Below are 70,849 nucleotides of genomic sequence, written 5' to 3' on the forward strand. Positions count from 1 at the left end.
ATCATATTATTCCAACGAATCTGTAGAACTTAAGGAATATTTAAATGTGTCAATTTTTATTATTATTCTTACTTTATCAATGCAGATAATATTTCTATACTGAACAAATTTAACGGTGCGGTTTATGCCATCTAGCGTGGCAGCCAATAATATCTGAGTTAGCGATCGACCACCATTATGGTTCTGCGTTCCTATTAGAAATTTGAGATATTTCACGAGAAATTGACGGCTATTTGTAAATACTCATATATATATATATATATATATATATATATATATATATATATATATGCATATGTACAGAATATGTTTATATATTTATTGAAAAATAAATTTAAATAATTTATTTTTCAATTGTTAATATCTCCTTTTTAACTTTTATGGATTCATATTAAACCTAATAGTCCATAGAATATTTCAAGCGTCTAAATGTTTATAATTTAATCCTGGAAATTGTGTCAATTTTACATTTAATCAGTGATATGTATTTAGATTAATACGTCACGGCAACTATTCGTAAAGTAATTAATGTCAAGAAAGATTTCATAAACTTCTACATCATGTGAATCAAAAAATCATATATATAATATCTTGAATGAGAAATATTTATCTTCGACAACCTTTTTTGTTGTTATTCGTGAAAGTAAGGAATCAATCAAGGAAAATAAATCTTATCTATTCTTTATCTTATAAGAGACCTATTAATATTTATTGCTTCCTAATATTTATAAACAATGTTGTGATATTTCGTGAATTGTAGCTGAATGATAATTATAACAGACATTTTTAGAGAATTTATAATTATAAATGACATAACAAAAAATAACTAACAGCATAAAGTATTTTCACAGCTAAATTTCTTTACAACATAATGGAGATACATAGATAATTATGAGGAGCATCTCTACAAGTAGATACTAATTAAATACATTAGATATGAAATACAGTAGATACAAAATTTACGCTAGCTATGAAGTGTTTGACAGAAACATACTTAATATATATTAATGTAATAATTATAAAATTAATTATACAATTTTTGTATTCTTAGTGTAATGAAAGAGCAGAATGTATTTTTTAATAATTTACTCAATTCAGACGGGTTATCTAATCTACTGTTCAATGGAAAATTGTTTCAACTTTATAAGATAGAATATTTAGAAAATATTTATGAAACAAATTGTGGTGTATCTTGAATCTAGCACAGTATGTACCTAAAACATATTGTAAAATATTATTATTGTTGTAAATATAATTATCTTTCTAAAAAAATCAAAGTATTAATATCACAGTAATATATAGAAAGAATGGTGATTTGCTACACATTAATAATAGAATTAGTATTTCGTATATCATAATTATTATTATAAAAGCTCTATTTTGTGCCTATGATCATACATAAATCTCAACTTTATATATTATATTTACTTTTATAGATGCAAGTAGAAGAACGAAAGAAAAATTTCCGTTTAGAAGTACGAGATTTTTGTATAAAAGACAAAAATTAACCCTGCTAATGTTATTATTGATAATAAGGTAATTCCATTTTTCTTTAATAAAACTGATATAATTTGATTATTATTAATGCTCCTATTATGTTTTTATAGATATAAACGAATGATATAGGTACTATTTATAACTGAAAACGGTAATGAAAACATACGTTTTTACATATTTCTTACTTATATTTTAAAACATTTGCTTTTCTTCTATCTTCGGAGTGCTTCTATCTTCAAATACGTAAACGTATTATTAGTGAATTTTATGACGATATCTGAACGTTCGGCTGGCTGGCTGGATGTGACACAGCCGAATATCGAAATTCATCAGCTATGCCGACATCTTGCCTTCCAGGCGCCCAATTTTTATTTACTTTCAACAAGATGCTTCAAGATTAAAAATTTGATTTTTAATCTAGAAATTGTCAAAAGATACTTAACATTATAGCAGCTTAATATTTAAATTCCTCAGTAAAGACTATTCACGACAAATCCACATTTTTAGAAACATTTATCACCGCATCAGATTTTGGAACAACGAATAAATCACAAGGGATAAAACTTTATGATCGTGAAAAGATTATTAATAAAAATGCTTTGAAATTCACAGATACATTAATTACAAGTGAAACTATTGGGATAATTGTAAGTACGGTAAGCTTATTTTCAAAGACACCTCCACGAAGCTCGAGGTTCGCCAAAGAACTGAAAGCGTCAAGTTCTTACCTTCAAAGACGTAAAGCAAGGGGCGCATGTAAGAGGAGAACGATGCTGATGTATGTCGAGAGGGGATGAAGTTCCGTGTTTCTTCACTTCATTGGTTAGAATAGATCGTTTGGGTCCTAACGGACCTCGTTTTTCCTATGCTTTTTTATTCACGAGAATAAATTCTTAATCATATTATGATCTTTTCTGATATGCTATGAATGCTGATCTATAAATTACAACTGAAATATATCAGTATCCTCTTTTCGTCAGGAAAATTGAATAGAAGATAGACGCAACCCAAACGGAAGATGACTGTTTTGTCGCTTTCACTTCCAAAGACCACATTTAGAGAGTGAATAAAAAAAGAGAAAGAAATGCATCGATAAAGGTAGAGAGAGTGAGAGAGAAAAAGAGGAGAGAGAGAGAGAGAGAGAGAGAAAGATACATTGTCATATGCGTGCGTGCGTGCGTGCATGCGTGCATGAATTCTTCGAGTATCGTTGCCAGTAGTCTCCAACACTTCGTGACTTCCGCTACTAAGGAACAAGTTGCGCGCTACAGACTCATATGTGACCGTCTATGGCCGGATATGGAGAAGAATCGAGCTACCAAATCGTTAGACAGAATTGCCGCCACGTCGTGTAAGGAAATTCTTATGCGCATCACGCATTCACGTGTACCAAATTCTGATCGTAAACCGGTGACATCATACTTATTGTGTGTACCTATAGGTTGCGCGTAATTACATGTGCTACTTTTCTACAATTACTCTGACATATCACTCGAATATAACAAGAAGAAATTAAAAGCAATTCATTAGACAAGAATATTTCTTATTATGTCATTAGTTCATCTTCGATCTAAGCAGCGTTCAAATTTAACAAGCTAGATAACAAAAATTTACGCATACGTAATTTCATATGCAGAACTTAAACTTTGTATTATGCATATATGTGTATATACGTACGTACGTAAATCATTTTATTTATCTAATTTTTTTCTAATTTTTCTAAGACGATTGCAAGAGAGCCGATTAAATAAAAAGTACTTGCCTTCTGACTGTACCTGTTTGTAAATCTAACTGAAATGTAAATTTCACTACAAATTTCATTAGATGACAACTAAATAAAAAATTGATGGGACTACGATCGTGTATCTTTCCAGAGAAAGTCTCTGGAAGGTTTGGTGACTTGTAACAATGACGGACTACCATCGTGGTCGTTGTCGTCGTTGGCATGGTATTCAAGTGACGAAGTAGAAGAGGAGGAGGAAGAAAGAAACCTGCAGAGAATAATTAATCAGTACGCGAAACACGTACGCGCTCACACTCACGCATGGACCCATAAAACTGTAGAAAATCGCACTTATACGAAGAACGATGGAACGTACCTACGTGTACCTTCCATCCGGTTTCGAACATTGGGATCTCCAACTTTCCTACGACATAAATGCACGTGCATTATATTGAAAAGTAAAAAAAAAATAAAATAAAATAAAAAAATAAAAAATAGAAAAGAAAAGATACTTCATATTATTTTTTTCAACTATCGGATCGCTACTTTGTTTTTAAAGATTTCTTAATGATAAGAAACTAAATTCAATATATTATTAAATTAATAGTAAAATATGTGCCAGAGATTATTATACTAATTACACAGATTATATAACTTACATTACTTAATTATTTGTTAATTTTCTAAAACTTTCGTTAAAAGTTAGATTATTAAAACTTTTGTAATAGATACCGATACAAATATTTTATAATGCTTCAAAATAATTCGTCCGTAAAGAGTTCATTTCTTTATCTTTATGCTGTTATAAATAACGAATTTTATTTTTTTAAGGAAAGAACATCGTAGATAATATTTTCAATAAACTTATTGTTTTGTTATGTTTAGCTATTTGGCAAATAACCTTCTAAATATACTACGCTATTAACAAATATATGAAAAGAATTTTTATGAAATAATATTCGAATTTGTATCTTATTTTGGAAAGTAATTAATTACATACGGAAACGCAATGCAAGAACTTGAAAGAAAAGTAGAGCGTACAAATTAGATAGGCACGTTTAGGCATTAGGAGAGGATACTAATTGAAAGACAAACGATTACAGCCCGGTACGAAACAAAGGAAAATAAAAACAGAAATATAGGTAGCGGATATTTTCTTACATAAAAGTTACGTGTATTTATAATTATTTTGTGTATGTTGTTCAATTGTAATTAAACTTATTATCGAAGGACATTGAATAAATATTTTTTATGTTTCGATAGCTATTCGATTTATTAGATATATACAATAACAAAATGGAAATGGTGAAACATGATAAGTTTAAACTGTTAACAAATTTTATTCAAAATTCATCATAAAATTCGTCATTAAAAAGCACAATATTAGGTCAGAATGGTAACAAGCGTGAAATGTTAATTAAAATTTTTTTTTCTACGAAATTGCGGTCATGTGCGGGATATTTGCAGTATAACTGGTTATTATCTGTTGCAAGAGTGTGAATAATTTAAATAATAATTAACTTCCATTTGGGTGTAGACGTTAACAAGTTACACCTGGTGTATTCCTAGTCAACAAAGTATTTTACAGCTAGATCTTAATTGAACTACGCTTTAATTAGTAAAATCTATGAGTTTACATTGTTTTCACTTCATTATGCCAATACGTTGGCACAGTTAACGCTATTATTCGTAAAACGTCGACCTATAAGAACGGTCAAATATGGTTATAAATTTTGTTAATAATATTTAATGTTAACCACATAATTACTATCATCTTTTAAAAATATTATGTGTCGATATACCGATGTGTGATTTTTATTTGTATTGTTTTTATATTTAATTTTTCATATAAATCAAAAGAAAGAATCGCATGTTAACTTAAAGAATGAATTACAAACCAAAATAAGATAACAGATGGCTCGACAAACTGTCGATGAAAGCACTTAATCGTAATCATTTTCTTAATTACACACAATCGCTGAATGTGCTTTAAAGATCGATACAACGACACAACGAAAGTTACAACTCACTTTAACGAAGAAAATCGTCTAGACTTACACTATGCTGGTATGCCAATATTGACACATCTCTTACGAAACAAAGAGACTTGCGATATCGTCTATTCCCGATCTTATAAAAACTTATAAACGTATCGGTTTACAGCAGGTATGTCGCACATAAACGCATTCAAATATTTCAAATGGTAAAAGAATACATATAATAAAATAAATAAATATATGACACCACGAATACATTCCGTGTCGTCATTAAGCATATTTTCTTTTTGCATTTATTTTTACAAAACTCGTACAACGTAGAATTTATAAACAACATATCTACGAACATGAAGTAACTTTTAATTATATTATCTATTATTATAAGGTGTACATCATTTTTTCAACAAAATTATATAATATAAATTTAACATAATGCTAATAGCTTTTACTATTGATTTTTCAAAAATAGTATAAAATAGTGTATTAAAATATGGCAATTTACGAATTTTAAAAATAATTACTTTTACTAATTAATTTCTATTTATTTTAACTTATTTTATTTTATGCACTTTACGACGTGATATATTATCCCAGATAAATAAGAGGAACTGATGATATATCTCAAGATTATAAACTCCTACTTTCAAACTTCATCTTTTGACTAGTATATGAACTATGAAATGATGCATATTCTTAGGCTTTCTTGTTATCTAGGCAAAAGCAATCAAAGTAAATGCATTTGCTTCATTATGATATTGCCATAATAACTTATTTTTTTAGACATATCAATCGCTATGATCTTTTCTTAATTAATTTGGTAGATTAAAGTCTAGGTCTATTAGAATTCCCAGGAAGTATATGTTGCGGTCCATGGTGTTATAACAGCCCATGGTGGAAACTGAACTAAAAATTGTTTAAATCTTAAGGATTTCTGGTGTTTTCCATGCAAAGTATGACCAGCCAGTGCAATAGATAAAGAAGGAACCTTTTCTAGGGAATATACCTAAAATATATTAATTAGTTAATATAAAAGTACTTCATAAAAAAATTAAATTAGTTAATAAAAAACTCACATTTAATTCAATAGAAAATGTATAAGGAATACAGTCAGAGGCACAAGCATAATAAATGAAATAAGTTTCTCTACCATTCCACATAGGACCTTTTAATGGTTCCATATTTGATATACTCCACTTTTCTAAATGGACATCTTTATATGGAGAAAGAATTATACCTATATGGTCTGGACCTAAATATAATAAATTGTTTTTAGATTGTGCTACAAATTTATATCAACTCTTTTTCTAAATTTTATACTATTATTACCTGTTACATTAAAGGTAAAGCTTGTAACATTATGTTTAGTAATTTTTGATATAAGATCTAATTTTGTTGGAACATTTATAAATGGTGCAGGTCCTGATATCCAACTAGTCTTCCTATAAAATCATAATTTTATTAAACATTTTTTTATAAAGATAATTTTTAACTAATGATAATAACAATTATTTATAACACAAACTACCTAAAAAAGTATATGAATATATGTTTACCATAAAAATGTTGTAACTGGCATTAAATATGGTAAACCACAATATAATTCTTTCTCACAATCTTTAATTGTTGGTGTAACAGCATTAACTTCTGGTACCATAGCTTGTACACTTTGGGGACTATTCATATCTAAGTCAACAAGCCAATATCCTGTTCCAGAATATCTAAGACTACCATCAAAATTGTAATATTGTCTTTGTGTGTGCTACATATAAAGAAGAAAGAAATGCTTCAATATATTGCGAATGTATATGTGAATAATGATTAATTAATTATATTCTAGATTTTACCGCTATCATAAAACGTTGTGGTGCAAGAGATAATAGATTGCCACTATAAGGAAAACCAAGAGGTGTTAGAATTAATATACCAATTGCTATCAAAAATATTCCTGTTAATACACTTATAATTCGTTCTGCATTCTTTATTAAAATTACTATAGGCATCTGAAAAAAGTATTTGAAAAAATATATTATATAATATAAAGACAATAATAAAATTGCATTCTCATTATTTATAAAAAGTTATTTATATAATAAATATGAAGTACAATACAAACCAACTTACCGTAAAACTAAATAGTAAGCAAAATAATAATGACAATATATTAGCTATAACAACTTCAGAGTTAAGGCTACCACCAGAACGTCCCATTATGGGAATAAAAAGATACAAAGCACCAATTGTTAAATAAAATGATTGCATATAGGGTAAAGTCAGCATTCCTATGTGGTAACAAAGCCATTTCCAACCTATAGAATTAAATTATATATATATATATATATAATTTAATGTATATGTTTTATATATATATATATATATATATATATATATATATATATATATAATATTATATATAACAATATATATATATATATATATATATATATATATATAATATTATATATAACAATATATATATATATATATATTGTTACATGATAAAATGTCTTTTGATAATAAGAAGTGATATAATTTAAGATAAATTAATACCTCTCCATTTGTAGAAAAAGTTAAGACGTAATATATTTCCAATAGCAGGGAAAAAAACCCAATGTAAAGGTATAAAACCGGATTTTATCTTAAGTAAAACACATAAGAAAAGTATTATTATCCATGTAACAGAGTATGCATCGCAATACATTTGATACAAAATCCACATGGAATTTATTTCCTGTAAAATTCAAATTATTCAATACATACGATATATTTGTTTGTAATTTTTACAAATACTATTATATATATTATACAATTTCCATAAAATTGAAAATCTTCACAAAATATAGATTAATTGGAAATTTAATTATGTTTTAGTTGCTTTTACTTTTGACTAATATTACTTTTATCTATTAATAATAGCATGATCACAATTTAAAATACTGTAAATACAATGTGATGGATACATAATCATTTACCTTCTTTTGTCGAGTTCCAACGTACAAGAATAAAATCATTGACATGAAAACAGTTGGACAAACATATAAAAAGAATAACCATGCTGGTCTTACATACCAACTCATAACTTTTCCTAATTTCGTAAGAGTTAGTGCAATTGCTGTACATGTAAATGAAGATAAGAGCCATGAACTAACAATAATAGCGATGCACATTAATAAATTTTTTAGATATGTGAACTTTTTGGCATCTAGATAACAAAATATAAGTTTATATCAGTAATATAGAAAATAATAATATCATAAAAAACTTTTTTTGCTCTTATAGTCAATCATATCAGCACAGATATTCATATTTACCTCTGCGTGCATTTTGCATATTCATATATACAGAATATATTCCTATAGAAATACTGAGAACATTTATTGTACTTGAAATATACAATGGCCATCTGATCACGAATGCACCTAAAAAATCAAAAAATACAAGACTTTCTACTGCATTTTGTGATGTTCTATCTGGCATAAAATCCTCCAGCATTATTCCTTGAGCAAGAGCAAGAATATTATCTCCAGTTCTTTGTAAAGATCCTAACGGTATTTGATCTACTGTATCAAATTTTGTATGGTAAACATAACCATTAGTTGACCAAGCAAAGTCTACACCTGGACAAAATATATTAAATATAAATACTTTGTCAATTATATTTCTAAATAAAAATAAGAAATATATATATACTACCAGAAATATTTCCAAAATCTCTAAATATTCGGAAATCGGTATCTCCAGGAACAATGCCACTTTCGAATATTTCTTGAGCCAAGGACGATGCAAATGGATATGGAACTGATTTAGAATAAATCTGAGAAAAAGAATTATTATGAAATAAAATCAAATATATATAATGCATGAAATAAACAGATATAAATTTGAAATACCTCCAAAATCCATGGACTATCAGGACCAGCTTGAAACAATAATTCTCTACCACCTGCACCACATGCTTCTAAATTTATAAAAGTTCTAATCTCTTTAGCCCAAGAATGTTGCGTTATAAAACCATGTGAAGCCTATGAAATAAAAATTATATCTTCCTATAAATTTAATTTTGTTTAAATTTAAATTAATCTGGAAGTACCTCTAATAGATTTTCCTCTGCTCCATTAAATAAAAAAATAATATTATGCTTTAATAACTGTGGACTGTAAGCCATTACACGTAATATTTCTAACATCACAGCACATCCAGCAGCATCATCGGAACCACCTATCATTATATGCCATGATATTCTTTGAATATATTAAGAATAAATCAATTTTGCTTAGAAACAATGTTATTATGTTACATGAAATACATTTACCTGGACTCTCTGGAAAGGTATCAAAATGACAATTCATCAATAAACTATGCTTTACTGGATTATGTGGCCCAATTTTAACAATAACATTCTGAACATTTCTATATACATTTGTCATGCCATCTAAAAACTTCAATGGAAATGATCCACTATGTTTTGTTATATCAAGCGTAATTTTATGATTTTCATGCGCCTTATTAACTATTTCATTAATTGCTATAGTTAAATATTTCACGGCTAACACTTCGTTTTCATAACTCCCAACGATTCGTGGACCAATAGATGTAAGATTTATTATGTGATTACGTGCTCTCTCGGCAATAAATCTACCAGGATAAAGTTCTTCATTTTCTATCATACATGCTTCTGGTAAATTTTTCTCAAACGCAATAATAATGAATGATACAAATAGAAAAAAAGTAAGCACAAAAAAAAGATGTGGAGTTTCATTTGGCAGTATATCTTTTCTCGTAGAAATTATTCTATTCTCTCGTGAATTACTATCTGAATATCTGCGTGTAGTATGCTGGCGCAATCTGACTCCATCTCTCTGAAACTTAATATATTTTCATACTTAAAAAAAAATAGCTAATTTTATATATAAAATAAATAAATAATATCATCTATAATGTTCACTAAAGTACACGAAAAATGAAAAAAAGCCTTACCATGATGCTTTATTATTTATTTTTACAGAACGTATCTTATCGCGAGAAGAAAATTTTAGAAAACGTTGAAAGAAATATAATAAGAATTTCACGAACGAAATTGCGTCACGTTACTCTGCAGACTGCATAGTACCGCATCGAAAGCAACTTTTGTGCCTTTTAAGTAAAAAAAGTTATAAAGCACGCACTGTTTCTTTCCTCGATGGTCGTTCTTCTTGTTATTTTTATTTACAAAGTCAACTTTTTAAATTATACTCTATTTTTCTTTGACACGATTATTCAAAACTGAGGAATTAAATAGTTGTACATTAGAATGTTTTTTTTTTTTTTTTTTTTTTTTTTTTTTTTTTTTTTTTTTGTAAAGATGCAAAGGTGAATGACGATTATATCTAATCTTACTAGAATGATACGTACTTTTTTTTCATTATTATCTCATCGTTATTGGTCTCTTTTTTATGTAATCTTATTCAATATTAATGTATCTACGGTCGTTTGTATAAATTTAAATTAGGTTATGACAAAGATTCGACATCGTCGACGAGTATATCTTTCCTTGAAGAGAAAAGAATATATTCAACATTAATAAAAAAAATTCACTGATATTAATAAAAAACAAATTAACTTTCAGTTAGTTTTTCCAAACGTTCGTTTATCATTAGGTATTCAAGCACTTGACGGTACACATAGTACGATTCATAAAGAGATAGCGATTTTGTTTGATATACTCGATGATACGTATAATACACATATGTATATCTCTGTTATCATCTGAAACTACCTATATACGTATGTAGAATAATATTGTTTAATACAAAAGCATTTCTTACCAAATTCTGAAATTCTAAATTAATTTATCACTTCAAATTATTCAAAATCACTATAATATATCTTTCGTCAATATATAAATTATTTCCTTTTTTGCTATAAAGCGTATTATAAAATACCGATATATATGGTTCTAGTTCGCGCAATTATTATTGTAAAAATGTAAATTGTTGCTATTTGTTGATTTGTTGAAATTCAATACAATAATTTACATATATTACAATAAAAGAAAATATAATTTTTTAAAACTGTGCATATACCTAATATTTGTAATCGTCATAATAAACTTCGTTATTAATTATATCGACGTAGAAAGTTGTCCAGTATGTATAAGTAAATGATAATGGAAGAATTAAGAGGTTAGATGGATATATTGAAATGTGATGATTATCAAAATATTAAAACGATATTTGTGACACAATGAAAAGGAGTAAAATTTTAACAAACGTTTAATTTTATTAGTTTTTGATGCTTTTTTTACCATTAATTGTGGTGAATTTCACGTGTATCTATAATCATCACATTTAATCATTTCCTCGATTATATACGTAACAATTATATAGGTAAATGTGTCTCGATATTTTTATAGAAAAAAGTTTTTTACGATATAAATATGACATTAAATATATCAGAGAAATGAAAATTATAATAAAATTGACAGTACTTAATAATTTAATACTACGTTAATACTATAGTATTTACATTTATTATTAAAAAAGTAAATCAAGATCTGCAAAACATAAAGAATTCTATTTAAAATTCATAACGAACAATTCAGTAAACTTTATCATTTTAATGTGAATAAATTAAATGTGTTTTAGACAAGAATAACTTAAGATACTATGTATATAAATCTGTTAATAACACATGCCATATATAAACATTTTATCAAGATCGAATGTACATAGATTATAAATTTTTATGTGTGTATTAAACATAATATATATTAATCAAAATATGTTTATTGTTTTATAGATATAAATATTATTTGATAAAAATTTAATCTACAAATAAAATAATCTTGATAATCTAAAATGGAAAATATTATACTAATAAGCTGGCTGAACAAGATACTACTATTATTCTGTATAGCAAGTATATTATTGTGTTTAATTATTCAACAATGGGTTGGAGTTATATCTGTACCTATATATATTTCACTTTCATGGACTGCATTTGTCATGATCGTATCAATGTGGCTTAGTTGTGTTTTACTTAGATTTACATTAAAGAGAACTGTGCCAATTAATATAGAATTTATAAAAAAATGGATTTATAAAAGATTACCAAAATATTTAGAGTTAGAATCTTTGAGCACAACAGAAAAACATAAGATTCCAATATTAGAAAATAAATGTAATTATAAAGTACATAGAAAAGTTATCAATACAGAAAATATCAATAATTTATCTAATGGAGATTCCTTATCAAAAAAAAAATATATATATGTAGATGATATAATAAGAAAAATCAACCTTGACTATATAGATGTTTGGTACAAAAATATAAGTACTGATAAAGCATTTCCTAATGAAGCCCAAACATTATTAAAAATGTTACTAATAAAAATATTGCAAAAAGTTAATTCGATAGATAAATTAAAGCTTGCTAACAAAATGGCTGATGTAGTATTATTACATTTAAAAGAATATCGTAGGTAATTATGATTATACCTGATAAATTATATCTTATAACACCATTTTGTTTTCCTTTTATTTCAATTTTTTATACATTTTACAGAGCATTGCGTAGAGTTGAAAAGGGTACTTCTACAAATCTAGAGGAAGCATACAGATGTTTACATCCTGGATCTCGAAGTGTACTAACTTTGGAACATATATTTCATCGTCTAGTTACTGTTTTAGCTCAAGAATTTTTACAGTGGGAACTAACTAGTTCATTACCTTGTAAATTATTAGTATCTATTTTAGCCAGAAAACTATTGACAATGATACAAACAATAAGTTGTCCTAATTGGATGTTTGAAAGTTTATTAAAGTTACTGCAGAGTATATCAAAAGAAGCCAGCAAACAGTGGACGAAAGATGATGTAAATATAACGTACATAGACATAAAATGAAATAATTCAGTAAATAATTGCTATTAATTTCAGGACATTGTTCCTGTAGGATTGAATGATGGTATAACATTTGCAATGACTACGGTAATTCCACATCCTCTACTCCAACCTGTAATTTCTAATAAGTCAATGACAAAATTTATGCAAGAAAATCAAAATTTATCATTGCCAATCAATATTGAAAAACAATCTTTAAGTTTGAAAGGTTTAACAGTACAGCATAGAGGTCTTTGGGCAGATGTAAATATATCAGAGATGGATACAGAAATTGATAATAACAGAATATCACCGATATATGAAGAACCTACGGATTTTGCCACAACTATTGCAAGACTAAGAAATTTATTACAGCAAAAGTCTACTGCAACTACACCATTGTAAGTTATGAAAGCTTTTATAATATTTATATTATTCATTTAAAATTTATTATTGCAGACGTACAGAAGAAAAATCCTATGTAATATGTGAAGTTAATCAGTTTATAAATTTATGTATACCATGGACAGAATTTCATACAACAGCAGATGGTTCACAGCAATTATTATATTGCATTCAATTTGATGATGTTGAACAGCGTGGAGTAGATTTATTTGAAACTACAACAGCCACAGTTAAAAGACAACATTCTGACTTTGTTCAATTACATAATTCTCTGGAAGAGGGAAGATTATATAGAATTTAATAAATTCAATTTATAAATTGATCTATAAATATAAATTTATTTATTTTTTATAGATACCATCAATAGCCAGTATTGTGTCAGAATTAGAATTGCCAGAAGGTGGACGTGTGGAGATGGAAACTTATTTACGAAATCTTTGTATACGTTTGGCCAATGAATGTCCAACGCAATTAAGACATTTTTTGCGACCAAGTAGTAATGCAGGAAAAAAAGCAGATATAGTTGCACCACGATTTGATAGATTTTTAGCTAAAACTGTCAGTGGAGTATTCAATACTTTAAAAACAGTTGTACCTGGATTTGAAATAGATTCAGAAGAAGAAGTTATGCCATTACCAACATTGATACCTTTATCTGATATACCATGGAGATTCGTAGAAGATATTAAATCAGTGAGTAGATATAGTGCTGTCTTATTCAGTCGTATAAATTATATAAAAGGATTGTAAAATCAAAATACAAGATATATTAGATTATATTATATTATTATTGCAGAAAAATTTAGCAAACGAATTGCAACAATTGGTGGCTGAAAGAATCGATTATTGTTCTGTAGATACAGCATATGAAGCAGTTGATAGTATGGAAGGCAGTGGAGATTCTGAATTAATGGCAAATTGGTGGGATATAGTTAACACTCCTTACGATGGTAAGAAAATTTAATCAATTCTAGTTTAATAAAATCTATAATATTTTATATCTTATAGAAGAAATGGAAGAATTAGATTCGAAATTATCTTTAACATGTGTTGTTATCGATTTAATTTGTGAGGTATTGACTGGTATTGGAAGTAACAATGTGTTACAACAAGAAGCTGTTGTTCGATGGGCTAAATTGTTATTTGGAAATGTCACTGAACCTCTTATAGAGGTAATTCTTATGCCAATATATAAAATATATAAAATATTACTATTTGTTATGCATTTATATATATGTACATAATTATTTCCAGAAAATTATTTCGAAGTTATCAGACAATTTAAGTAATATGTCATTTACATGTAATTCACAAAGTAACGTCACAGCAGAATCTGTTGTACTTGTAAAGGATAAAATATTTGAAATATTGCAAACAAAAATCCCAAGTGATATGAAACTTATTTTTGGAGAGGAAGATACACAGAAGATTCTAAAATATTTACTTACTTCATATGAAATAAAAAAGATTAATCTGGATTTAAATATGCAAATGTTAGATGTCTTGATGTCACAATTATTGATTTCCTGTAAAACAAATCATGATTTATATTGATTATTATATTTTGTGTAACTTGATGCAACAGAAGTTTACATAGTATAAGAAAAAATTAATCAAATACTTTAGTAATGTATTAGAAAGATGCTCTGTGTATGTGTGTTAATTGCATGTTCATTAAAAAATGAAAAATTGTGTACCTGATCATATATTTGCAATAAGAAATGTCAAGTATTTATTTAGTAGTATCTCTTGCAGAATAATAGATAATAAGGATTATATATAATTTGTAAATCAGTATGATGTTTCTATATCAATGTTTAATAATATGAATATTTAATGAATCATCTTTGTACAGTATTTTTTAATCGAATTTTAATTATTTTCAGAATAACTTTTTTTTTAATATATGTCTATATATGTGTGTATTGTTATAATGTAATAGCTTTTAAAATAATATAATTTTCTGTATTGTTATTTATATTTATATATTTCTGCAAAATATATCTATAAGATGATTGTATTGCAATATTAATCTATAGGTTATGATTAAGTAGTCTTTCTAGAAAATATGTTACGTATAAAAGAAAACATTAATATGTACATTGTTATAGATTTAATGTAAAATAGAAACATATACCAAAAATCATATATTATAATTTATGATGCATACAAAGAGTAGAGATACAATAACGTACTATTAAATGTTGCAGACCATTTAATCTTCTTTTGTTGGTTCACCTTGACCTTTTTGTTTTTCTAGTTGTGCTCTAAAATTGCAATACATTAACTAATATTTAAGAAATTATAATGATTAATACTCATCAAAAGTATAAATAAAGGCACATCATAGATGTGTACAATCATGGGAACAAGATAATATTAACCTTAAAATATTTATTACTTAATATATACCTTAATTGTTGATTAAAATCGTCTTCAACATCGTCATCATCCCAATTATCTTCCCATACACTAATATCTTCATTATCTTCATCTTTTGCCGTCCAATCTGTCATATGATTCAGCGAAATAAAGGTTATGTTTCAACATATGTAATGTGCTATTTTAAATATTAAAAATTTAATATATACCTTCTGCTGGGAATTCTTCGAATTCATCATCTTCTTCAAGTAATCCCAGATCTACTTTGATTTTATCGTTTTTACCGTCAGTCATGTTAAAGAATTTACTTGTACAAGTTATACGAATCACAGTTATACATCTGCTGTTATAAATTCTTTATGGTGGGGATACCCTCTCCATACGGCCACAGTTTCTCTTTCCATCATTCATATATTTATCTCTTCGTATTTTCTATGATAATAGCATTTGTAGTGGTATATTAGAAAAAATTTGAAAAATCAAATGTTACAAATTAAAAAGTTGTCAGGACATTAATTAATTATCAAATTAAAACAATTATTAATACAAGAACTATTGCACATTGTATAAATAATCTACATAATATTATTCGTAGCGTGATTAAATATTCATACTATATTTACCACCTTTCAGGTTATTTATATACGATATATTTTATATTTAAAAAAAGTAACTATAAATATTATTGAAGGAACTAAGTCTTTTCTTTTATGTGCAGAATATATGTATATATAATTTATTAGGATTAATATATATGTATTATTTTTGTATATACTAAATCCGACACTCGAAGTATTACCAACTTTACGCTGCTACAGATGCTTAACTACAAATAGCAGCGTGTTCATATTTTAATTACCATTAGTCTGTTAAGTTGTTTATTAGCTTACGAAAGCATATCGTTCTACGTCGTAATTAAAAATAATTATTTCAAATTTAAACGTAATAGTATTATTGCCTTATATTTAGCCGAAAAATCACAACCAGCTATTGTTCGTGAGTTCCAGCATTTACGTGTGAAAATATTTGTATATCGAACCATAAAGCGTTACAGTGATACTGATAGCGTCGCAAAATGCCATGAAGAAAAACAGCAACATCATCAGAAATGGTTCGAAAGCTGAAGCCTCGAATTCAAAGAAATTCACGTCAGAGCGCAATAAAATTGGCTAAAGATCTGAACATGTCCGACAGAAGTATACAGCGGATACTGAAAAATGAACTTAACCTTTTCGCTACGGACGCATTCTCCGGCGCGCTATATCTGCTGAACGAGCCACCGTGCTAAAAGTGTGCACTTGCGGAACAACAACAATCGCCCGTCATACGTTCAATACCGCGGCATCTTACGCAGAGCGAGTATAGTCGCCCGTAGAAAGGAAAGGGTTAAAAAATTATCGCATAATGCAATTAGAAAATATAATTTAATAATGCAATTTCGTATGGAAAGTTTGAAAGCACGGATATACACAAAGTCCTACCTCACATGCTTATATTGGTAATGCGTCTGTCGTTGGACACCATTCTTAGTACAAACAATACACTTTCTCAATCCACTTTTTCGTTTTGTTTTCGCTAGTGTAAATCGCTGGGAAGTGTCTACCAGTAAACCTAAAAGGATTTTTATCCGCAGATCTAGGAGCGCTTTGTCTAAAGTCGTCTTTATGGTATTTTCGTAAAATTTGTCGTATTAATTTAAGATGAAAAGTAGCTACAGAAATATCTTTTCCTGTTTTGTATTTATATAAACAATAAGAATTCCAAACGGCAATATCTAACAAATGAAAAAAGTACTTCTTATATCATTTTATAAATTTTCTGATAGATTTAATGGAACTAATAACCATATCACATTTGTCGACAGCGTGCATTGACGAATTATAATCGACTATACATTTGAGTTTACGTATAAATTCTTGAGTGTTATAATTTCTCTTTCCTGTACATATAAATTCGCTAGTATGGAAAGAAAACATCCTTTTTATCATGTCATTTAAGGGCCAGCAAATTACTCGATGTCCGAAAATCAATCTCGCCTTTTTTTAATTCTCAGTCTATTATAGGCATTCCTTTTCGCCTTTGCTTTACAGTCCCACAAGCATTTGTTACATTTGTATGTAATAAATTAAAAAGAGCAGGACTGCTATAATAATTATCGACATACAATGAATGACTTTTTCCCAAGTAAGGTTTCAAAAGTGTCAAAATGATATTTCCTGTTTTGCCAATCTCTTCCGTGTTCTCTGTTACATGTGAATCACTACCTGTATATACGATTGTATCTAGTACATAGTCTGTTTTACAGCCGCATAATACGTACGTTTTAATGCCAAATCGGCTTCTTTTGGCCGGTATATTAAAAGATAGTCTGCCTTTATACAGTAAAAGACTTTCATCTGTGCATAAATTTTGAAAAGGATGAAATGAGTTTTTAAACAATTTTTGAAGTTTGCTTGAAACGCTGCTAATTTTTTGCAAACGATCAGAAGACTTTTGATTATTATCAACAAAATGCAACTTTCAATAAAACTAAATATCTATCTCTGCACATAATTTTGTAAAAAATATCAGTTTTTGAAAGTTTATCTCTAGACCAATACTCGCTAAGCCGTCATTTTTTGTTTTTCGACATTAGTAGCGTACATGCGAGAAAACAGTACAGCTCGTCGACAGCTTCGTCGATCAATTTTGATGTTACGCATGTCATCATTTACTGTACGTGCCCAATAGTTATTTATCTTATCCACAATAAAATCCACAAAATCAGGTGAAAAAAATAATTGAAAATCTAATATTGCAGAGGAGAAATTTCTCTTCTGTTTGAAGTCCAGAATTGGAAGTATTCAAATTGTGAAATGTTAATTCAACATTCTCCATAGCCCATTGAATATTATTAAAAGTAGTTGATAACAAAGCATCTTCGATGTAATCATCTTCTGATTTTGACATGCTAAGTACATTTTTCCGACGAATGCTGATTGCTTTCTTTCTAGTACAAATATTATTTATTGCAGTATAGCTATCAGAATCCGATAATTTATCATACATCTCATTGTTCTCGTTTTCGATGGAGTAGCAGTTTCCTCTCCTCCTTTTGTAATTCGTATTCATTAACTTTGAGGTGTGAAAAATAAACGAAAAATATAAAATGCAATGATGTGAAAAATACAAAAAAATTAAACATTTCGAAAGTGTGAGCGAGCCTAAACAAGCGTGCTGCCGAAATGTTATTTTTATACTGCTGTTCGTTTTGTCAATCTGAAATTTTATAGCGTAAAACAAGTGTAAAATGGTTGCGATGGATAACCATGGAGATAACATATATACTCTGCTCACGAAAGTTCACGGGTAACTTAAGTCACCGTTAGTAGCGAAAGGATTAAGATGAATCCTTACAAGATACAAAAAGTACAGGATTTAACCCCAATACAAAAGGCTGTTCGTTTTCAATGATTAAAAGCACTAAAAACCTTATACGCAAGCACCGACCTCGTAAATTTGGTGTTTTCTGATGAAAAAATTTTTATAAAAGAAAAAATTCAACAATACATTAACAAACAAAATAACTGTGTGTAGTTAAAGGGCAAATCCAGCGACAATTTAAACAGTAAGTTGCTATGAGGAAACAAGTGCCTAGTTCTGTGATGATGTGGGCTACTGTTACAGCAATTGTACCAACGAAAGGTGTTAAATAATTTGATTATTGATTCCTTGGACATACAAACAATTCGATGCAAACCGCTGGATATTCCTATAGAACTCGACACCATTCCATAAAGCTCGTTCGATACAACAATTTTAAAAAAATCACATTCCACATTTCATTTCTTTGCAGCAGTGACTTCCATACTCGCCAGACTTATATCCGATGGACTTCTCCATATGGTCCAATTTGGAGGCTACAACAGAATATGAAAATGTGGAAACATAGAAATCAGTGCTTCGTCGGAAATGAAAATGAATTCCACAGAATCTCATTCGTGCAGCGTGCAATGATTTTATTGGAAGATTTGATACCATCATCCGCGTCAGAAGTAACCATATCGAACAGTGACATCACTTTCATGAAATCTAATGTGTTTTCTACATTGTTTTAAAATATTAAATAAAAAGATTCATAATTGACAAAACTACAGCATTTTTAATTGGTAACGAACGTCGAATCCTGTATATATTTCAACTACATAGTTTTTATTTTTCACAAAATAGATTATATGATATAAATATATTACATTTAAAAATAAGTTATGAATTTAATAATGTATATAGCAAGCAGATCTATAATATTTTCATGCAAGAATAAATTTATATATTAAACATCTATACATTCTAGCAGAAACACAGATATCTCTAGTTTTGTAATATCTTGATTTACTTTATTTATTAACAGACAAATGCTAAGTGCTTTGTACTATTTCAGTATATGTTACACTATGTAATAATGAGCATGTAATAAATAATGATACTAAGATTGCAAAAGATAATACTGATAGATATGAGGAATGTAAATATTATTTTTGTCAATATCTATATAAAGTTAGCTAATTTAAAACAAGTAAATGAGTATCTTTTATGCAAATATCAGCACTAGTTTTTTATGTCAAGATGTCATTGTCATCTTGACAAGAATATAAATATGATTATGCAAAATGATTTTTGGAAGTTTGACATTCACTTTAAATCTACATTGTTAATATTTCACAGACTTGTAGCTTTGGTTTCATTATTTTTCCATTCTAATCCATTAAAATTTGCTTTCTTTTAATAAAAACTTTAAACTTCTGGACTGCAAGATCTTGATGAAGCTGGTGTATTTATGTCCATACAAATGTTTTTGTTACACTGTGGTTCTCGGGGTTCCGAAATTTCAACTTTTTGATTTGTTGAGGTTTCGTCATTTCTTATTGCACATATTATATCAGTAAGAGCAACTATATAATTTTTAGCCAATGTTAGAGTTTCTATTTTTGAAAGACGTCTTTCCTTAGTAACATGTGGAATTACTTCACGTAGAGACTAGTGTAAAAGGCAAAATTTTAGAATACTACAAATATCTTTTAAATTATTGACAATAATAAGAATTAGAGGAGAAGTCAATATTTACCTGAAACGCATCATTCAAACTATGCATTCTCATTCTTTCTCTTTCATTACTTTCTAATCTACGAAGTGTCCTTTCTTTAGACGTAGACGCTCGTGGAGACTTTGATAATTTAAATTTTTCTGTTTTTCTTGATGGTCGATGTACTGTACCACTATCTTGTACTCCTTGTCGAGTCCACTTTGCTTCCCAATTACTTTCACCCGTTACTTTAGATCTCATTATACGAAGCAACTGTATTACCAAATATGCGTATAATCAATCTACATTTATTTATATAATTGAAAATATGTTTACTTAAGGTAAATATGTTTACTTGAAATATTTATGTGTCAAATTTAATATTCATTAATTTTATATATATAAAAAAAAAGGATCGTATAATTCAATATTTTTTAAAAATAGAGATATCAAATGAAAATTTAAATATATAATGTACATATAAATACTTCTATATTAAAAAAATTATTATATTTTAACCAAATTGCTATATATAACAAAATAAGTTTTTATAATAAACTTGAAAACTCGCTAAAATTATTAAATATATGACGCACTATAATATAATATAAAATATATATATTTTTAAATATGTATAATTTTATTTATTATATAAAAAATTAGTTGAAATTGTCAAATTAAAAAAAATAAATTAAAGGAAACTGTCTATTACAAATATTATAGCAAAGCATACCTTATATTTTATTAAGGGATCTTTAACAATTTGAATCGTTGTTCGAGTACCGCGTGTACTTGTTGAGCCACGCTGGAAGACTGTCGTCGCGACTTCGGGGTGCGGTCGGCGCCACCTTCCACCCCTCAATATTGCACCACCTACGGCGTGGCTAATTCTTCATCGTTAAATGCTAGAATATCTTTTTAAATACTATCTATTGATAGAAAACAAAAATTGAAATTTAGACAAGTATTATTTGTTAAAATTTCAAATAAATTAGACCGACCAGTTTTAACAGGCAAAGATTTATATTAAATATGAATAAATAATCTAAAAAATCAAAAAGATGTACGAGTTAAATTTTATGATGAACTCTTAGATATAGTTGTTATATTTTTGATTTTAATTTCTTAAACCAGTTTCTTTTCTCTTATAATACATTTTTTATCGCGCAAATAGGAAAGATTCAAAAAAGAATTTGATCTTACTACGGAAAATAAGAAGGATGTATTTGAACGCACACCCAGTATATATTATAGCATTTTGAATCTCTACATATATGATGTATATATGTGAGCGGCTACAGGTGGGCGTATGACGTAATTCGCCCACGCGGGGTCTTCTATTTGCTTATTACCGCTTTACCACTAACTACGCCAGTCAAGAGTGTGTATTAAGAAAAGGGTGCGCGCGTTATATTCATGCATGGTTTCAGTTTTTCAAATCAAATCAGTTTTATATCGTATCAGTATTATAAGTTAAATCTCAATATAGTTCAAAAAAAAGGAGAAAAAAAATTTATAACAATCATGTTTATATAGTAACGTATATATATAAATGAACGTTGTTATATTTTATCAAATATTTGAAAAAAATGAGTAAGATAACTAGTAATTATTTGATTTGTTTCTTCCAGACATAAAATCTATAAGATCTTTAATTATAAAATTTTGATTTCAACAATATAATTATGATTACAATATAATTATATTATACTTAATAAAAGATAAAGAAAAAAAACTATTAAGATCTATTATTCTTAACAAATTATTTGCAAGCTTTAAAAAATATTTTATTTCTTATTCTCCAGTTTTACATTTACCACAACACGTATTAATACGTTTCTCTAATTCAAATTTCTTATGATTTGGAGTCCATGGGCCTAAACTAGCTGCAGAGTAAAAATCCATAGGATATGCTTGATTTTTATCATACTCAGCCATCTTCAGGGCGACTGCACCTTCATAAGGTGTAAGAAAAGGTTTATGGAAATTAATGCCCCAATCGATGCTGAGACGTGGACATGCAACCTTAAAGATATGAAAAACCACCTTTTTAAATATCATATTTTAAATAAAACTCGAGACAATATTTAGATGAGCTAATGAATTTTGTTTAATTACTTTTGAATTATATACCTGTATAAAACTATCTACATTTTTGAATAATTTAATTTTATCTGGGAATATTTCTGAAAGTAAAATAATAACGCTTTCCTTTCTTAAAGCTTTCAACTTATTTTGTAAGTGATCCACAATTTTCGGATGTCCCTGCCGACCTAAAGTCCCAAGTATCATTCCAAATATTTTAGCATTCTTTGTTAAATTTATCGCCAAGAGTCTTGTTTCGCGCATTTCTTTGTGATCATAGAATTCTTCTGTCATCTTTTTTTCATAAGGATCATATTTAAATGCTCGTAAATTTGGATTTGCAATCATAGCAGCTTCAAGATGAAATCTACCATCTCCTATATAAACAATAGCATCTGCACAATGTATTTGTGGCGCAGTGCAACCTAAAATCTTTAATAATGGTTTATATTAATTTAATACATAATACCATAACCTATATAAGAGTAAACAAAGAATAGAAAATAGAAGAAAAATCACTTCGCCTGGACTCAATGGTTTACTCTGCGGTATAGAAACTTCATATCCATTTTTTTTCAATTCTATTGCAATAGCTTGTAACGTTCCTACAAACTGTATTGTACTAATGAGTGATATTTTTGAAATAACTAATAAAGTAGCTTTAATGCTTTCTATACAATGTACAATGTCAATACTTATATTAACAAATACATATAGAACTTTAATTCCAATAGTTTGATCAATGGGAATTAGACAAGAGTGTCCATAATGAATCATAAAATCTGCATTTAATGCTCGAGCTGTGTAATCATCTATGCAACATGCACCTATAAAATAAATTTGTAATAGTAATCAAATTAATATTAAATAATATATATATATATATATATATATATATATATACACATATTTATAATTATATTTTACCATACGTTACATCACCCATAATAATAGTTTCTGCATCTGTAAAATTTTCAATAATATCGGCTATAGTTGTTGCATACATTAATAATCCTTCAGGCATTTGCAAAACGACCCTATTAGCTTTAATTTCTCTGATTCTCCATATGGATTTATGTATTTCAAAGTTGTAATTATTAGGTAATGCTGCAATAGCTGTATTCAATAAGGGATCATTTAAAAGTTCTTGTGGTATCTTATTAACTTTGATTGGAGCTTTAAATACTTTGCGAACTGGTTTTGCCTTAATTACAACAGCAGATTCATATTCTGCAATCATGATTATATTATCTGCTTTTATTAAAAAATTATGTTATCATTATAACTCATATTATATTATTTAAGTGTATTTTTTCTTCTGTTTATTAAACACAGGAGCTATTACATCTTAGAAATCATTTTTGTAAGCACATTATTTAAATAAAAATGATTTTAACTAAACTTCTTCGCTATATTATTATCAATTCTGAAATTATTGAATTTTTATTTACACAAATTTGTAATTCATTTATATACTATACTACAATTTTCCTATCACTCTAATCATATTTCTGTAAACGTTGGTTATGATCAAATATAATTACCAACATAATAACAGTATGTGTTCAACTAAACATCAGTACTTGCAACTTAGTCTAATTAATAACTAGAATTGTCAACTTAATAATCATAAAATTTTTAAATGATTATTATGAATTCGTATTGAAATTGACTTTGAATTGTGATCATAAGTAACGTAAAATGAAGATTGTCTTTACCAAATTTTGATTGGATAATAATTATATTCACATTAATATGGTCCAATCAGAATCTCACATGAAGCATTAATTTCTCAAGAAATACACATATTTAAAGATTCTTATTATTCTTTTTAATCAATTGATCCTTCTTATTATTTTTTTTTTATATATGTTTAATATTAATGACAAAGATAGACATAGTCGAGTTGAATTCTTATGATCATAATATTATGAGAAGATTCATGATCAGCTAAAGAGAAGGAATTCTGTTATTTGCTATTACTCTTATACTCTTTTACGTGATTGGTTGGATTTGATTTGATCCAATTCTTGCGTGTCAGTTTCTTATATATATGTTCACGTAAAGATCATATGGACCACGATAGTCGGTGCGACGTTGATTTATGTGTTTCATTTTATTATAATAAAATGAACTTCTAGAAATGTTTAAATGTATAATTGTTTTGATGTGATAACATTTTTTTATGTTTTTCTTCTTTTTTTTTTATCTAACAACAACTATTCAAAATTAATGACGCATAAGCCATTTGTAGGATGATACACAGCATCATTAATGTGACATCAAATCTGTCACGCTTACTGTACGCGTTTTGAAGATGTTTGATTGTTAATTTCACAATTTAAGAGACGTTAATGAATACTTTACTTAATGTTTCAATCATTTCAAAACCTTAATACGTTATAAAATGTTCTTAATCATATAATTAATTTTATTTGCATAAACTGCATACATAATTTTGTCGATTTAACTGGTTGAATAAGTTATATTCTTTAGTATAATGTACGCTAATATTCTTAAAAGGAGAAGTAAATGGTTTAAAGTGAAAAATTTTGAAAGAAATTATAATTACTGAAATGTTCAGAACATTATTTTTGTGTGGTGTGCAAAGAAGTGAGATTTCTACGGTTGTTTCGTTTTAACTATGTAATTTATCTAGATGCACTTGTAACGTCCTATAGCTTACATTTTATAGTGACTTTATACTTTCAAATTTGATAGTTTCAAAGATGCTGGAAGTAGGTTTGCGTGTTGTGCGTGGTCAAGATTGGAAATGGGATGATCAAGATGGTGGAGAAGGCCATGCTGGTACAGTAGTAGAAATTGGCAAACCACCATCTGGAACTTCAGCTTCTAGTCCTAATCCTGCCGATAGAACACCTGACAAGACTGTTATCGTTCAATGGGATCATGGTTCTAGAAGTAATTATAGAATTGGATATCAGGGAGCTTATGATTTACTTGTCTTTGACAATGCAGCTATTGGTGTAAAACATTGTAATATTATTTGTGATGGATGTAAAAAGCGTGGTATAATTGGTATGAGATGGAAGTGTACAGAATGTTCCGATTATGACTTATGCACACAATGTTATATGGCAGATATACACGATTTAACTCATACTTTTCAAAGATTTCAAACTCCTACTTCTATAGAGTTAGTAGAGTTTAAATATGAAAGCTATAACTTTTAACTTGTTAACGGATTTTCCTTTTTTGGATTTTTATAAGTTTTTATAAATTTACATTATTAATAGGATACAGCTGAGTGCAAGAGAAGGTTGTACAAAAATACCGTTGAAAGGTATTTTTATTGGAGCAAAGGTAGTTCGTGGACCAGATTGGGAATGGGGTAATCAAGATGGAGGTTCAGGTAGATATTATATTAGTGGTAAAATATTTTGTGATTGATTTATTAGTAATTTGTATATTTATGACATTTGTTTAACATAATTTTTATTTTATTTGAATAGGTAAAAGTGGAAGAGTTATGGATATTCGTGGTTGGGATAATGAGAGTAGTCGTTCGGTTGCTACCGTTACATGGTCCATAGGAAGTACTAATGTCTATCGACTTGGGTATAAAGGCTGTGTAGATTTATGTTATATAGAAGAAGCCACTGCTGGTACCTATTATAAAGAACACCTTCCATTTCTTGGACAACCTATAATAGTATATCCAGACGGTAGAAACGATTCTATGTTGAATAGAGGCAATACTCCCAATGTTGTTGTTTCTAGTCTTCGTCATTTGACATTTAACATTGGAGATAAAGTAAAAGTTTTAATTCAGGTAGAAGCTCTCAAAGAAATGCAGGATGGTCATGGTGGATGGAATCCACGTATGGCAGAATATATAGGGAAGGTATTGCAGAATAATTACATTAATTGATTATTAAATGCATACATGTAATATGTTAATGTATCGCGTAGATCGGTACTGTTCATCGGGTAACGGACAAGGGAGATATTCGTGTACAATACGAAGGTTGTAATAATAGATGGACATTTCATCCTAAAGCTTTAACAAAAGTAACAAGCAAAGATATATTTTCTCTTGGAGATATAGTTAAAGTAAAAAACGATTTAACTACGGTAAAACATTATCAAAGAGGACACGGAGAATGGATAGACGTGATGAAAACAGTGTGTATTCGTAAAATATTGTTTCTTCTTTCTACTATACTTCTACTATATTTCTATTATATATACAATATTTGTACACACATCTATATATAATTTGTTCTATTCATGTGAGTAATACATGCACTGTTCATGTGAGTAATATATTTTTTAAATAAATTATTGGTAATTTTACAGGCTCTTGGAAAAACTGGAAAAATAATAAAAATATATTCAGATGGAGATTTACGTGTAGCATTGGATGGTCATACATGGACATTTAATCCTTTGAGCGTATCATTAATGCCACCTGGATCACATAATGTACCTGTTATAAATGAAGAGGCAGATAGGAATAGAGATCGATCAGGTATAATTTAATATAAGAATAGTGTGAAATATAAGGCAGTGAAATATAAGACAGAGAAGTATATTTTTAATTAATATTTTTATTTTATCATATAGTCGGTGTAACAGATAATGAAGTAGAAAAATTATTACGAGATGCTGCCAGAGGAGAGGCAGGTGTTCATGCGGTAAGGGAATTTTTGAAAAAATATCCTGGTAGGGTGGATGCTCGAGCTGGTGGTCCTGGTGGTGAGAAAAAAACCTGTTTACAAGTAGCTGCGCATCAAGGGCAACATGATCTTTGCATTCTTCTTCTCGATGCTGGAGCTTCTTTACGAGCAATCGATGAAGATGGGGATACTCCGCTACATTATGCCGCATTTGGGTAAGACAATTCTTGTTTTGATTATGATCGAAATAGCTTTGAAAAACAAAGAAATAGTCTATTAAAAAAATATTATATTGCTTACTTTTTCACAGAAATCAACCAGAAATAATGGAATTGCTTTTGTCGCGAGGTGCGGCTATTAATGCTGTAAATAATGGTAAATGTAGTGCACTACATGTTGCTGTAAATAAGCAGCATGTTCAATGTGTAAAAATATTGTTACGTTATAATTGCGATGTAAATCTGCAAGATTCATATGGGGATACTGCATTGCATGATGCCATTGGAAAGGATGCACTTGATATAATCGATGCTCTTTGTGCTTGCGAAAGGATAAATTTTACTTTACGTAATAAGCGTGGTTTTAATGTTCTACATCATGCTGCCTTAAAGGGTAATGCGCAGTAAGTATGCAGTAATTCGTTCTTTGTTTATATTATCAATTGATTCTTGATTGTTTAGATTTTTTCAACTTGTGGATATAAAGTTGGTTACCATTACTGGTTTATTTGTCTAGTGCTACGGAAAGACTTGTGACACGAGCACGGCATTTAGTAGATGTGAAAAAGGAAGATGGTTTTGCAGCATTACATCTTGCAGCATTGAACGGTCATAAAGATGTGGCTGCTACGCTTCTCTCTCCAAATGGCGGTTGTGCAAAAGTAGATCTACGTAATAACAGACGACAAACAGCTCTACATTTAGCTACTTCGCAGGCACACTGGTCCTTGGTAGAGTTACTTATCGATTATAACGCAGATATTACGAATACGGATGAAGACGGAGATACGGCATTGCACATTGCTGTGGCCAAAAGTCCAAATCAACCGTCAACTATACCGACGCCAGAGAGTAGCCGAGATTCACCTATTATTTATGGGGTATTATATTGTTTATTATCAAAAGCTTATTTGCTCTTACATATAAAGTAAATTGTTAATGCGATACAATAATAAGAACTCGTGATTTGTGCAGATTTGGCAGACTTTGACAAGACAAGGAGCAAAATCTGAATTAGCATTGGCTTGTTTTCTAGTAAGCGTAGATAAAACTCGTACACTTCTGGAACACGTAAAGAATTCGAAAAATAAGACTCCTTTGGATCTTCTCAATGAAGATTCACAAGTTGCAGTACTTATGAAACTTTTAAAATCTTATGAATATCAAAGCAACAATGCTCAACTTGAGTAAGTAACATTATTAAATCTTTCTCTTTTTAAATTTGTAAATTATTAGATCTTTCTCTTTTTAAATTTGTCAGGCATAATTTTTAAAATAATTTTTATTAACAACTAACATTATAGAATAGGAAATAATTCATCATCTAGTTGCGCGGAAACCACAATACATCATGGAACTACCACATCTGAATCAGAATTATCTCGTGAGAGTGTCAAAATTAATTCTGCCGATTCTGCTGAATGCTGCGTTTGTTCACAGTTTTTAATTAACTCGAAAGAAGAATCTCGATTTGATCCTAGTGGTAGTGTCCCTTTTGTTAGTTGTTCACATTGTAGACACAAGCCAAACAAATCACAAATAATTCAAGGTAAAATGCGTTGAAATAATAATAATATTGACAAGTTTTACAATTTAATAAACATTTTTAAAAGAATAAATATGCTATGTACTTGTAATATCTTTGTCAGATGACCCAACAGCGATGGCGAATATACCTACAGTTAAAATGGATAAGAAAATAACAGACGTTTCATTGGATTATAAAATAAAAGAAGATAAGCGAGACGAAGAGAAGGAAAAGGAAAAACACCTCGAACGATTACGTTATTTGGAAACTAGAGTGGCTGATCTCGAAGAGGCAAATATGTGTAGTATTTGCATGGAACGTCGCCGCAATGTTGCGTTTCTATGTGGACATGGTGCTTGTGAACATTGTGCAGCACCGTTAAAAACATGTCACATGTGTCGTAAAACTATTACTAAAAAGATTAATCTATATTAGGGATGAAAGTTATGAAATAATTATAAAGAGAGCAACATGAGAAATTAAATAAATGTCAGACTCTATACAAAAATAGAAAAAATAAGTAGAAAATTAAGTTCCTATTTGGGACTGAAAATTATAACTGAAACTTAGTTGAATTTCAAGCATTTGTTTAGTTTGAGTCGTCTCTTATTTAAAAAAAAAAAAAATATATATATATATATATATATATATATATACACATATATACAAGTAAAATCTGGCTCTTTATGTATTTTTATCCGTAGAAGAAATATAACTTTTTATATTATAGCGTGTAAAAGTAATAAGATATTTTGAAAAGTAATTGGTAATCTATATAATGAATTTTAATATTGCGATATACGATCAATATAATTCACATTTTTAAATCAATTCAGTGAACAAAACAAAATAAAATAAATTTATTATATATATTATTGATTTACAAAAAATAAGATTTATTTGTATGAAGAGAAAGAGAGAGACAGAATTTTATTTGTTATCTTTTTACCTATTACCTAGGCTTTTCTATCGTCGAATATATACAATGTGAATACCATAGAATGACTTATTGTTAGATAAGTAATTGTAATGTAATATTTCAACAATATTTTAACTTTACTATGTTTTTACGAATGTATGGAATTTATATTATGCCCTCAATAAATATTAATTATTATAATAAAACGAATGTAAATTCAAATTCACAAGAAAATAGAAATTGTGTTTTTCAATCTTTTGAATTATACTTTACGTATGCCTTATTCCTATAAATTATTTATAAAGATTGATTCAAATTGATTATATAAGATAAAAAATACATAAGATAGTAAAGAGAGCCTTGATAACTTAAGCTTGAAGGTCGATAAATTAGTACGATAAAAAGTATATAATTAGGTTGTATAATTTTAAAAGTATATACTAGGTTGTAAAAGTATACAACTTAGAAATCAAACGCGAAAACAATTTATATTAAATTTATAGCTATTTTACAATTGCGATTCAAAAAATACTGGATATTGTGGCAAACAAATTTTTTAATATTTTGACGTTTATAACAGAATTAATTAATATATATTATAATATGATAAATAAACAGTGACAATAAACCATTAAATAATAAAATACAATGAGAAGAATTCAAACGGATAATATTTCCAACATTTTATTAATCAAAATGATCTATAACCTCTCAGAGATCATATCAAGAATTATATTTATCATCAAAAAAAAAAAAAACCATGAAGATTTTATACATATATTAATATTTTTATTAATATTTAATGGTTGATATGTAATAATCTACATATGCATCACTAAATAATAATAGAATTTATTTAGGTTCCATTCAATTTCGAATCTAAATTCACAAGTATTACCGTTATCCAATGAAAAATGTTTATCCCAATTTTTTATGAAACTGAAGAATTAATCGGAACACCAGTGATCAAGCACGATTATCACTTTATGTATAAGTTCATGACAAAATTGTTTATTAGTAGCACACTCTATATTGATTTATTGTAAATGGAGCTAAAATAGTCATATGATTCTATATCATGTATAAAAAAGTAGTTGATAAACATAAAATATTTTCTAAAATTGCTTTATGATGGGAAGGAAACGTTTCTTTATATTTCAGCAATGAAAAAAGATGAAGAAAAATGTCGAAAATTTAGAAAATATAGAAAATATGTATACATTATTACAAAATATCATTACACTATGAATGGGATGATAATTTAATGGAATTTCAAATTAAAATTGTTCAATATTATACCTTTTGTCACGTGACTGATATATATGACGAGCTAAATCTAATAAGAATAACAGCTAGATCAATAAAATAATCGAAACTATAGACTTTCAAGTTATATCGATTATATTTCATATTTTATATTTTTATTCATGTTCTTCGTAATTTAGAGAAACATTTTCAAATGATAATCAATATCAATTGACTTTTCACAGTAGTTTTGTTAATACATTATGTTTTAAATTGTATTTTCGATGGTACTATTTTTACATCTTGTCGTTGTGTAAAAGCGCGCAGTTCACACAGTATCTAATAGTTAATATTGTAGTATCTTTTTAAAATATTCTTGCGTCAGCTAGAATTTTAACTAAACGTTACGATCTAAAAATTACGAAATATACGAAGTGTAATTATATTATGCAGATTATTGAAATTTATAAAGTGAAATTTCCATATTAAGATGTTCCGTCGAATTATTTATTGTATTAATCTCGTTAAACGATAGTTGCCAAATCCATATTACGAAATCGTGTTGTATAAAAAAATGTTCTTGGTCATCGCAAGTTAGTGTTGCTGTGTATTGTGGACGTTATAAAATGGGTTTAAAACATAATTAGCATCGTATTATTTAGGTTAGAAAACTATGATTAGTAGGTATTGTCACTAATAAAAAACATGTTTTTCAACTTGCAGCGTTTAGTTTTTTGAACATCGTTTTAGATGCATCATTTATATTTCTTTCAATAGAATCAGAATTAAAATATTACAATTATATAGAATATAATCAAGTAACTTTATAAAAAAATACATAAGGGTGAATTTTGTTTTAATATCTTACATATATTTTTAGATTTATGAAAATACAGATGAGATCTATGAGTTGATAATGTTTGTAATATATGAATGAGATATGCAGGATCAAATCAAACAAAGACTTTTGCGTACTTTTCTTGCAATATTTGGATATAACTTGCATGTCTACGTTAAAGATGTCTGCCGTAGAGGCACCACCTTTTATTCGAACCATAGAATGGGATATGATGGACAAAACAAAGTTTTTTCCATTGAGTATGTTGTCATCATTCTCTGTACGATGCTGCCTCTATCCTCTTACTGTAATAAAAACCCGTCTTCAAATACAGAGACATAATGTTATGTATAATGGTAAGTGTTGAATAGAATAAGGAGTCTTTGAATAAATTATAATAGAAAAAAAATATTCAACATTATTTTGTTATGAACTTTAAATTTGTATATAACTTCATTGAAATAACATAGGCATTATTTAATAATTCATGTCGATTATAGGAATGATAGATGCCTGCAGAAAAATTTATAAACTGGAAGGATTTTCTGGGCTCTATAGAGGTTTTTGGATAAGTTCTATACAAATTGTATCTGGAGTATTTTATGTATCGACTTATGAAGGAGTGCGTCACTTATTAGGAAGAGAACCTCTTGCTCTTCGTATAGATTCTCTTGTAAAAGCATTGATTGCAGGAGGTGCTGCTAGTTTAGTAGGTCAAACAATAGTTGTACCATTTGATATTCTCAGCCAACATCTAATGGTTCTTGGGATCAATAACAAAAGTGGTAAAATTTATATAGATAAGGTGAGTGAAAGAAAATAAGCACAGATATTTATGGAACAAGAATGCATTTTTTATTCTTATTGTAATTTATATATTATGGTTGCTTTATATTATTGACAGTTAGGGATGAACCCATTAGGTTTAAATCTAGAGCCTGGTAGGTCGCGTGCTCATATATCTATAGAAGTTGTAAGATCAATATATCAAAGAGATGGTTATAAAGGTTTTTATCGTGGATATGTAGCATCTTTATGCGCATATGTACCGAATAGTGCTCTTTGGTGGGGTCTATATACGGTATATCAAGGTAATTGTTAATCCATTTTAAGACAATTATTTATTATGTATGTAATTCAAAAATTAATAACTATTAATTTCCTTCGGTTATTATAGATGAACTTATAAAGATATTTCCAATATGGTTTTCACACTTATTCATCCAGGCAGTGGCTGGTACACTTGGTGGTTTTACAACAACTATTATTACGAATCCATTAGACATTGTAAGAGCAAGGCTACAAGTGCAAAGATTAGATAGTATGCTTACTGCATTCAAGATTTTGTGGATTGAAGAAGGACTTAAAATGTTTACAAAGGGGTTATCGGCTCGTCTTGTTCAATCAGCTTGTTTCAGTTTTACAATAATATTAGGATATGAAACTATCAAGAGAGTTAGTATCAATGAAGAATATAAAAATTTTATCAGATGGTGAATTTAAAATGTCCATTCGTAGAAATGTACATTTCAACGAAATAAAATGCATTTTATTAAAAAATACATATATGAAAGCACAGATGTGCAAACGAAATCTCTAGAAAAGAAGTAAAAAAAATTGAATATATATATATACACACATACGCATATATGAAAAATAGTGAATGAAAACACTAACAATAAAGAAATGAAATTGCTTTGTCAATTGTGCAAATATACAAAAATATTTTTAACAGTGAATGCGAAATTAATGATATGTTTAAAAAGTAAGCAAGAAGCTACGAGTTAACATTAAGTAGACTATAGATCACAAATATGTAATCATCTATAGCACAAAGCATTACAGTGAATTAGCAAGGGTTCCATCCGAGGGCTTTGATTTACGATATTCAGACAACAGCCCGCCCAAAGATCCCACTATTTATTAATACTTTAAACTATTATATGCAGCTATTCGTTCTGGAATCTTATTTCATATTATGGAGTAGTATCGACCCAGATTTCATGATGTTGCTGCATCTGGAGTCCCATAGGCTAAGGGTGACTCATTTAAGTAAAGTAAATGAGAATAATTGAAAATAATTGAGAATAAAAGATAATAGATGAAAACGAATAAAAATATATAAGAACAATAAAATAATTATAATTTTTTTGTGAGTTTCTCTGAGAAATTATTTTAGAATTCTCCTATATTTAGTCTATTTATCTATATTCCAGTATTATCAGATGTAGAAAATGTAAGTACTTTAATGTTTAGTTGCAATTAAAATGAAGAGATTTTCGAATCTACCTGAGATAAGCATTTACAGTTGCCCTCTTAAGTCACAGTTTGTGGGGGGCCTCTTCTGCATATAGCTTTTTTTTTTACTTCATGAATTAACCACTGCTCTATAGCATTCCCTAAGTGCAACACATGGAAAAAATATTAAAAGTTAAAGTTTATTATGTATATCATGAACTATCATCCTAGCCTGAGAACAGTCAATGGATCAAAAGAATCTATCAATCGTACTCATTTACACAGGTATATTTACTTAAATGCTGAAGCAAATATTTAAATTAATCGATGAACCTATTATTAACACGTTGCATTTAAAAAATTATAAAGTAATGGACAAAGTTATAATATCTATGATACATTTTATGGTCGTACTCATTTTATGTATGGTCGTACTATTTTTACTTTGCATCTTTAATATATATACTTTATTATATTTACATGTATAAAAAATTATATATTTTTGAAGCAAATACGAAAACGAGTGTAGTGTCAATGTGTTTAATAAGTAATCCAACATTTAATAACTATGCAACATGTTCAAAAATCTTTGCTAATTCGAAAGAAATGAATTTCTAAATAAATGCAAAGACTTAAACTGTAACACACGCACACACACACACACACACACACACACACACACACACACACACACACACACACACATATATATATATATATATATATATATATATATATATATATAAGCGCGCGTGCGCGTATATATATATATACTTCAAAAGTAAAGTTTTCGACGTCGGAATATAAGACGAGATTTAGGCTTTTAAGGGGCCGCGTGGGAATATTTTTCTGTTTTTTTCACGATTACATGTTCCTAGTTCCTTTTTTAGAGATGTTTGTAAGTTCTTTCTAGTATTTTGTCGGCTTTGATAATGTTTCCGAATGAAAAAATGTAGAGGTGTAAATTAGAATGATAATTACATTAAACAGTAATGATCCTAAGTGATTTGTTAAGCAGTTTTCCAGTTGAGAAACAATCGCGTAGATCTGGTAACAGTAATGGCACATATATAATACATGTTTTATTATAGTTTTATGCAAGCAATATCCAAGGAGATATTAAAAAAAGAACGAAGTGGATAATTATTACAAAACGTATCTTCGCGCTTGCCTTGAATAAAATAAGACCTCTTTTGTTACGGCCTGATCGTCATTTCTCTTCCAAACACGTGACAATGAAACTTTCAGAGTCACGTTAAGAGGAAAAAGAAGGAACATAAATAAAAGAAGACGTGATGCTAGACGCCACGTTATTGGCGGGATATTATTGGCGGTTACTGGTAGGGATATAAGCACTTTCTCAGTCGTGTCTCGATATTCGATGGTTTCAACAGCCCCTCTTAGCATCTTTCTTTCGAATTTTTGGTGATAATTAAGGTAACTTAGTTTTTTATTTACATTCGTTCCTTGTTATTTAATAGTGTTTAGTTGAATCATTTATATTTTATTAATCGTATTTTCTACTTGTACCAAAATCGAACTTGATTTTTCACGATTGAATCAAGGAGACCTGCCAAGAAGATCCCTTACAAGGGCCCATATTCCAGGACTATTATAATGAATAATATTTGGAAAAAGGGGATAACATTGATTGCATTCCTCGATAATCTAGCGAGGAAAAGATGATGAAGAAAATAAAAGAATGCCGAAAGTACGATGGGACTGATAACGAAGGATGGACATCTCGGAGATCCCTTTCTGTCAAAATCAGAGTGGAAAAATGCATTTTCATTTTTCTCTAACGAAGGAAGGAAACCGCTCGTCCTTCGTAATTATTGCCTTTATATTTTAGTGACACAAGAATCGATTCCTTCTCAGCTTTGGGCATAGTTGCGATATCGTTCGGAAACTGAAAAATAGAAAAAAAATTATCATAAAGCGTTGAAAAGATTTGTAATGTTTGATATAAAAATATACTTGAGTCAAGTCTTGGTTATTGTACGACGAGCATCTTGTCTCAAGCCGACGAAGAAATTTGGCATAAATTAGAAACCGTATGAATTAGATGAGTTACGTAACATTTAAATAAATAGAATATTGTTTAAATATTACTATTTTTATATAAAATATAGTATATAAACTGAGATTTTCGCGTTTCATAATATTAAATTAAAATTAAATTATACTTTATACGTGTTACAAACGGCGTAACGTTTAAGCAGTCGTGTTATCTTTTAAATATTTGTTTATAAGACTGCGCGTACATTAATATTGTTTAAATAATTATAAAGTGATAGAAAGCATAAAAGATTTAAGTTTAGCTGGATCAAATGGATGAATTTTGATGTTTATTTGACGGAACGCAAAAGAAAATTAATCGAATTACTATTAAGGACAGTAGAAAATTAATTTTTGTCGATATTCTACCGAGATTCTTTATTATAGATATATATATATATACATCTATAATTCGACCGATTCTTTTTTTGAATTTTGAATAAGATTTACCCGCGACGATTTTATTATCTCCTTATCATTTTTATCATTTATTTTGATAAAAAAAATTCGAAATGAATAAAACGAAAACCATAACATTTTTCCATATGGGTATCTATTCTTCTGTATCAACGAAGAAATGAAAATTGAAAATAACGATAGCACGGGATTATATCGATTTATTATAGGTTCTTTTTGTTAGCAGAAACAGAATTTATCGTAGTTATATTTTGTAAGCCTTCTTACGAAAATAGTCGGTGAAACTTTAATATGATAAAGTTTTCAAACTTCCCGCCATACATCACCCTCAGCCTGCACCCACCCTTTCTCTCGTTCCACCCAGATTCGTCCTGATAATTCAGTCAAGTAAAGTTCTGTCATATAAGTAATTTACATTTGATCTACATAATGAAAATTACGAGATAGATTGATAGATAGATAATTGATAGATAGATGAATGAATAGATAAATGAATAAAGAAAAAGAAAAAAATGGATAAAGAAGAAAAAGAAAAAACAAATCAGATCGAGTACCGCGCAATTTATCTATCGAAAGTATTATTACAGGTTAATTATGAGAGACAGTCGTAACTCGTTGATATGACGGAAGTAAAAGTAACGATTTCTTTTTTTATCTGTTTTCCTTTTTTTTTTCTTTTTTTTCGCTCAAAATAAATCAGATAGGTGCAATTCTTTCGCATAATTTTCACGTAAAATTCTTCGAATATAAATCATCATCGAATATAAATTTAAAATCTCGGTGAAAGTTACATTGAGTGTAGCATTACAATAAAAAAGTTCATTGTCTTGTTTTCTTCCTTGTGTACTTAATTACTTCTCATCACTAACATTTATATTTAATCGAATTGTTCCACTTTTTGCTCGATGCAGTACATGAAGGATATTATTATACAACGACGACGACGACATTAAGACACAGACTTGCACACACGAGTAAGATATATGCAAATAGTGAAGTCAGAACGATAGGCAGTCACGTGCATATATAGATTTACATATATATATATGGGGATATATATACGAAGGAACGAGGAGATAAAACTTGAGTATGTATGGGATACAAAGTGTGAAGCCGAGATTAGCGTACGCAAGCAGAGTGTAGGGCGGCGCCCTAATAATGTAAATAGCCGAATAGCGATCAAGTATCTCACGGCGAGACAAAAATCGAGTAAAAGAAAAGAAGGCAGTCAGTATCTAGCAGTCGAATAACCAACACATCCTAGTGTATTAATATTTTTTTTTGCTTTTTATTTATTAGAATATATTGCATTTCTGTGAAGAGAGATTTCCTTTCATACTAAACCTATCATCAGTATCATCGGAATTCTTATTTTTCTTTCATAAGATATCCTTTCGGAAGACTGACTAGATATATATATATATATATATATATATATATATATATATATATGCATGTATATATATGTGCATATGTGTGTACGTATATACAAGAAGTTTCTCGAATAGTTAGAAATTTTCTGACAGATTATGGTTATTTTCCAGCAATCTAAGGCATTTTCACTGGAGATGTTATTTGATCAACTCGGTAGAATGATTCATATTAAATATTTACCAATTTTTTTCGTTTCTAAACAAACTTAAATATTATATATCTTTACATGGATATGGATTTAAAATTTAATGTTAAATTAAATAATACAAAAATATCGTATTGATATTAATATTGAAGAAATGTAGATTAAAAATAGAAAAAAATAGAAAAAGAAAAAAAGGAAAATGTTTGTATGATATTTGTATATATGTTTGCATGTATGTATAAATGTATGTTTGTATAAATGTATTACGTATAAATTTTCCATGTACATACGTTTATATATATATGTATGTATATTTTTTATGCCTTTCTCTACATTTATTCATTTTTTTATGGATACCTTTCGGACTCGCCTTTCATTTTTCTTCACAGCGAAGAGGATCGAATAAAAAGTTGAAACGAGTGGTGGAGGGATGGAGAAGAAATAAACGAGAACGAGAGAATTAAAAGAAAAAGAGAAAGAGAGAAAGAATGAGAGTGAGAGAGAAACACAGAAGCGGAGGGGTAACAAGAAACGGCGGAAGGATGAGAAGGAGGAGGAAAAGAGAGAGGAGATGAAGAGATAAAGAAAAGGTTGTTACAGTCGAGAAGAAAGAAGGCAAGAGGGTAAAAGTACAGATCTACGATGGAAATGACGCAAAATCTATAGAAAAGAGTAGATAACTGATAGAGATGCGTTAAATATTTGTAAACGATATTATCCGAGGAAAAATTCTACTTTCTAAAAGAGTCACTTTCTCTCTCTCTCTTCCTCTTTCTCTTTTTCTTTCTATTACTCTCTTACTTTCCCCCTCACTCACTGTCTATCTTTCTCTCTCGTTCGTTTATTCGCTCTCTCATTTTCTTGCACACATAAATATACTTTGCCGTAGTCGATCCTTCGCACTATTTATATTTTTATGAGCGACTCATCTCGAGGTTATATATTTACTTCTCTCTTCTTAGCCTCACCTTTCCATTTATAATTTCACACTTTTGTGTATATGACATTTATATTAACACATATTATATATATGTATGCATATATGCATATATGCATGTATATAACTATCTATCTTTGATTTATCAGTTAAATATGGTAAATATTTATATTAAAAACCATTGATCTGCATTATCGATCAATATTCATTCCACTACAATGTATATAATATGTTCGTTCCACAGATATTAAAAATCTATCTTTGATTTGTAAACCGTGCGAAGATATATTTCAATATATAAATTGTGAAGAACCAATCTATTTTGCTGACTATATAAATTATTTTATTCTTTCTTGAATATATTTGATGGAAACATACGTGAACGAGATTGAGCATCGTGTTTTTATACAAATAATTAAATTGCTTAGGAAAATAAAAGAAGTCTAACAAGATCGAATTTTAATGAATATTATAAGAAAAGGAGAGAGGAACGATTGAATTCATATAATAGAAGATTAATATATACCATTGTTCTTGCGATCTTGTATTGCGACAATATTGTTTCGAATTTATCGGTAAATCGGCTTTCTATAATAAATTATAGATATTGATCTTTCAATCGATTAGCTAGCATATGTTCCGAGTTTCCTACGATGTAATCGTTCGAAGTCTAGGAAAAGTTCTTTTTGTATTTGCATACGCTTCCGAGAGACCCTCTTTGGATCGTACATTATTATCGCTGAGTGAATAACGATGCGATAAAATTTTAATGCTAATGTAAATGCGCAATGTAGAAATTAGTTAGATATTGGTCTTATCCGCAATATAAGACCCAAATCAATAAAGAACCTAGTGATATTTATAAGAGGTCGGCATAATATTAAAGAATATAAATTACATGCACTCTTAATGAACCTTCACAAAGTTTTGAAACTTAGATCCTTTGCAGAGATGGACAAACATTCTTCTGTATTTTATGTTTTATTACATATAGCGGCAAATTATGTAACGTAATGATATTAAATATAAATTATAAATTATGTAAAACGATGTAACATAGAAATGATATTAAAAAGAGAATATGATCTTGGAATAAGAAATATTTTCATATTTCAACGATATATATCCTTTATTGTTCTATTTATAAATCATAGATTTAATATTTTAAATTAATTAAACGGATTTCAGAAAAAGGGAAAGGAAACGAGTCATTTTTTGCTTTATAATTCACTGCCAAACTGTTTGTTCTGGCGTAAATTCAAGTCCATATGATCGGTGATAATGATTTTCCCGATATTTGAACTTTGATAAATTATAAATCCACCATTTCATACACCAGGCCTATTCAATTGGTTGAAAGTAGGGACGTCTCCGCTACTTAGAAATTAAACACAATATCTACACGCAATTACATATTCAAATTAATACACGGAGATTCGGCGGTTTTATTGATATTAGGTAATTATTGATATTCTTGTCAATTAATTTTGCCAAGGTAACTATTCAACCAACATATATCAAAAAAGTAAAAATCTTACAAGAAATGATTAACAGAATGGCAATTATCTAGATATGTAATTCAGAATTCACTGGTTTGAGGTTGATGGAATTCCACCGTATGTATTTTATTTTATCAAACTGAACACGCAATCAATTAATACAATCTATTGCATGTATATATAATAAATTGTTTTCACAAAAAATAACCCACGAATTCGCTTCCACAAATCCAAAGAATAGTTTACAACGAATACCGTCGGTATAGTAATCTTCTGTTTTAACAAATATCAACAAAAAAGTTGTTGGTTATAGATGAAAATCGAACAATATTTCATTTATAATGTGTATAAAATTGTAATGGTTAAAAGATACATTAAAATGAATATTTTTGTTAATCATAATAAGTGATACATAACAGGAAAAACAATTTTTTTTATTCATGAACAATTGAAATATACACAGATTTATTCAAATATACCATAATGTCCGAATATTTTTGTCACTCACTATATATATTTTATTTTCATCGCTTATTGAGGAAATAAGATTATATCTATTTAATATTCATTGTAATAAAAAATGATAGAGAATGGATGTTACGTATGATACAATTAATAATGATCTTATGGTAATAACCCTAAATTGAATTTAAGTCAGAATCTAAACAAATATTTATTAGTAGCAATCATTTGTAAAAGATGGGAGGTAATTCTTGTCTCTATTGGTTCGCCTTCTCGAACACATTTGGCAGCTCATTTATGATATTACTTTTCCATTCCTCATGTAAATACAATTTAATTATAATTTACTTAGTTTTTTAAGCATCAAAATAACTAATGGTAGATAATACGTAGCCATGAGACATTCTAATTTCGGATGAAGAGCAATAGAATCCGCAATACAAATTAATCGAGCGAATTTCAAATTATCCTCATGAAATTCTTTGTTCTGAAGTAATTTTTTCACAAATCTCTACAAAAAAAAGATTTGTTACCATCGATATAAATAATAGTTTTTATTTTAAAAAAGAAAAAAACATAAAATTATGCATCTCTTTGTATCTCTTTGGAAGCTAAATGTATATTTTTAAGGATTAGTATAATTCGTAAACCATTTCTAGGCTTATAAGTTCTTTCATGAAAAAAGGAATCAAAACGAACACAAGCTCGCTTAATAAGATCTTGTGCATCATAAAGATATAATCCTTGTATCAAGGTCAACAGTGCATTATTCTTATCGTTTATAGATGATAATGCAGCAGCTATTAGAGTACTTCTATTAGAGTCCTCTTGGCCTCATAAAATAACGAGATAATCATTTTCTATCCAGGTTAAAATAGATGGTAATTCATTTTTAATAGGTCTTGAAAATAACATGATAAAGAACTTTATTGCGTCTCATTATTCCTATAACATTTAAATGATCATTAGCTAAAAGTAGAGTAGGTCCGTCCTCCGTCTCAATGTATTGATATGTCAATGAACGGTTCTAATCGATCAGACTTTTCATTATAAACAACATCAAATGGCTTATCAGGATCTAGACACCAACAATCTGTCGATTAATAAATGTACCAAATTATCTCTAATGTTTTGATCTTGGATTTATCCGCAGAAAGTTCCGATAAGTGCTTCTGTATCAAACGTCTGTGTATGTGTCTTATGTGAATGGTACAAAACCGAATTGACTAAACTGGAAACTGATGATCGTTTTGAGTTGTTCATCTAGAGCATTTCATCGATGCAGGTAGATAGGTGTGTCTTTATATTGTCCCGAACATTAACAGGCAAATCCTCGATATTTAAGGCAACCGGAAGTGAATCTGGTTTAATCCAAGATGGACGATACCTAATCTCGGAATTATAACTGAACTAGCACTTGTCAACATATGCGTCTCGAATATAAATCTGTATTTCTTTTTTTTTTTTAATCATTTAATGCATTGATGGTATTAATAATAAAAGATATATATTTTAGATTACTCTACCTTATATTACCGAGTTTGACACTAACGTTATTAGGTTATGGCAAATTTTGATGAATCTACGGTGTCATTTCAGCGGAGTTTTGAAAAAGACTTCTATTAAAATAAACTAAATCGAAAAAATACCATTTTTTAATACAATTTTTTTTAAAAGAAAATAAAGTTTTTACAAAACTCCGCCGGAATAGCGAAATTTAAACTTTCGTTTTTAAAATGGGACTTTGTTCATTAAAATCGGCCAAGAATTACGTCTGTTCTTTTTGATGGCGAAAACCATTAAAAAACTAAGGGTAATGAACAGCTTTAAAAATGATCTAAATTGAAATATTACCGCCTATTATCACAGCGCTCGATAATAATCCTTCTTTTTGATAAAAAGAAATTTTCTATTTCGTTGCATTGATAATATACTAATTATCAATGACAGCAGATATGATTGATACAGACAAACCTTCGTTGCAATTAAAGACAATGACCAGTCTATCCAATATACCACCGAGTGCTTAAACGTTCTCAATTTTACCAGTTCCACCTGGATCGATTGGACACCACCTAATCCAAGTTTCATCGCTTACTTTAAAGTCAAGAAACATTTCTCTGTAAGCGACAGCCAAATTAAATCAACATAGCTGCTCCTTAATATTCAAAACGATATTGGAATTCCGCAGAAACGCATCTTATCACTGGACCCTTGTTCTTTCAAAATGAAAATATTTACCCGAACTATATGTGATACCGAGATAATTTAAAAAATCTTACAGTTCTATAAGTTTTCAATTGTCTGTTTCAAAGCCACGATGTGGATTCACTTCTCTCAAAAAGGTTCTAGATATCTCGAAATGATGAACGGTATCGAGAAGTAATCCTTTTAATACCGTCAATTTATCACCAACATCTTCGTATCACAACTCTTTAAGTATCCAAAAATTCTGCCAATTTTTTCAAATTGAAATTATCCTCCTTTAAAGTAGTTTCGTAACGTTCAGTAAATCTGATTCTCTCAGATAATAAAAGTATCTGAAATATTATCAATATTTTATATCTAAATAAACGATATTGGACATTCAGTAATTTTTTTTTTTAATAAATTTACAATACAATACTGTTGTGTGGTCCTATCATAGTCTTATTTATTTACATATAAAACATTGCAAACGTTTATATTATTTTAATCATTAGACTAATCTAATACTGTTTCTTACTTGAATTGGAAAAATCGAAGAATCAGGCGATGAATCTATTAAACATTTATAAAGAATTTATCGAAAAGTATTCCTTCTTCTAATTCTTTTTAAGATTATTTAATTATCTTGGTAATGGTTTATTGGTATTGATAACGTCCGACAATTCCGAAATTTAATATTTCACCCTTTGGTGAAATTACAACGATCAAACTGTTATTATAATCTCTTATCACCGATCCAATACCTTAGTACAATTTTTGAAGATAAGATTTCAATGCTTTACCATTACCTAAAACTAGTTCTAAAAGATCTTTGTCGCTTAAAAAATATAAACGAGGGAAAGAGGATCTTCTCTCCCATATTGAAAAAAAGAAACAAGTAAACCAATTAATTAGTTTCGGTTTGAGAAAATCATTTTAACTCTAGTTGTACATATCTCAAAATAATTTCAAATTGGCCACTTGTGGTGCGCTACACCCCAGACATGATATTGAAAAGCTGCCATTTATACAGAATGAATATATAATAATTTTAACTACAAAATTAAATACTGTGTATTCTCTGAAGTCTCGAAAATCATATAATCAGAAGATTTGAAAACGCATTTTCAATTCTATCATTATAAAAAAAAATTATGAATCATGCAATGATTAAATTGTTGTAATTGAGGTCAAAGTTGGTATGAGATGTTCTATATTTCACAGGGTTAAATATGTTAGATATGCATAATGATGTGTCGTAAAATATTATTAAAAATTCATGTTAAAAAGACAATCTACAAAAAGTTATTACCATTAACGTTAGAACGTAAGATATATATATATATATATATATATATATATATATATATAAAATAGCAAAAAAGAAAATAAAGAAATAACTCCTTCAAATTTGTTGAGACTTCTTTGACATCTGTTGAGTAAATCTTCCAAATTAATTACTGTCGGCAAAGGTAATATTCTAATGGATAATACTTGAGGATTATACGATACTTCTCCCATAAGATATCTTAAAAAAAAATAAATAAAAATAAAAGTAATATTTGTAAGATCGTAGATTTGTTAAGATCGTTTTCATTATTTTTATGTTTAATTTACTTAAATTCCTCGTTTATTTTCGACTATTTCTCAGAATCATTTAGTGCGGCATCACTATCATATACGGGTTCTAAATAAACTCATTTTCTTTGCACGATACTGAGTATTTTTATACATTCTTCGATCTTTGATAAACTGTCCTCGCATCGCATTGTTCTAGTCGTAAATCTTTCGTATCCTGCGGCACCTGTTGAACTTTCCATCAAGAGACGTAATTCACCTGTAGTAAATATATAATTCTTTCTAGTAATAAAATCCATATTAAAACAATTTTTAAACAAAACAATTAATAATAATTATTGATAATTATTTGATTAACAGATAATACCTGTCCTAGTTAAAAGATTGTCAACGATATAAATAATCGAGTTTTTACTGTCCTTTGTATATTAAATTTGAAAACTGGCCGATATCTCCCAAGATTCTTATTTCAATATAGTTTGATATATACCATTTTCGGCGACGGTATTCTTTGTAATTTTCTACGAAAATAAGATATATGCATGATGAGATATGTATTTTTATTTTTCTCTTTTTTTATATGGGGTTCCAAAGGATTAGAATATTTCGTTTACATTAATGTGATCGACATTATCACATAACTTGTCTTTGGAATCAAATACAGTTACTCTCATAAATATTCGTAGTGAATGTAAAATTATCGCTTCATATATTTATTTATTATATATTTATTTTGTTGTAATAAGTTAAAGTACTTATTCCAGTACACATACGTACAAAAATATATATTTTATTTTTTATTGTTTTCTACACATTAAACTTAAAGTAATCAAAATTACACACAGTTTTGGTATCTCAAAAATATTCGGACAGTTCATAACTATTTGATAATACATAAACTAAGTTATAACAATTTTTAATACTTTGTTAGTTGTTCCTTTTGTCTAATTACTTCTCTTAAACGTATGGATATATTAGAAATTATTTTTGGAGGAGGATGTAATACTTTAGGACAATTATACAATAAATATTTTTGAACGATCCGAGATTTTTGTTTCGGATTATTGTCCCGATGAAACTTAAAATTATCCTTATGACTATTTTTACTGCACTTTGTATTAAATTTTCTTTTAAAATGTCTAAATATTTATTTTTGTTCAAAATACCGTTGATAAAAATAAATTTGTTTACTTCAGCAATTGAGATGCAACTCATATTATTAACACTCCACTATCATGTTTTAGAGTCGCTTGAAGCTTCTTTCTTTCGAATTGTGTATTAACTTTTTGCAAGATTAATTTTCGTTCGTTGCATCCAGATATTTTAAACTTACTTTTGTCGCCAAAAACTACGTCGTTCAGATTTTTTCTTTTGAAACAAATTCTTTTGCGAATGTCATTTATTTCTTTCGATTCACTTCATTTATGAATGGCTTTTTCGAGCTACTCTTCCATGACAACCACCTTTATACAAAACTCGGCGATTTCTACTCACATGCACTTTCTTTCCATTTTTTTCAAATAATTCCGAAGTTTATCTTGGAACATTTAATTCAGGATTATTTTTCACTTTTCGTAGAATTCTACTCGCGTGAGTTAAGCAGTTTTGGTCGTCCTTCTTGCGGGATAGATTCGATCCTATTTTCTTTGGTGTATTTATTGTATAATTGGCATGAAGTGTTACATCCTCCTCCATAGACACTAGACTTAAATCCTATAGAAAATCTATGGAATTTATTGAATCGCAACATTAGAATATTGCCGATAAAAATGAAAGTACATTTAAAAGCTCGTTTAATAGAAGGATGGGGACGCATATTGCAAAATTATTTAGACAAAATAATTTTTAAATTTCTTTTCCTTCTCTTGCAAAGCTACGTTCGTCGTATTAAATCCTACGACATTGAAAAAGTTAACGATTATAACTGTTATGTAAAAAAAATTAATTAATTAAAAAAAATTAATTAATTCGTATCCGCAATAAAGAATCTTCCAATTTTTCGTTTGTCCAGACTGCCAACACTTTAGCAAGACCAGCAACAACTTTTATCTTGCTACCAATCCCACCATATTATTTAGAATCTATTCATAAGTTTCATTGGCCAATTCAATTTCTTCAACGTTATGCGGACTTCTTTCTAATTCTTTTACAGCAAAGGATACAAAAACAACGATGACTACTAATTTTGAGTAAGCCTTGCCGTGCAAATCCGAACACAAACATTTCCAATAACGGTAAGATGCCGATTCTAAATCGTTCTTAGTCATTCCAATGTCAATACTTATACACCAAATTTTTACGTCGCTTCCTTAGGTCAGTAAATTTATCAATTTACTAACCTGAATTAACAAAAAAAAAGATACCTACATATGTAATTAATTTTATTATAATTAATTTATGATATTTATTTACCGATCTATCGTGATAATTAGGTACCACCTCTTGTGCACATTATTTTTGAAAACTCTATTCCAATCATTCGTAGATGCTCCCTTTAATTAGTTGGCATATAGAAATAAAATTTTTCTTTTTTTCCTTTTTATCATAATTTTCTTATCACGATTATGATACTCGAGAAATATTAATTAATAGCGAACTATTAATAAAGAGGTAATTTATAGACAAGATCTTGAATCTGTACGTACATACTTTTCGCCGATATCGATTCTCGCTATCCTAGTGTCACTTAGTTCAACTACTTTATTCTAACGGATTTCAAGTCATTTAACGCAATTTCTTGCTTCTAGACTTCGCCAAACAAGTAAGCACTCTTATAAACTAGATTACCAAATTGAGCGTGCTCGACATTACTGATCCCATGAAAGTTCATAGGAATTGAAAGAGAACATCGTATACCGGAATATATTTTCGTTCAAATTTCTTCGAGAGTAGATTGCTATTGCAACAGCCCATCGAGGAATATTAATTCGACCTTGTGCTTTGGTAGTTTTTTTAACAACAATGGTAGGGTGTCTGTATGAATCATTGATTTTGAAAGTGGGATAAGTTCATTTTGTAAAAAAATAGTTAAAGCTAGTTAAATTAACATAAAATTTATGCATTTAATCAATTCACAATAAGTATCTTTTAATATCAGTATAAATTTGTTACTAGTAATTTATTTCGACAATGATATTTGTTGCGAGTTAATATTGAAAGTGAGGCAAGTCCTTTGGCATATACTAAAGTTATGATTTTTTTCACTTAACACGGATAACACTTGATGCATATTAAGTTTGCATAAAACAAGACCACAAAAATATAAAATAAGTTTATTAAAACTTACCAATATTTTTAAGTGCAAACCATTAAATATCTAGCAATAATATAAAATCGACTTTTCTCACTTTCAAAATTAATGGCTGATATATATATATATATATATATATATATATATATATATCACACAAGCTACTTTCAGATTAGTGAAAAGGATAATTTTTGACTATTATACGTTTCTCATGTGATATTTTTAACAGAAAAAATTTATTCCTTATTTATAAGCACAAAGCTTTCAAAAGCTACCGATTCCAATGCAATTTCCAAGCAATCGTATTATCATACTCAGTTTCGTTGATATCAGTGTCAATGATAGTTCACATATTCATTAATGTATCCTTATAATTATAATTACAAATGAGATTGATAGCCTTACCTTTAAATAAACTCATGACCAATTTGCATAAGTTCGTGTGCTTAGACGCAAATTCGGCATTTTGTCTTGCGAACTTCGTCACCTAATAAAACGAAAAGACGTCTTGGTCATTAAAGAAAATTCTTAGAAATTGAAAAACGAACCTTAATTAACAGCATTTGATATGTAATTATCAATTCTCTGAGTCTATTCGTGTAACCATTAATCACCTGAGGATCGGACCATATTACACCTGATTGTTCCTTTACAGCTCGTGCTGATTCCATGGCTGTACTTTCGTAATATGATCATCGATGGTATTATGAAAGTTCGCAACTAGTTGTAAAGTCTTTGTTTGACCAGCTATATAAACTAGCTCTCTCAACTAAATCCCTTATCTCTATTGGTAATTCAACGTCTTGTCCTGAAAGAGTTCTGGCTTCTTTGATTAATGTCATCAATCTAGGTAATTCGCATCAGACTTGTACCGTTAGCTTAAAGATAACTGCCGAATTTGTATACAAAGTAAACTCTTTTCTAACAGCTGCATCTTTCGTTTCGTTCATCTAAACATACTATTTATCATGCATTATCAATTTCTACGAAAAAGGAAAAAAGAAAAGAAGATATGCGACATATCTATATATACATTAGTAATAAAAAGAAAAATGATAATAACGATATTAATGATAATAATAATAATTAAAATATCAATAATAACCACAATAAAGGTAATATCGATAATAATGATAATATTAATAACGATAATAACAATACAAAAAATAATAATAATACAAGCGATAGGAACGATACTATTTTGAACAGTAACTATAATAAATATAATAATAGTAATAACGATGACAAAGGTAATAACGGAAATAAGAAGAATATTAATTATAAAAATGATAATAACAATAATATTAATAACAATAATATTGAAGAAATGAAAACCATAATAACCATAATAACCACTATACAACAAATTTTCGTAAATCCACGTATACAATTTTAGTAAGAAGGCTATATTCTTGTTATATTTTTTATTCTGCATCGATAAAATATGATATCTAAGGAATTGAAAAAGTTAACAACTAATCGTATTCCGACGATATGCATATACACACGAAAAATCATATAACATAAAGAAATAATGTTGAAAACCTCTATTTCTTTTAAAATAGTAGTTTGATATGAAATAATGCAGTGTGCTGAATCGAATGGTAACACTATCAAAATTGTGGTGCAAGTACTTTCGAAGATTTTACGATTTCCACAAACCGATATGTAATATCGCTTGCTTCGCTTTCTTTATACGACAATTTTTTGTAAATACGCATATTCAATCTTCGTATGAACATTATATTCTAGTTTTATTCTTTATTCTGCGTCAATAGAATACGATATCTACGGAATTGAAAGAGTTCACAAATTTTCATATTTCGATATTAAAGTTATACGCACGAAGAATCGTATAACGTAAAGAAATATTTTTAAAAACCACGATTCCATTTCAGATAGTAGTTTGATCTAATGTAATGCACTGAACTGAATCAATTAGTAACATTCTCCAAACTGTGGTGCAATTATTTTCAGAGATTTTATGATTATTAAATATCGGTAAGAAAAATCGCATATTTTGCTTATATTATAAAACAATTTTTAGTTAATACACGTATTCAATATTCAGTAAAACGTTTTAGTCTTGTTATATTATTTATTCTGCGTCGATAGAATATGATATCTGAAGAATTGAAAGAGTTTACAGCTTTTCGGACGATAATCGTATAAGCACGAAAAATCGTATAACGTAAAGAAATAATGATAAAAACCACGATCTGTATAGTAATTTGAATCTGAATAGTAATTTGATCTGAAGTAATGCAGTGTGGTGAATCGAATGGTAACATTATCCAAACTGCGGTGTAAGTACATTCAAAGATTTTATGATTTCTACATATTGGCATCGAATACTGCATGGTTCTCTTATATTATACGTCAATTTTTCATAAATCCACGTATTAAATATTCGTAAGAACGTTATATTCTTGTTATATTTTTTATTCTATGTCGATAGAATATGATATCTAAGGAATTGAAGTAGTTTACAAGTTCTCGTATTTCTACATCAAGTGTACACCCACGAAAAATCATATAACATAAAGAAATATTTAAAAAACTACGATTCCGTTTAAACTGGTAGTTTGATCCCCAGTAATGCAGTGTGTTGAATCGATTGGTAACATTATCCAAACTGTAGTGCAATTACTTTCGAATATTTTACGATTTCCGCATACCGATTATCGTATTCGTATCGATTATCGATTATCGTATGTTTCGTTTACATTATATTTCTATATTTCGTAAATTCACGTATCCAGTCTTCGTAAAAATATTATATTCTAGTTTTATTCTTTATTCTGCGTCAATAGAATACGATATCTACGGAATTGAAAGAATTCACAAATTTTCATATTTCGATATTAAGGTTATACGTACGAAAAATCGTATAACGAGAAGAAATAATGTCAAAAACCTCGATTCCGTTTAAAATAGTAGTTTAATCTAAAGTAATGCAGTGTGTTAAATTGATTCGTAACATCATCAAAACGGTGGTGCAAGTACTTTCAATAATTGTACGATTTTTACTTATATGTAGGAAAATTTCCATATTTTGCTTACATTATAAGACAATTTTTCATTAATCCGCGTATTTAATCTTCGTAAAAATATTATATTTTTGTTATATTCTTTATTTTGCGCCGATAGTACATGATATCTAAGGAATTGTAAGAGTTTACAACTTTTCGTATTTCGGCGATAAGCGTATACTCACGAAAAATCGTGTAATGAAAAGATATAATGGTAAAAAACAACGATTCCATTTGTAATAATAGTTTGAACTGAAGCATTGAATTGTGATGAATCGATTGGTAGAAATCTCTAAACTTTTGAAAGTACTTTCGAAGATTTTACGATTTTTACTTGTCGGGAGCGAAATTCCTATGTATTGCTTATATTATACGACAATTAATTGTTAAACCACGTATTTAATCTTCGTAAAAATGTTATATTCTTGTTATATTCTTTATTCTACATCGATAGATTACGATATATGTAAATTGAAAGAGTTTTCATCTTTTCGTATTTCGACGAAAAGCGTATACGCAGGAAAAATCGTATAACGTTACGAAGATATGTTAAGTACCATGGTTCCGTTAAAATAGTATTTTGATCTTATGTAATGCTTAGTGCTGCAACGTTTGGTAACATTCTGTGATATAAGTAGATTCAAAGATTTTACGATTCTTACATAAATTTAACCAAATTAGCATGTTGCACTTATATTATACGAAAATTTATCGTTAATCAGCGTATTTAATCTTAGTAAAAACGTTATATTCTTGTTATACTCTTTATTCTGCGTCGATAGAATACGATATCTAAGGAATTGAACGAGTTTACAACTTTTCGTATTACGACGATAAGCGTATAAGCACGAAAAGTGGTATAATGCAATGAAAAAATATTAAAAACTACGGGTATTAATAAAATAAAAGTTTAATCTTATGTAATGCAATGTGCTGAATTGTTTGGTAACATTTTTCAAATGTGATGCTAGTTCCTTCGAAGATTTTACGATTCTTACTAAATACTATAAAAATTTGAATGTTTCACTAAAATTATACAATAATTTTTCATTTAATCACCTACCTTACCATCGCTAAAACATTGTATTCTTATTACATTATTAATTCAGCGACGGTAGAATAGTATATCTAAGTAATGAGGGCAGACCTCAACTTCTCATATTTTCACGATATTCGTAATAGTAACAATAATAATAAAAATAATAATAATAATAATAATAATAATAATAATAATAATAATAATAATAATAATAATAATAATAATAATAATAATAATAATAATAATAATATTAATAATAATAATAATAATAATAATAATAATATTAATAATAATAATAATAATAATATTAATAATAATAATAATAATAATTTTCTTTTTTTTTTTGATAGTCTGAGAATGCCAATCTTTATACACTAACCCAGGGACCCTGCTCGCCAGAGGAACCCTTCACCATTTGGATCCCCCATTAAATTCCCTGGAGTGTCGGGCTCACCGTTGGAATAGGCACTACCGACTAAACTCATATCCATTCTAGTGGCATAGTGAAACCATCCCGGCACCGCCATGTGGCATTACTTCGGTATGGCGCCACTGCATCAGGTCCCTTTATGGGACTCTCTCTTCGGCACAGTTCGCTTTAACTCGAGTACCGAGTTAAGCGTTAACAATTGAATTTAATTTCGTGCTCCCGAAGCGATCTCGCGTACAGGACCACGTCATCCAGGTAGACAAACATTTCCTCGCCTTGAAGATCTGTTAGAACGAGGTTCATAAGGCGTTGAAATGTTGCCGGGGCATTCTTAAGGCCAAATGGCATACGAGTGAACTCGTAGTGACCATGTGGCGTTGAGATTATCTAAATTTAATATATATTAATATGACGTTTAAAGTTGGGTCTTGGATGGCTGTTGAGCTACAGAAGTGTCTACAACCTCCAATTATTTCAGCCTAGTCACGCGCCTCTCTTTCGGTCAATCCTTAGGGAATCTTCTTTCGGGAACGAGGCTCTTCTATTTTCTTTCACAATTGGACAATCTAACCATACCAAGAAAGATCCACTTTAACCTTACCTTTTCTGATGATATGACGATGGAGGTCCTGAATATAGTCTCTCGATTCCAATTTCCACTTGAGGGCTCCAACGACTTCAGCTACTGACCCTTGATTGCATCCTTCTTGTTGGTGATGACAGTGGAAAAATAGGGCGGATGTGATCCGGAAAGTTTGTTCAATATTTAACACTTCATTTTTAAATGATTACGATTTTATGCAGAATAAAACAATTGATAAAATTAACAATAGAAATGAATGAATAAGGAAAACAAAATGAAACCGATAGTTATAATAGTAAAAGAAATATAAATTTGAGTAGATTTTAAATTTAACTGAATAAATGTTTTAAGAAAATAATATACGGATGTCTAATGGCGTCGAGATTCTTACTGGTGGTTCTTATGTCGTCATTTAACTAAAGAGCAGGCTTATCTTTATATGCTATCGTGTGAATTGGTACATGCTTATTATAAGTATTAATGATAGTGCTACTTTATATATCTACAATGCAAGTGACATAAAAATAATATATTTCCTTAATAATAACAAGCTATTGAATTCAAGTGTTTTTGTTCTATTTCATATTAGCGTCAACAAACTAATCATTGATTTTATTATATTTTCATTTGGAATATTTCTAAAGCGCAATATAAAAATGTATTCATGACTCTATTTCTTAGAAGCATTGGAATTCCATATAATTTTCAAGAATAATGCGAAACGACTCATTATTCCTTTGTTAGAAGATGCGTGCGTAGACACACGTGCAGAAATGCAGCGTCTGAATGCGTTGCTACTTTTCGCTCTTCGCACAGCGAGCACAAGAGCGAGCTCGCGCTTGCAGAATATATCCATGACACGCCCGTGTAAAGGAGTGAGAAACGCCCAAAGTCTATCAATATAAAAATTCAATATCCGGATCAAAACCGCGATAAAGTATAGAAAGTAAAGTACTAGTTAGTAGGATTCGAGAGACACGAACAGGAAATTACTAATACCAATAACAGGAAATTACTAAATCAAAGTCAAAAGATCGGTAACTCTACTATCGATAATTCTACTCTCGATAACTCTATTGTCGATAATTCTACTATCGGTAACTCTAATGTCTATTACTCTGCCATCGATAATTCTACTGACGATAACTCTACTGTCGGTAATTCAACTATCGGTAACTCTATTATCGATAATTCTACTATCGGTAACTCTAATGTCGATAATTCGATCGGTAACTCTACTGTCGATAATTCTACAGTCGATAACTTTAGTGTCGATAATTCTACTATCGGTATCAATACTATCGATAATTATACTATCGGTAACTCTACTGCCGATTACTCTACTGTCAATAATTCTACAGTCGATAACGTTACTGTCGATAATTCTACTATCAGTAACTCTACTGTCGATAATTCTACTATCGGTAACTCTACTGTCGATAATTCTACAATCGATAACTTTAATGTCGATAATTCTATTATCGGTAACTCTACTGTTGATAATTCTACTATCGGTAAGTCTACTGTCGATAATTCTACTGTCGATAACTCTACTGTCGATAATTGTACTATCAGTAACTCTACTGGCGATAATTCTACTATCGGTAACTCTACTCTCGATTACTCTACTGTCGATAATTCTTCTGTCGATAACTCTACTGTCGATAATTCCACTGTCGGTAACTCTACTGTTGATAATTCTATTATCGGTAACTCTACTGTCGATAATTCTACTGTCGATAATTTTACTGTCGGTAATTCTACTATTGGAAACTCCATCTTAAGAAATATTAACATTAACAATGATTTGTAACTCCAGTTAAAACATTTAAATAATAATATATTGTGTGTAATTGTTACTATCAATATAGAAAGATGGGAAGACTTTCTTATTCAGTATGTTACAATATATATATATTGTAACATATATATATATGTATATATATATATTAAGAAAGTATACTTTCTTCAGGTAGATATGCCGCGCTTCTCATGTCACGCCCTTCCATTTTCTTTTGTTATCTACAAATTCTTTTGTTATCTACAAATCGAGCCGTTAAGATTTGGAAGAGAAACGGGCAGTAGGAAATAAAACGTAGACGAGAGAAGTAGCACGAGAGTGTAGTATAAAATTTAAACAGTATGAATAATAAACGTAAATTGTCGTTTCTTTGTTCACAGAGAAACATATTTTCGTTTATCACCTCACATAATTAATCCGAGTTATTATATATATGTATAATTAAACAATTTAGTGGGGAATAATAATAAAATATATATATTAGTTTGGGGAAAAAGAAATCCATTATGTTTTTAGTAGATGGCTGTAGTGATCGATATCTCATAAAGTATCGATTAAACAATTTCAGATTTATACTTGTTGTGAAGGTGACATTTCACATTAAAAAATTTCTTTTGTTGTTTTTTGTTGATCTATTCAGTTGTTAGTTACAGTGTGTTAAAAATGGAAGTCAACAAAGAGAAAATTCGGTACATTTTACAGTTTTTCTTTGATGAAGGCGAAAATGCAACCCAGGCGGCTGAAATTGTGAATGGTGTTTATGGTCCCGATACTGTAATAGCTAATTACGTGCAATTGTGATTTCGTCGATTCCGTTCAGGTATTTTTGATGTTAAAGAACCACCTCGCACAGGTAGGCCCGTCGTCGAAATTGTCGATAAAATCACAGAAATGATCGAAGTTGACCGGCATGTTAGTAGTCGTAGCATCGCCCAAGAGCTAAAGATCGACCATAAAACAGTTTTAAACCATTTGCACAAAGCTGGATTCAAAAAGAAGCTCAATGTTTAGGTGCCACACCAATTAACACCAAAAAACATGATAGATCGAAGTTCCATCTGCGAATCCTTTGCGAAACGTAATGAATTAGACTCATTTCTTAAACGGATGGTGACTGGGGATGAGGAATGGGTCACATACGACAATACTGTGCGAAAACGATCGTGGTCAAGGCGCGGTGAAGCAGCTCAAACGGTGCCCAAACCAGGACTAACGGCCAGGAAGGTTCTGCTGTGCATTTGGTGGGACTGGAAAGGAATCATTTATTATGAGTTGCTTCCATATGGCGAAACACTAAATTCGGATCTCTACTGTCAACAACTGAACCGTTTGAAGCTAGCGATTGACCAGAACGGCTAGAATTGGCCAACAGAAGAGGTGTTATGTTCCATAAGGACAACGCCAGGCCACATACGTCTGTAATGACTCGCCAGAAACTCCGGGAGGATCTTAGTTAGAAAGATTGAATGCATCCACTATATAGTCCGGACCTGGCACCAAGCGATTATCATCTTTTTCTCGCATTGCAAAAATTCCTGAGTGATAAGAAATCGGCATCAAAAGACGATTGTGAAAATCGATTACTAGAATTGTTCGCCAATAAGGACCAAGACTTCTATGAGAAAGGCATTAGGAAGCTACCTTTAAAATGGGAGCAAATTATAGAACAAAACTGTGCATATTTGACACAAATCGGACAATTCGAAACATGTTAAATAAAGCCTTGAAATTCATGCAAAAATAATGGATTTCTTTTTCCCCAACCTTATAAACAGTTAGCAGTTAGACATTCTATATTAGCAATTTATATATATAATGGAACCTATGTTGTAAAACCTATCAAATCCTATGCTAAATAATGATTAAGAGTTCATGTAATAAATAATAACCGCTCTCAAGTAAAATTATTAACATTCATCAGTTAAAAATCTTTTATGTATTCACAACACGATACAACTCATTATAACAATTTATTAACAAAGGATATACCTCTGTAACTTTGATACGCGAAAATAATAAATTCAAACGATAAGTCCAAGATTTTCTTTCATAACCTTACTAAATTAATTGAAGGAGATAATTATTTCACTACAATGTTTAATACACAATTGACGAAAGGTACTCGTGTTAGAACCGCTTAACCAGAAATGAAATATACAATGTAAAATAACAACGTAGTAGAACATTCCTCGCTCTCCCAGCGCTGGTGGCTGGCGATTTTAATGCCTGGTCCAGCAGATGGGACCCGGAAGGCAGGAGTAACCGTAGGAGTGAGTTGCTCTGCGTCTGGGCCAATAGAATGGACCTGGGTCTGCTGAACCGGGTTGGCTGTCCCACGTGCGTTCGACCACAGGGGTCGAGCGTTATAGATCTAACGTGGGGCACGTCGACGGCTGGCGTCCGCCTCTCGGACTGGAGAGTGGATGAGGCTGAGTCCCTGTCAGATCACCTGTATATTAGGTATAGCTACAGGCACGAAGCTGCAGGGGTCCGAAATTTTCGCCTGCAAGATAAAAAGCTTCCTCGCTGGAAGGTTAACTCCCTGGATGAGGACTACTTGGCTGCGGCCCTCATTTCAAGGGAGTGGACGGTTAGAACTAAATGCGTAAGGAGTGCGGCCGGTGTGGACTGTGTGGACAAGATGGTGAAGTGGACACAGTCTACACTGAAGCAAGCGTGCGACATGGCCATGTCCCGGGTGAGAGGACAAAGCGGTAGGAAAAATACTTACTGGTGGTCGGACGAATTAACGAACCTTTGGACCGTTGCGACGGCCACAGTAAGGAAACTTTCCAGGGTCAGGAAAAAGAAGAACAGTGTGGAAATAGTACGGTGCCTGGACGCTCGAAGGGTCGCAAGGAGGGCACTGACTAGGGCTATTAAGGTAGCCAAGAAGAACTCATGGAGGGACCTGCTGGACTCTATAGAGGAGGATCCATGGAGCAGACTCTGCAGACTGGTCCTGGGGAAACCAAGGCCTTATGCCCCACCAGTAACCGAAACCATGGAGGATGAGGTGTTGGAGAATATCCTCTCTGAGCTATTCCCAGGAGGACCGGGAACTGATGAGCCGCAGGAACCTACGCTTTCGGAAGTGACTATCTCTGCGGCGGAGGTCTTGGCTGCCGCCCGAAAAGGGAAAGGAAGAAAGGCTCTTGGACTGAATGGAATATCGAGGGTGGTTGTGCGTGCTGCGTCGACATACTGTGGAACAGGGTTGGTGCAGTGCTTCTCCGCATGCTTAAGGACAGAAAGTTTCCCGACAGCGTGGAAGATAGCGAGGCTCGTCCTGATCAAAAAGAAAAGGGACGTGAGTCTGGATATCTCGAACGCCTTCAACTCCTTGTCGTGGGCCGTTATCGTTAGGGCGATGGAGCGTGAAAATTTTCCACGCTACCTGGTGAACATTATCAGGAACTACTTGGACAAACGCGCCATAGCATATACGGACAAGTATGGACGCGCTGTGGAAAGACACGTGTATTGTGGGGTCCGTTTTGGACCTTACGTTATGGAGCATTGCCTATGACAGTGTTCTCCGAACCCTGATGCCAGGTGGCTCCCGTGTCGTCTGCTATGCGGACGGCCCTCCTGTCATCGGGATGGGACCTGTCTCAGGCTATCATGAACGCCGAGCGGGACTTGGACGTCCTGGTAAGGGAGATCGAGGGATTAGGTCTTAAAGTGGCGCCGCAAAAGACGGAGGCCATGGCCTTGCCTGCCTCTGCCTTCTGCAGATGCAGGAATGAAACCCCCTAAGATTTGCCTTAGAGAGGTTTGTATAGAGATCAGAACCAGTGTTAAATACCTGGGCATAATGATAGACTCAAGGATGTCGTTCAGGCCCCACTTTGAGGCCGTAATCCCTCAAAGCCGAGGGTATCCTCCGGTACCTTAGAAGGCTTCTTCCGAATCTTCACGGAGCGGGGGAGAGGAAGCAACGCCTCTACGGTGGTGTGATCCACTCGGTGTTCCTATATGACGCGCCGGTGTGGTGGCGTGCCGTCGTGGAGGACATAAGGATCGGACGGGCTCTTCGGAGCCTCCAAAGGAAGGTGGCGATCCGGGTGTGTTGTGCCTATAGGACGGTCTCCTTCCATGCGGCTATGATGATTGCGGGGATTATTCCTCTCGCTCATTTAGCAATCCAGCTGGCGGAGACGTATGCGGCTGTTAGAGGCGCGGAGGACATTTATCGGAACGACATTTCACATTACACAGCTGATGACCGGCCATGGTTGTTTCTCGGCATATTTAAATGAAATAAAGAAGATCCCCTCCCCACGTTGTTTCGACTGCAAGGGAAATGAGGATACGGCGGAACACACCCTGATCGACTGCCTGGCGTGGACGGATGCCAGGAATGAGTTGATCGACGCGATGGGGGGAGGGCAGCTAACCCTTCCCGTGATAGTCAGGGTCTACCTGACTGTCCCAGGTGGATGGACGGCCTTTCAGACCTTCGCTGGACGGTTCATGCGTGCAAAGGAAGACGCTGAGAGGCGCAGGGAACGGACGCGAGAAGAAGAAGGATGTGTGAGTGAGCGTGCGGGTATGTACGTGGATGGGAATGCGAGCGATAGGCCGCATAGGAGAGTAGCTCCAGTGCGGCCACCTCGGGAAAGGCTCCGAGCGGCTCAGGCGGCGCCTGGCTCAAGCGTCGCTTCTCTTTAAATGTGAATGCGTGTATACGAACGTGAATGGGCCTGGTCAGAGCACCATAGGATGGGAATCGGGCCAATATGTATATAGTTAGGGAGTAATTGCGTCTCCAGGGGCTCGTGGGCCCCTGTCGAGTGCGCCGTATTGGTGTGAATGTAGATGAATGATTGAATGAGAGCAAGGCGAATACCGGCCTGGCTCACCGAGAAGGGGTGCTGGGTGAATTTGTAATATGCGTGATCCTGCCCACTCCCCTTTCTCCTCAGCGTGTTATAAGGATCGGGAGGTTTTTTAGTCGGTAGGCGATCCGAACCTGGGAGCATTCACAGACGGGCTGAATCCGACACTCCCCTGAGTACCGGGCTCAGGGGGCCTATGAAGGTTTTTCCTCCTGACGAAACAAAAAAAAAAAGAGGTGTTAGCTCCAACCATAGACTGCATGGAGTACGTATCCTCGAATCACGGCGTCGACACACAACTCGTTTGATTAGAACAAATAGTCCAATACTTACCGCACTAGCTGATCCGAAAGCTAGGAAACCTTGCCACAATTTCGAGATCGCACCGTCTGTGATTTTGTCAATGTCCGCTTCTCCCAATAAGTTATACATGGAGATAGTTTGGGGTGGAACACGATGTCCCGTAGCTTCTTTGGCAATGGTGTTTAAGAGTTCCGGTTTTTCGGAAGGGAACATAATATGATCGTGTAAATTTTCTAAGTCCTGTTGAGAATACATACCACTTCTCATTAAATTTTTTGTGTTTATGTATTTCCATGATGGTTTCGTCAATGGTTGAAGTATTTGGGATATCCACGGATTTTGATGTTAGTCTGTACCAGTTTCCCTCTAAATGATATATTGGTGGAAGCGACGCATTGCACTCCCTAATGGTTCCAGGTTTTACTAGTATTCTCGACTTGGGTGTCAGATAGAGGCTGTCGTTTTGGTGATAAACTGGTGATAGCATTCTTCTGATGATCTCACGCTGACGGGAACAGATATGCATTTTACAATGTGTATCACTTCTCCCACCGTTACGGCTATATATCCTGCTGCCTTCATGATAGTGTAAGCGAACTCATCTGATCGAAGAGTCGCCAGTGCTAATGCATTTTTAAGTACCTGTTTCTCCAATTCACACTTTTGTTTGATGACGTCACTGTACAAGGCAGTCATCTGGCTTCTCATGTATTTTTCTAGGTATACGAACTTCGAGTTCACATAGACGAACAGATCGAGATTTTCAACTGATAGTCTTATCCTTGACACGAAGGTCATTCCTTTTTGCGTCTCCAAGATGAATAACTTCGGGTGTTTGCTCCGTAACAGAGTGTACCCGCACAAGTGGTGTTCCGCCCTCTTTTCCAAGGTAAACGTGACGTTCTGTGTCGTTATAGTGTAGATGTCAGGATTTCCATATGGGTTATCGCTTCTAATTTTGTGGCTAGTCCCTCGTATAGCACGTTGTAATGTTCGAAATTACACGATGAGTCAGGTCTAGTTGTTCAAAATGCGTTCCCTTCCTCGTCATTAACACATGTATAGTCCGTAAAAACACACAATGTACCTTTGCTTAACACTACACTGTCCTATTTAATTTTAACTATTGAGTAATATTTTTTAATATTTATTTCCACTACTATCTGCACCACTACATTGTCGTAGAGGTCGGCGTACTGCGTCCCTGAGCACTTGCCGTCTGTTGAGATTGATCCTGCAAGCGTAGCACTTCGATACTCCGTGACATTGGACCGTAAACCTGATACTTGCAAGGTCGGCGTTATTCTCATGATGCCTGTATTGAAGGCGGCTTTGCATGCCTTAGCTGTTAGGTCCATAAAATACACTTTCCGTCCGTTTTGCACAGCTAAGACATGCGATGACATTCCATAATAATAAATCCTTCTATCGAATTCTATTCGGCACTGATGCACATGTGTTTGGTTGTATTCCACTAGTTGCAGAAACTGAATGTAAACTTCTGTGGCATTTTGTTCGTGCGATGGGGTAGTGTATTCTCCCGTGTCCAGCAGTGAAATTGTCGTAATGTTCATTGAGACTCCCCTACAGTCATACTCCAAAAAGCAGACATATCCACTAATGGTGCCTATGTGCGTTATTAATATGCCGAGAAGCCTCATGATTTCTGTAACACAATTATCTTAATCTATTTCATTTTAGATAATCTTAGTTTATTCATATCCACTACCTTAGTATGGTTTCCTATTTGGAATTTAACATTGTTTTGGGGAACGATTTCTAAAATCTGGTGAGTTCCCGTGTATTGATATTACAATTTCGTCAGTTTTCAATTGCTAATTTTTTCGGGAATATATATCCCATAAGTAACATTCATGATTTAAAGTCAATTAATTAGTAAATTTCGAATTTGAATCTGTCCCCAAAAATAAGTTTGCGAGTCTGTCCAACTCCATCTAATTAATCTGTCGAGTTAGAAAGTTTCGAGAGGCCGAATTTAAGACAAATCTACAGTCAGTCAGTCTGTTTAGTCTACGATATCAAATACTAAGTCGAGATCAAAATACTGAAACATTGAAGTTAAAGTTGTGTGTTTAAAATTGTATGTGCATGTACTTACGCGTATAGACGGTACAGTCGCGTTCGCTAATTCTTAAGACGAATTCGATTCGAAGAAGTACCTAGAAGAATCCTTTTTCAAAGTTATCATTCTTAATGGATAAAATAATAAATAAGCCTCATCCCGAGTAAAGGGTTCCGCTCCTGACCGAAAACGAGGCAAGTTGCTAGGTCGGCGTAGATGATTCGTCTTTGATCTGTCTGTATCAGTAACTATCAAAATTTGTATTATTTTTTTCATGCTTACTTCTTTCAGAACATGACATCAGTATACCTGTTTTCGACATTTCTTGTAACAGATATTCGCACTTCAATTTTTTCAGCTCATCGATTCAAATTTGCTTGATGACTCTTGTACTGGATACAATGATTGGGGCAATACTAATATAATTTTGTCTCTCACGCTGCTTTATATCGCGCGTCAGGTCTACATATTTCGCAATTATTTCTACATATGTTCTGTGCATGTGTACAATAAGAGATATGTCCACATTTAAAATCCAGCAATTCCTCGAAATCTTGTTAATCCATATTATATCTGACCGATTTTCAAGGATCGTATGATCAATGCTCATCATCTGGTTTCAATACAATTTGAAGTTGGAATTGACCAGAACTTCATATGTTTCATACTAATAATAGGGCTTTTTTATTCGATGAATTTACATATCATGGCCAGCTCTTGGTGTATAATCTTAACTATATCATATTGTCGCTTGAGGTAGTCTTGGTTTATGGCGTGTTCTATGGGTTCTATTCCCTATCGAAACCGACGACAGTTTTCTATGTCTTCGTGTAGGATTGCTCGCCGATATTGTTTTATCACGATGATTTCATTTTGATCTGCAATGGCAAAATCCCTGTCTCAGGGAATAGTTGAGCTTTTGCAGCCAGATCGTTGAAGCTTCCTTGTTTACTCCACTACTACTAAGTTGATAAGGATATTTTCCATGGATAACTTTACTTTTCCATGACTCAATAAATCCCATGTCAATGTCCGGTTGAAACTTCATATCATCTAATTTTAACGAAGCTTTCTTTTGCGAAGTATTCTATTTCATATTACAATATTGATTTCATATAATAATGTTAAATTTTTCATAAATGTTAAAAAAAACTGGAGTTAAAAAGAAAATGGAGTCATTGATAAAAGAAAACTGCTAAAATCACAACCTATAGGTCTAAAATATGTTAATCAATTTTTAGTTCGGGATTTTCAGGAATTAATATACTAGTTTCCGTTTCTCTTATGCTATGAAAAGATATCTCTCGAAAACGTAGTAATCAATTTCTATCCAAAGAGATAAGGTTTTCACTTTCCAGGTCTGTAGTTTTTCAAGTATGTTAAAGATTCCTTCCATATATTATAGTCTGAAATCAAATTCCGCTATTACAATTTTGAATGATGATCAATTAGATTAGGGCACAAAGCAGAAAAGAGAGTATATGCCAAAGAGGTCACGAGAAGTCACAAAACGTGGCTCATGAGAGAAACTATAGGCTATTAATTTATTTTCAAAGATTCACAAAAACCTTTCGAGAATAGTTCTTAGTCATATTTTAATTTTATTATATTGTTACTCAAAATGCTCTTATGATGATGGATATAAAAGTGTAAATTCGAAAAATTGAGACGACGTAACATTCCGTCTCCACATTGCCCCATGCACGCGAGTAAAATTATTTGATTTTTGCATTTTCATTATTGAAGTCGAATCTCATACATTTATCATTTTTCTTTGTTTTAAAGTTAAATTAAATTCGTAGTCGTCATCGTTATGATAACGCTGGCGCTATTAAAAGCTATTAAAAACTATTAAAAGTCCTACCATGGACTTCTTTTTATTATTCAAAATTTTGAATGGAACATAGTTTGTTTTTGAATTCAGAACATTTTTGAAAAAGAAATTATAACCCGAAATGATCAGTTAAGTAAATCATGTCAGGTCTAGTTTTAGTATTTCCAATATATTACTATGTTTGAATTGTTAAATAAAGGAAATTAAAGAAATTTATTATGGATATAAAAAGTGAAGACTGCATCAAGTGCTTTAATACATAAATTTGAAAACATCCAAGAAGTGGAGTTATTCGAATTGGCTCGTATATATATTATATAGATTAAGTTTATATTGTGTCAATGTATTATAATAAGATTTTTTCAATTTGATCCTGCACTTTCATCAAACATTTTGTTCATCGCTCTTTTTTTTAATAATATTACCTCTTAACTTGTCAATCGTTTGCAATTTGTTAGCATAGATTTAATATAGCTTCATAAAAAATAGCTAAATTACATGATCTTGGTTACCAAATAATGTAATCACTTCGCAAAATAAGGAATTCTTTAAATTTTTCAGCCAGTAAGTCATTTGACGAGTGATGAGAGGTCAATATCACTCGTGCTATTGATGAAATTGAGTCCTATTTGTACGAGAATGTAATCAAAAATTAAAGAATCATAAAAGAATGCACGTGATCATACAGAGCCAAGATAGTCACTTGACCGTTATTATTTTTCATATATAATGGTATCAGCTGAATGTATTTTAAAATGAAGTAAAAAATATTACAATATCACAAATATAATTTGCTTTATTATAATTTAACCCTTATCACTCCAAGTCTGTTTATCAGGCATCACATTGACTATTTTATTCCTTATTAATTTTACTTTTCGACCACTCAATTGTGTCTCTAAATTCCGTATACTCTTTATTCGCATCTTAGTTAATTTTTTTTTTATTTTATTCTAAACGCATCCATTTCACTTTAATGACAGAAAAGAAAAAAATTATTTGCTGCTAATTTGGGAAGATAAGCGAATTATAATCATAGAAAAAGTTTCAAAATCAAATATGATTATTAATTATTATCAAAATTATATTTTTTTTTGGAAATGTATAAAGATTGTTTTAAAATGATTTGAAGATTATTACTTGCATGTTATGGTCGCATTTAAAGTAAGATATTCCAAACTTAATACGCAAGCATATATAAAATTTAAGTTAGAGTTGCCGATCGTTAATTGCACTAAATAATCGGAGTGATCATAGTTAAAGTTTGTTCTAAGTTCTTAATGAAAAAAACTATTTTAAATTACTACCTTTCTAATAGCATCTGATTACTTTGCATAAAATAATGCTATCTTTAATTAATTTCCCTATTTTATAATATATATATTGTAAAATTTCGTAATATTTACAATATAATATATTGTAAAATCCCTGTATTACCATTTTTAAATATAAGTTATTAGAAGTGATTATACAGGATTTTAGATATAAAGATTTTAAATATAAATTATAGAACATTGTTTATTATTTATAAAATATAAACTGTATTTACGCAAAAAAAATCATCAAAGCATAATTTTATACCTTTTACATTTTATAAATAAATCAAGATAAATATAAAATTCTACACAATACTTATATTGCCTATTTACACAATATAAATATAATAATAATATAAAAGATATAAATTAATTTTAATTGTCCAATTCTAATCGTTAATTTTCATTTTGAGCAGTTTCACTAGAAATTTTTTGCTTTATCCACGCTTTCGCTAATGCCAAGAAGTTAAGATTTGCTCTTTGGTATTCTTCTTCTGGGAATACGAAGTCGAATACTTTTTCCCGAAGCCGAATATCTTCTATTTAATACAGATTATTTTTAATATAAATTAAGAATACTTCTTTTTAATTTAAATTCCTCCAAAACTATTTAATGTTATTGTACTATTTAATGTATGTTATAAAAATTATATACTCCATCCTCTTCAACCATTCGTCTTCTTCGTTTAATTCTTCTAGGCATTTTGACAATAATTTTAATCTAACTCTTTTTATCTCCTTCCTCATTTTCGAAATCTCTCCATGCTCCCAAAAGTAATATTCTCCTTTCTTTGTCCTTTCTTTCGTTTGCAAATAATGCACAATACCCACGTTCAAAAATTCTACGAGCTAAGGTAACATTATCACCATCATCTTCCGATAGAGAATTAACTAATTCAAATTTAGCATAATCCAAACGTGTATTATAATGTAAAAATATTTATAAATTGAGTTTAATATATATATATATATATATATATATATTATTTTATATATATATATATATATATATATTTCAAAATCTATATATGACTTCCATAAAAGTTCAGGCATATGCAAACTAAATAATAAAAATAATAAAAATATTAAACATGTTTTTGATAAAAAATAAAAATAAAAGAAAAAGCTTTAATTACATTTAGTAGTAATTTATAAAAATATAACTTCGACACTTAATCGACAATAATCGCCTACGACACAGCTAATTCATAAATAGCTCTAGGACGGTCAAAGTCTCCTAATAAAGTTTCTAATTCTACGAACTATATAGACATTATGACAATTAAATAAATATAAGTACAATAAAGCATAAGATAAATGTAACTATAAGAAAAGTAGTTTACTTTTATTCACATTGTACAGTTTTGAAGTATAAATTCAAATAATTTTTCATACAGAATCCTGCATCTGTCAAATTTCCTAGATTGTACTTCTAAATTATTGTAACAACGGAATAATTTGTATTTGGAATACACACCCAATACCATACCTTGAAATAAATGAAATTAAATATTTAAAAATACAACAATTTAATACTTATAAATAATAAAAAAATTATTATAATAATAGCATACTAATGTTTTTTTCGCTACAGTCAAATGTTTTTGTTGTATTTCGAAATATGCATAACATAGCCATATCTTAAAAAATGTGAAATGTTTATGTAGAATAAGATCTAAACAGATTCTAAAAAATAAAAAAATATTATAAAATTTTATCTTTATATGCAACAATAAAGTATTATAAAGCTATCTCTTTATATATAACAATAATTTTATACAAGATAAACTGTACCTGTAAATTTGACGACATCTATCTATAACTTCCGTGTCAATTTCTTCATACAAAGCATAATTTATATACACATAGATATATCGTTTCCATGCTCCTATAAAAAATTTATTTAATGAAAAGGAACTTCAATTTGACTTCAAAATTGTTAAAATATAAATATTCATTACCTTAGTAGAAGGGACATTTGCTATAGCTCGTTCATACGCTCTTACAACATTATGATTTTCTTTAGATTTTACTAATCTCAGATAGTCAAACCGTGCATCATAGTTAGAAGAATTTTCCTTGACTTCTTGCTCATATTGATATTTTCTTTTGCTAATTATTACATCTTCAATGCATATTTAAAAATGTTATGAAATTTGTGTTATTTTTTTTATAAATTTATACAAATCCATATTAATACTTAAAACTTTTAAATTTATATTTCGTATTAAATAAATCTTAATCTTTATAGTATGAATTACTTACAAAATCACCATATTTCTTTTCGTGTATGATATATGCATTATATATTTCTTTTGTTCTTTCTTTTGAAATATTGTCTAAAGCATACTTAGAAATTATTTTTGCTCTATCATGCTATCAGAGAAATATTAAAATTATACTTATTATAACAGAGATACTGAATATATTGTTATCTTAAAATAATACTTAAAAATCTTGCAAATGCTATAAATAGCTTTTCATCTAAGTTCTCATCTCCGAAAAAGTTTATAAAATGTTCATAAACTTTGAGTCCTACATTTATTACAAAACTATAAATCTCCCTATACAATTATATATCTCTACCTAGCTCTTTGTTTTTCTTTATATCGTAATTCAAATTTAATATATGTTTGCCATGTCTGTTAGTCAGGTCCCCATTCTATCCATCGCTCAAAAACTTGACGTGTTTCTATAATAAATCTCTATAAAATCAAGATAGATAATAAAAAATAATCCCTAATTTTATATCAAATCTTACCAGTAATATTTTCTAACATTTCTTCTATATATGTGTATTTGTATCAAAATTGATTTATTCTAGGTAAAATTGTGACTGCACGACCTAATAAATTTCTGGCATAACTTATTTACTTATTGCGCATTTCTATTTCAATATAATATAGCCATAATGTAATGTTTTTATGATCAACATCTAACGCACGTTCATATACAGATTTCAAATAAATTGAACATATAAAACCTTGAAATATTTCTAATACAACTAAAACTATAAAATGTACTATTTTTTGTATTTAAAGTACCTTGCTCTCTGGATTGTTTCTAACTTTCTTCCCATCGGGCATATTTCATCAGATACGTTATAACCATCTGATTCTTACACATATAGTCGTCATAGATATTTCATTTTCCATATTGATAATTAGCCAATTTATGGGGATTTTATATTTTCTGCTTAGGTGGCGAAAAGGGAATACTTACAAATGAATTGTTCTCTATGTAAAATTATAGATAGGTTTAACATTATTGCATAAAGATTTTTTTCTTTGTTTCTCTTAATAACTGTTTTGCTATGATTTAAATTTTCTCGGGTGCTTTGTTATTCACCTAAAAAAAATTTTAATTGTGAATAAATATTACAATTATAAGTTGTTTATGCTATAATTTATAATTATAAAATAAAATATGATAATGTATAATAATCATTTTACCTTAGCAACTTTGGATATTTTTTGTGACTTTTCCGTGACGATGGTTAATCGTTATTCTAACCAAATAAACACAGCTTTGTCTACGCTCACGTGAAAACATTCTCGCAACTAGTTCGTTCTACGCCGTACATATCGCATATGATCTTTTAATCTTTTAGCTACTAAATGTCATTATAATGACTTTCGCATGTTATCTTTTTAAAAGATACGCCACTATAGTGGCATTCGCGCAAGTCATTTTTTCGAAGGATAAGAAGTCACTATAATTACATTCATGGATATCATATTAACTTATTGTGTACTTTTTGAATTCTTTACATAAAAATGTATAAGTAAATTATTCATGTACAGCCCTATTCCGATCTAATGTTCGATCTAATAATAAGAAATGTCTACTATAGTTTAAGCGCCGAAACTTTGCACATAAAATAACAATAGTAGTATTTTTATTTAGCTTTGTTCAATATACAATAGGTATAATCAGACTGTGACTTTCAGTAGCTACGGCTGTGACTTCAAGAAGAGTCCGAGAAAGAATAAATGTCTTCTTTTGTGTTCCCGGGATTTTTTTCGTTTACTTTGTTTTCGGCGTCTTTGCTGTTTGGTTAGTTTCCTACGTGTTCTCACTTTGTTTGGTTAGTTTCCTACGTGTGTGTGTAGTGGCGCTAAGGCGTGTTAGTGTATTGCCGAAAAACGGGTTACATTCGCAACAAAATCGCCATAATTGTGATTATTGCGCCAAAGCATTGGGTCATTGTTACAACGTCATTGTTATTTTTATAAAATAAAATAAATTACAAATTAACCTTTGGTATTACCAATACTTAAACTATTAGTTGAATTTAACGTTAACTACCTTTTGCACTAAGTGTGTGTGATCTTAGCGATAGGTATGGGCAAAATATGAACTAGGAAACAAGCAACGGTATCTGTCGCCATCGTGCATCTATCGTATCGGGTTAGTTATTACACTCTCACGCATATATAATAATTGGTTTCATTGGATTATAGTAAGTTGCGTTAATAAGTAAAATGTGAAGTTCCAATTTTCATGCTCTTATGTATATACCTTTCTTTGATGGGACCGTTTATCTCGCAGTGGTTAGATACGATGTAGTCTTATCTTTTTCAAATTATTTCATGATAAAAAGATAGAAAATAATAAATATAATTAACATTTAAGAATTATTATACAAAACTGCAATAAAAGATAAGAATTTGTCGAATATTTTCTTAAAAATAATTAATGAATACTTATATATTATATTATTTTTATACAAATTAAAACATGATTTCATTTCCACACTATCTATCAGGTAGAACTCCCAACACTATTTTTTATGTGGTTTTTCCTGTAGTATTAGTCTACTTTATCCTACTTCAATTATCATTACTACTACTGATAATAATCTATATTTTATTATATTATATTATATTATATCATATCAAATATAATATAATATATAATAAAATATAATATAATAATACTAATACTAATAATACTAATAATACTAATAATAATAATAATAATAATAA

General features: G+C 30.1%; 9 protein-coding genes across 23 annotated transcripts; 4 read left to right on the forward strand and 5 right to left on the reverse strand.

Annotated features, from left to right (window-relative positions):
- Positions 1-5,745: 5,745 nt before the first annotated feature.
- On the reverse strand, positions 5,746-11,357 carry LOC118450818 (endoplasmic reticulum metallopeptidase 1). Of its 7 annotated transcripts, none has more exons than XM_085662865.1 (15): positions 10,606-10,743; positions 10,192-10,476; positions 9,527-10,073; positions 9,305-9,432; positions 9,105-9,236; positions 8,908-9,028; positions 8,526-8,831; positions 8,187-8,416; positions 7,765-7,945; positions 7,339-7,523; positions 7,062-7,217; positions 6,771-6,976; positions 6,544-6,656; positions 6,291-6,466; positions 5,747-6,220 (listed from the first exon to the last, which is right to left on the reverse strand). In XM_085662865.1, exons 2-15 carry the CDS (start codon positions 10,192-10,194, stop codon positions 6,056-6,058), a joined length of 2,649 nt encoding a protein of 882 aa, XP_085518991.1. In that variant the 5' UTR covers positions 10,195-10,476; positions 10,606-10,743; the 3' UTR covers positions 5,747-6,055. The 7 variants fall into 7 exon arrangements, with proteins under 7 accessions (XP_085518994.1, XP_085518991.1, XP_035742649.1 ...); XM_035886756.2 differs by having other exon boundaries at positions 5,748-6,220; positions 9,527-10,079; XM_035886758.2 differs by lacking the exons at positions 10,192-10,476; positions 10,606-10,743 and adding an exon at positions 11,277-11,357 and having other exon boundaries at positions 5,749-6,220; positions 9,527-10,079.
- On the forward strand, positions 10,837-15,304 carry LOC118450819 (uncharacterized). Of its 2 annotated transcripts, none has more exons than XM_085662869.1 (9): positions 10,837-10,977; positions 11,992-12,673; positions 12,757-13,066; positions 13,130-13,473; positions 13,532-13,755; positions 13,830-14,170; positions 14,274-14,427; positions 14,486-14,649; positions 14,732-15,300. In XM_085662869.1, the coding sequence occupies exons 2-9, from the start codon at positions 12,051-12,053 to the stop codon at positions 15,029-15,031; spliced, it is 2,460 nt and encodes an 819-aa protein (XP_085518995.1). In that variant the 5' UTR covers positions 10,837-10,977; positions 11,992-12,050; the 3' UTR covers positions 15,032-15,300. The 2 variants fall into 2 exon arrangements, with proteins under 2 accessions (XP_085518995.1, XP_085518996.1); XM_085662870.1 differs by having other exon boundaries at positions 10,853-10,977; positions 14,489-14,649; positions 14,732-15,304.
- Positions 14,866-16,291, reverse strand: Sem1 (Suppressor of exocyst mutations 1). 2 transcript variants are annotated; one of them, XM_035886761.2, is made up of 4 exons: positions 16,069-16,291; positions 15,890-15,986; positions 15,673-15,744; positions 14,866-15,003 (listed from the first exon to the last, which is right to left on the reverse strand). In XM_035886761.2, exons 1-3 carry the CDS (start codon positions 16,151-16,153, stop codon positions 15,693-15,695), a joined length of 234 nt encoding a protein of 77 aa, XP_035742654.1. In that variant the 5' UTR covers positions 16,154-16,291; the 3' UTR covers positions 14,866-15,003; positions 15,673-15,692. The 2 variants fall into 2 exon arrangements, with proteins under 2 accessions (XP_035742654.1, XP_035742653.1); XM_035886760.2 differs by lacking the exon at positions 14,866-15,003 and having other exon boundaries at positions 15,576-15,744.
- Positions 16,188-19,989, forward strand: LOC146872399 (uncharacterized). 2 transcript variants are annotated; one of them, XR_014983322.1, is made up of 2 exons: positions 16,188-17,357; positions 17,439-19,989. XR_014983322.1 is itself a non-coding variant. In XM_085662871.1 (2 exons), exons 1-2 carry the CDS (start codon positions 17,290-17,292, stop codon positions 19,954-19,956), a joined length of 330 nt encoding a protein of 109 aa, XP_085518997.1. In that variant the 5' UTR covers positions 16,646-17,289; the 3' UTR covers positions 19,957-19,989. The 2 variants fall into 2 exon arrangements, 1 of the variants encoding a protein (XP_085518997.1); XM_085662871.1 differs by having other exon boundaries at positions 16,646-17,357; positions 19,695-19,989.
- A 252-nt stretch (positions 19,990-20,241) lies between these two features.
- On the reverse strand, positions 20,242-22,395 carry LOC118450826 (transcription factor Atoh7-b). Its single transcript, XM_035886776.2, has 3 exons — positions 21,655-22,395; positions 20,964-21,194; positions 20,242-20,875 (listed from the first exon to the last, which is right to left on the reverse strand). Exons 2-3 carry the CDS (start codon positions 21,180-21,182, stop codon positions 20,633-20,635), a joined length of 462 nt encoding a protein of 153 aa, XP_035742669.1. The 5' UTR covers positions 21,183-21,194; positions 21,655-22,395; the 3' UTR covers positions 20,242-20,632.
- A 287-nt stretch (positions 22,396-22,682) lies between these two features.
- On the reverse strand, positions 22,683-24,688 carry Dph1 (diphthamide biosynthesis 1). 2 transcript variants are annotated; one of them, XM_085662619.1, is made up of 5 exons: positions 24,551-24,688; positions 23,934-24,236; positions 23,526-23,833; positions 23,055-23,438; positions 22,683-22,946 (listed from the first exon to the last, which is right to left on the reverse strand). In XM_085662619.1, exons 2-5 carry the CDS (start codon positions 24,028-24,030, stop codon positions 22,716-22,718), a joined length of 1,020 nt encoding a protein of 339 aa, XP_085518745.1. In that variant the 5' UTR covers positions 24,031-24,236; positions 24,551-24,688; the 3' UTR covers positions 22,683-22,715. The 2 variants fall into 2 exon arrangements, with proteins under 2 accessions (XP_085518745.1, XP_035742668.2); XM_035886775.2 differs by lacking the exon at positions 24,551-24,688 and having other exon boundaries at positions 23,934-24,445.
- A 379-nt stretch (positions 24,689-25,067) lies between these two features.
- On the forward strand, positions 25,068-30,098 carry mib2 (E3 ubiquitin-protein ligase mind bomb 2). Its single transcript, XM_035886768.2, has 12 exons — positions 25,068-25,159; positions 25,728-26,163; positions 26,264-26,379; positions 26,480-26,871; positions 26,940-27,152; positions 27,327-27,498; positions 27,594-27,861; positions 27,957-28,268; positions 28,382-28,745; positions 28,840-29,051; positions 29,169-29,413; positions 29,514-30,098. The coding sequence occupies exons 1-12, from the start codon at positions 25,150-25,152 to the stop codon at positions 29,825-29,827; spliced, it is 3,054 nt and encodes a 1,017-aa protein (XP_035742661.1). The 5' UTR covers positions 25,068-25,149; the 3' UTR covers positions 29,828-30,098.
- Positions 30,099-31,746: 1,648 nt separating this feature from the next.
- Positions 31,747-35,029, forward strand: LOC118450821 (solute carrier family 25 member 44). Of its 3 annotated transcripts, none has more exons than XM_035886763.2 (5): positions 31,747-32,218; positions 32,437-32,750; positions 32,895-33,199; positions 33,299-33,485; positions 33,572-35,029. In XM_035886763.2, the coding sequence occupies exons 2-5, from the start codon at positions 32,486-32,488 to the stop codon at positions 33,889-33,891; spliced, it is 1,077 nt and encodes a 358-aa protein (XP_035742656.1). In that variant the 5' UTR covers positions 31,747-32,218; positions 32,437-32,485; the 3' UTR covers positions 33,892-35,029. The 3 variants fall into 3 exon arrangements, with proteins under 3 accessions (XP_035742656.1, XP_035742657.1, XP_035742658.1); XM_035886764.2 differs by having other exon boundaries at positions 31,747-32,240; positions 33,572-34,910; XM_035886765.2 differs by having other exon boundaries at positions 31,747-32,236; positions 33,572-34,910.
- A 32,188-nt stretch (positions 35,030-67,217) lies between these two features.
- Positions 67,218-70,249, reverse strand: LOC146872400 (protein crooked neck-like). Of its 3 annotated transcripts, none has more exons than XR_014983282.1 (7): positions 69,314-70,243; positions 68,906-69,209; positions 68,127-68,237; positions 67,823-67,986; positions 67,656-67,749; positions 67,436-67,547; positions 67,218-67,350 (listed from the first exon to the last, which is right to left on the reverse strand). XR_014983282.1 is itself a non-coding variant. In XM_085662645.1 (7 exons), the coding sequence occupies exons 2-4, from the start codon at positions 68,945-68,947 to the stop codon at positions 67,953-67,955; spliced, it is 174 nt and encodes a 57-aa protein (XP_085518771.1). In that variant the 5' UTR covers positions 68,948-69,209; positions 69,314-70,249; the 3' UTR covers positions 67,218-67,350; positions 67,436-67,547; positions 67,656-67,749; positions 67,823-67,952. The 3 variants fall into 3 exon arrangements, 1 of the variants encoding a protein (XP_085518771.1); XM_085662645.1 differs by having other exon boundaries at positions 67,823-67,973; positions 69,314-70,249; XR_014983283.1 differs by lacking the exon at positions 68,127-68,237.
- Positions 70,250-70,849: the final 600 nt, after the last annotated feature.

Source organism: Vespa mandarinia, chromosome 19 (genome assembly GCF_050613455.1).
Source record: "Vespa mandarinia isolate Hongniang chromosome 19, ASM5061345v1, whole genome shotgun sequence".
Classification (NCBI taxonomy): Eukaryota; Metazoa; Arthropoda; class Insecta; order Hymenoptera; family Vespidae; genus Vespa; species Vespa mandarinia.

Bases quoted from the DNA above. Each gene is read 5' to 3' on its own strand.
- LOC118450818 (XM_035886756.2), bottom strand. The intron at 7,218-7,338 runs GTAAGTTGGTTT...TACTTTTTTCAG, and splicing joins GCTTACTATTTAGTTTTACG to ATGCCTATAGTAATTTTAAT. The intron at 6,467-6,543 runs GTAATAATAGTA...TATTATATTTAG, and splicing joins CTTTACCTTTAATGTAACAG to GTCCAGACCATATAGGTATA.
- LOC118450819 (XM_085662869.1), top strand. From the start codon at position 12,051: ATGGAAAATATTATACTAATAAGCTGGCTGAACAAGATACTACTATTA. The intron at 13,756-13,829 runs AGGGAAGATTAT...TTTATTTTTTAT, and splicing joins ATTACATAATTCTCTGGAAG to AGATACCATCAATAGCCAGT. The intron at 14,428-14,485 runs GTAAGAAAATTT...TATATCTTATAG, and splicing joins AGTTAACACTCCTTACGATG to AAGAAATGGAAGAATTAGAT.
- Sem1 (XM_035886761.2), bottom strand. From the start codon at position 16,153: ATGACTGACGGTAAAAACGATAAAATCAAAGTAGATCTGGGATTACTT. The intron at 15,987-16,068 runs GTATATATTAAA...ATCATATGACAG, and splicing joins CGAAGAATTCCCAGCAGAAG to ATTGGACGGCAAAAGATGAA. The intron at 15,745-15,889 runs GTATATATTAAG...TTGCAATTTTAG, and splicing joins GATTTTAATCAACAATTAAG to AGCACAACTAGAAAAACAAA.
- LOC146872399 (XM_085662871.1), top strand. From the start codon at position 17,290: ATGCAATTTCGTATGGAAAGTTTGAAAGCACGGATATACACAAAGTCC. The intron at 17,358-19,694 runs GTAATGCGTCTG...ATTTCTTTGCAG, and splicing joins TACCTCACATGCTTATATTG to CAGTGACTTCCATACTCGCC.
- LOC118450826 (XM_035886776.2), bottom strand. From the start codon at position 21,182: ATGAGATCTAAAGTAACGGGTGAAAGTAATTGGGAAGCAAAGTGGACT. The intron at 20,876-20,963 runs GTAAATATTGAC...CTTTTACACTAG, and splicing joins GTTTGAATGATGCGTTTCAG to TCTCTACGTGAAGTAATTCC.
- Dph1 (XM_035886775.2), bottom strand. From the start codon at position 24,246: ATGATTGCAGAATATGAATCTGCTGTTGTAATTAAGGCAAAACCAGTT. The intron at 23,439-23,525 runs GTGATTTTTCTT...CCATTATTAAAG, and splicing joins AACCATTGAGTCCAGGCGAA to ATTTTAGGTTGCACTGCGCC. The intron at 22,947-23,054 runs GTATATAATTCA...CATATCTTTAAG, and splicing joins ATGTAGATAGTTTTATACAG to GTTGCATGTCCACGTCTCAG.
- mib2 (XM_035886768.2), top strand. The intron at 26,380-26,479 runs GTAGATATTATA...TTATTTGAATAG, and splicing joins TAATCAAGATGGAGGTTCAG to GTAAAAGTGGAAGAGTTATG. The intron at 27,862-27,956 runs GTAAGACAATTC...ACTTTTTCACAG, and splicing joins CTACATTATGCCGCATTTGG to AAATCAACCAGAAATAATGG.
- LOC118450821 (XM_035886763.2), top strand. From the start codon at position 32,486: ATGAATGAGATATGCAGGATCAAATCAAACAAAGACTTTTGCGTACTT. The intron at 32,751-32,894 runs GTAAGTGTTGAA...TGTCGATTATAG, and splicing joins ACATAATGTTATGTATAATG to GAATGATAGATGCCTGCAGA. The intron at 33,486-33,571 runs GTAATTGTTAAT...CGGTTATTATAG, and splicing joins TCTATATACGGTATATCAAG to ATGAACTTATAAAGATATTT.
- LOC146872400 (XM_085662645.1), bottom strand. From the start codon at position 68,947: ATGCCCGATGGGAAGAAAGTTAGAAACAATCCAGAGAGCAAG. The intron at 68,238-68,905 runs GTACTTTAAATA...TTTCTCTGATAG, and splicing joins GAAACAATCCAGAGAGCAAG to CATGATAGAGCAAAAATAAT. The intron at 67,974-68,126 runs GTAAGTAATTCA...TGTAATAATTAG, and splicing joins AAAAGAAATATGGTGATTTT to CAAAAGAAAATATCAATATG.